Raw genomic sequence first — 72,089 nt, forward strand, 5'->3', positions numbered from 1 at the left:
TTGGTCAGTTTGTGGGCACATTCTTGTCTCCCATCTCGGAAGCACTTAAGAAAGAAGTGGGTGACCCATTGGCTTGCACTGAGGTTGTTGCTAACCTCAATGCTCGAATAGATGAAGTTGTAGATGTAGATACCTGCAAAGGCAGTGGCTTGATGAAGATGGAGAGGGCAGAGGAGGTACCTCACCAAGAGGCTCGGGTTAATGTGGACCCTCCTCAACAAGTGTATATGAGTGAGGGCCATGTGGCTGGATCGGTTACGAACCCAAGACTGAGGTTAATGTGGACCTTCTTCAGAAGTTCGAGGTTGATGTCGGGAAGGAGAAAGTGCAAGCAACATTCATGCATTTCCAATATTCAAGATTAATTATCAAAATATCACATTTATGATCACACCTACATCTCAACCATAAATTACATCAAAATTACTTGTACCTAATTTTGTTGTATGCCTAGGAAGGCTACATGTCATTCAAATTACTTCGATGAAGATCACTCGCACTAGTTTCCCCATGTGGTTCTACAACCTTTACAGTGATCATTTGATCATGTATAACATCAACATCGTTCACAATTTGAGATTGTTGGATGATCGAAAAAGGACTCAACTCAATAGATAGTGCCTAAGATAGATGCACATTCTTCACTTCTTTAGCTTTGCGAGTAACTAAATAAACGTCATCACAAAATAACATCGATTTCACATCATCATCATCCAACACAACCATCCATATATGCTGGATATCTAGGTTTGGAGAAAAAACTGTATTGGAGGATCATTGACTCTTCCACGTATGTAGTTTTACAAGACATCAAAACCATAAATTTCATATAACTACTATTTTTTTTTACGATTATAGACCTCCAAGTAGGATAATCAATGTTATCATAATATACTCTAAGTATTTTTTAGTCCATTATTAACAACCTACACCAACCACACACCATATCATTCATCTAATAAAAATGGCATGTGAAAAAATATCATCCATATACACTTCATACATTCAATTAACATAACTACCTACAACAACCACTCTAAAAACCAACTACCAACAAAAAAAGTCTTAACCCCATTTCAATGGTTGTGCACACTAAACCATAGCCCCATTACACCAATACACAAACATCGAATATTAAATAAAGGACAAGAAAACAAACATAAATCATATATAACAAAAACAATATATATATATATGAAAAAACCTTAAACATCATAAACCTTAAATGGTAAATTCGGTGCCTAGGAAAGTTGATAACAACACAGGAAAATATACAAAGAACATTCATAGCAACAACTAAACAAAAATACTCATGGTGCTATTAAATGATCATATCGACAAAAAAATGGAAAAAGTTTAGAGTGAAAAACAAACAATATGGGTATATATATATTGTTTATATGAAACTCACCTTTCAAACTTGTAGATGGAAAAGTCAATGACAATGATGACACCGCACCCTCCTTGGAATGCACCACCAAATTACATAGAAATCATTGCAAGGGGAGAGGAATAATGCAGAGGGTTCTACAAGAAAGTTCTTTGTAGAAACAAACGAAAAGAAGAAACCCTAGGTACAAAAATGAGTTTATATATGATTCACGAACTCCGCATATATGTAATAAATTCGCAAATATTTATTACGGATATTTGCAATGTTGTGACATTCAGTTTAAATAGAGGTTTGCACATATGTTCATTAGAATTTACGAAGTATTTGTGAATTAGTAGGATATTTGTGATTGTAGTGGATTCTGTCTAACCGGATGTGCATAAATATATTTATGTGAATTCATAAAGTATAGGGAAATACATAGGATATTTGTGATTTTAGTGGTTTCAGTTTCATCAAATGTTCACAAATAAATTTATGCGAGTTTGTGAGGTCTACATAAGAAAACGTGTGATTCAGGATTTATGTGGGAGTTTGCACTAGCCGATGAGCGGTATAATTTAATCACAATGACCCATCAATTCGTAATTGTGAAGGGTAAAAAGGTCCTAATGAATTTGGGTATTTACACTTTTAGACATAGAAAGAATAGCGAAAATTATAAGGTTTTTAGAGAAATATGACAAATTAGTCATATAATACGGTCATTTTTCATTAAAAATGTGTGACATCCTAGTTCTATAGAAGGATGGACAAAATTCTCAAAGAATACTCTTATTTCTGTGGGTGTAACTCTGTCCGCTCGTCTGGATTGTGAACTAGGTCTAAAGGTTAGATCCTAACCCAACCCAATCTGATTCCAGTCCAGGTCTAGGCTGTGTATGGTGGAAAATTATGGACCTATATAAGTTAACAAGACTTTATATATCGAGTCAAGTGGGGGCGGGGGGGTCGGTCTTTAATAGACCAGTTTTTAATTCAAATCTAAGAATTACACCAGATCCAACCTATTTTTTAATGAAAAATGACTATACTATATGGCAAAAATGATGTGTTTTAAAAAATGCACTGCAATTTACCAAATTTGTCGAATGGACAATATTGCAAGTTCCCAATTTTTTTTAATGCTTTTACTCCTCGCAAATATGAATTTTTGATTTTTCGAGTGTCATGAAGCTAAAATAATACACCCACAAAACTCATCAACAAAATCACATCAGAGGTTGCGATATTCCAAAAAAGATTATGAAATTTCAAAAAATTTATCACCTGTGAAAATTATAAAATTTGCAAAAATTTGATAATTGCGAATGAGTATCGCAAGGCATGTTGTAAAAATCTGTTTAAGTGTTGTGAAAGTTTGTACCTTGTGAAATTCCAAAAGAGTATCACATGATGTATTATGAAATTACAAAAAATATATAAAAGTCCGATATTGCAAAATTTCTTATTCGCATTGCACCGGTATTGCAAATTTTTTTTTCTTGCGAAATTATGTCACATATAAATGTGCATTTACATTTTTTTCTCATTTGTATTTGGAAAGAGAGGTAACCCCAATCATCTACTCTCTAGAACTCCAAGGTTTCCAGCGATTCCCGTGAAAGTTTTTCGCTCTACCTCATGCAAGGTTGCGATATCCATCTCCTTCACTTCTCCAGTTAGCTATTAAGGCAAGTTTCATACAATTTATCTATTGTTTTGTTGTTTTTTCCTTTTTTTTATGATGTATTTTCTTCTTTTTATTTTTTGATTGTTGTTGTAGACTTATTATGTATGTTTCGCTATTGTGGATGTTATCCTATATAAACATATAATATTTGTCACCAGATTTATCATTTAGGGTTTATTAACTTTATGAATTTTCATATATAGTTACTTATTTTTTGTTTGTTGCTTGTCAATATTTGACGGTTTTGTCAATATTTATCTCTGTTTGATTGTGACTAGAGTTGACTGCACAAAAGCAATCAATTAGTTAGGTGCAGTTGGGGTTGATTGTGCACAAGCATTGAATAGGGGTTGTGGGGGTATTGTAGTTTCTTGTAGGTTGTTGTTTTTCAGAGTTGTTAACTGAGTGTTTCGTTGTGTAGTTGGTGTAAGAAGTTATGTTGGTTGTTGAAAAGGTATTTGTAAATTATTGTAGCACTGAGCAACCTCTTTAGAGTTCTATAATAGTCTCCAAAACCAATAGCTATAAAGAATTTGTAGCATTAATGTCTCATAAAATCGTATATATAAAGAGTTAATGGTTCCCTGATATAAGTGCACTCCAAAATTAGATGGTGAGCATATATGGATATATCTCCTAGATGTCGATGTTGTACAATCAATGTTATATAGGGGCAACATTTACTTAGTTGCTAGTAAAACTACATGAATTGACAATATTTGTGAAGTTAAATAAGAAGTTGGAGGATGCATAGTTAAACATCAAGTGACAATCCAAAGTGATGTATAAGCCATGGTCAAAAGTGATGTATAAGAATGGAATAAAGAAAATCATGTGGATAATGTGTATCTATCTCAGCCACTAGCTATTGAGCTCACTCCTCTGGTGAACATCTCACCATTCTCAACAAATGAGAGGATCACTACAAACGATGTAGAACCACTTAGACAAACTAGTTTCAGCGATCTTCATCACAGGATGTTATATGACACCCAACCTTCCAATGCAAATGACAAAATCTAGGTAAAGGTTGATGGCCTTTCTAATTTATGCTTCAACTTGAGGTGTTATTTTTTTGTTAATCTTGAAAGTTGAGAATGCAGGAATGCTTCAACTTGAGTTTTTATTTATTTTGTGCAGTTGATCAGTCATTTTGCGCTAGAAACGATAACGGGCACCGTACAAAATCAAATGATAGTGGTGATTCTAAGTATACCATGTCGACTGAGTTGAACTAAAAAATGATAGTTGATGACCAAATTAGTGATGATTTGGAACAAATACTGGTGGGTGAGAACACTGCGTTAATGACATTCGAGAAGTCAAACCCTTAGTTCTCCATAAGAAAATTCTCATTCAATGAAAAGCATTTGAAAATAATTGATGCAGAGGCTTCTCAGTTGTATGATGAGTTGCATAATGAAAAACTTAACAAATACAAATAGTTCTAGTGGCTATCAACAGAGTCAAACGATCACGAAATTGCTTGCAACAAAAAGTTTATTGATCTTGAGCAATGTCATGAGTTTTTGAGAGATCATGTTTTTAGGAATAACTTTAAAACAAAATTTATAAAGAGATGCAGTAATTGAGTCATTATCGTACGTACGAGAAAGAACCTGTGGGCTATGGTAGATTTTTCCTGGAAGATCTACTATACAAAGATGCACGGAGCATCTTTCTTTAAAGTGAAGAGGTATTAAAGCGAGCATAAATATGCTGGATTAGTTGGCAACCTTGTTGCAAAAAAAGTGTCTTTAAAGTAAATTTTGTGTTATTCATGGACGCATGTACGATAAACCAAAGAATACTCCAAGAGAAATCATGAACGACCTTAGTCGCAATATAGGTGTGGAGGTTTATTATAAATACACATGGCGTGGATATGAATGAACTAGGTTGATGCTATATGGTTCATTCGAGGAGTCCTTCAAGATGCTTTCTGCTTATTGTCATCATTTGATGACGGCTAACCCTAGATCATTAGCATTCATTGAGAGTGATACAGACAATAGATTTAAGTACTTGTTTCTATCCTTGCAGTCATGCATCGATCGGTTTGTCAAAGATTCTCTCCACTTCTTATGGTTGATGACACCTTTCTAAAAGAAAAATACATGTATATTTTATTGTCTGCCTACACTATTGATGTTTCTGGTGATATGTTTCTTGTAGCATTTGGAGTGGTAGATAGAGAGTTGAAGAAGTCATAAAAATAGTTTTTGGGGCATATGAAAAACAAAATAGATATCTACGACAATGATAAGCCCAAGGTTAAACAACAGTTGACAGTTATCTTAGATAGGCACGAAGGGCTTCTGTATGTTATCCTTTATACATGGCATAACTTTCATTATGGATATTGCATGAAGCATATGACTGATAACTTTTTAAAGAAATTTGGTGCACCACTTAGTGCATACTAGTGGAGCACTGTCAAAGTGCCAATGAGACAACAATATCATTTTTATATTTCAAAGATCTGTGAGTAAAATAAAAAAGCATACAAATATATTAATGATAAGGTAAAACTGATACATTGGGCTAACAATAAATTTTTTGTTAGAAGGTAGGTGTGATTATCTTCTAATATAGTGGAATACTTTAATTCATGGATTCTCCCCATATGTGACAAGCCCTTAATCCTACCTCTTAAAAAGTTTTGTCTAATGTTGATGAAACTTTACGAGAAAAGGACTACTAGAGAGAAAGTTACTGACATTGTGGTGTTTGAGGTAATTACAAAGATTTAAGAGCATCAGATAGAAGCATAAAAGCTATGTGTGCAAGCAGTGCATTACCTCCACCATCATTACGAAGCCCATGACCAACAACACGACTATAATATTGTTCATGAGAGAATGAAATGCTTTTATAAAAAGTGGCAGGTTAGCAAGATTCCTTGAGAATCATGTCAACACATGCATTTTGTATGAGGAAAATCTTCCAAATGATTATTGTGACAAGTTCTATATAGTTGAATCATATCGAGGTGCATATGAAACTTATCAATTTCATCTGATGGTTGATAATGTTTCACATGCCGCTCCTTTGACCCTTATTCTTGTTTTGCCACTAGCACAAATTAAGAAAGCAGAGTGACCTAAAGTGAAGAGATGGAGAACGGAACTGTGATCGTTGCAAAAAAAAAAAATCTTTTTAGGAAAAGAGAAAACTCTCGTAAGGTCCACTTGACCTTTTGAAAAGATTTTGAAATATTACTCGCCTCCATTTTTAGAAAATGGGGAGACGAGGCTCGCTTGTCGATACGAGGTTCAACCGTTCCTTGCGCCTTTACCAGGGGTAATTGAACCAAAGATCGAATTTATGCCTTTAACTTGCCTAAATTTGTCTAAAAAATTATTCTAAGTCCTAAAATGCACATAGAATCATGCTTGTGCTATGATTTTGAACTTGCAAAAATGTATGCTTTTGGAAATGCTTCAGAAATTTGGATTTTTCAAGTGATTTTAGAATTGATTTGAAAATATTCTTTAAGAAATGACTTTGAATTTCAGAAAATCGATTTTGCATTGAGAAATTGGAATTTGAAATGAATTTGAATTGAAACTGAAGATTTTGAAATTGAATTCAAAGTTAAGTTTTGAAATTTGAAATCTAAATTGATTTGAAATAGAAAATTGAATTTGGAGTTTGATTTTTGAAATGAGAATCGAATTTAGAAATCAAACTTAGAATTTTGAAATTATATTTGAAGTTGAAAATGAGAATTGGGCTTGAAATTGAATTTAAACTTTGATTTGAAATTGAAGAATTTGAAATTGAAATTTGAACTAAAGAAATTGAAATTGAAATTGAAATTGAAATTGAAATTGAAATTTTGGGAATGAAATTGGAATTTAGAATTAGAAATTCAAAATGAAATTCGAAATTTGATTTGGAATTAAAATTGGGGATTGAAACGAAATTCAAAATTAAGAATCAAAGTTTTAGAATGAAAACTTTGAAATTGAATTTGAAATGAAAAGAGAATTCAAAATTTGGAATTTGAATTTGATATTTGAAATTGAAATGAAATTCAAAGTTGAAATTCGAACTTCAAAAATGGAAAATTTAGAATTGATATCCGGAATTTGGAATTTGGAATTTGGAATTTGGAATTTGGAATTTGAAAGAAATAGAAAATTGAATTTGATACTTGAAACTAAAATGAAATTTAAAGTTTAAATTTGAAACTCTAAAGTGGAAAATAAAATTAAATATCTAAAATTGGAACAAAATCAACATTTGAAATTTGGAAATTGAAATTGAAATTGAAATTGAAATTAAAAATAAAATATGGAATTGAAAATGAAATTCAAAGTTAAAATTCGAAAATGGAAAGCTACAATTGAAAGTAAGAATAAAAAATTGGAAATCGAGAGTAGATATTTGAAACAGGTTTTGAAATTGAAAATGAAATTTGAAAAATGACTTTGAATTTGTAAATGGAAATTGAAAAATGGTTTTGAATTTAGAAATGAAAATTGTTTTTTAAAATCATTTCAAAAATCACTTGGAAATTTGAAAATGACTTGAAATAATTTGAAAAAAATGATGCAATTTTATCTTAAATGATGAATATGCTATTTCTTTGAAAAATCATTTGAATTTTAATCTTTATTTAAAATTCTAATAAAGAAAAGGATTTTGTGTCTTTATAGAATTAAAAAAATAATAATTTTTAACATATTCATGACTGGGGCCACAAATACATTTTGAATTATTTTTTGTCTTAATTCAAATAAAGGAAGAAAAGAGAATTATTTATGAGAGAAATGATGATTTTTGAAAATGACTTAAAAGTGTAGGTTAAATTTTTATTTAATAAAGAATAATAATTTTAAGTATTATTCGTATTCCGACTAGAGCTGAAAATATAAATTTTACTTACTTTTATTTATCTTTTATTAAATGATGCATGTGTCATTCGTGTTTCTATAGTGTATTTTAAAAATAAATGATAAAAATATAATAATTAATTATGAGAAATTAATCTATATGCTCATTCATTCTAAACTAAGTATAAAATAAAAATTATCATTAATGTAATTATTACAACCCTTGAATGAAATATAATAATTGAAAATAAAAGGATGAAAAAAACCTACAAAATGATCAAACATGTTAGAAATAAATATAAGCATTTATGAATTTTTTTTCAATTATTGAAAAATTATAGAAAAATCCATAATTAGCCTTTTTATGCCCCAAAATAAAGAAAGAAAATTAAAAAGAAATGAAAATGATGCATGGCCTTTGCAAAAGCATTTTAAAATATATTTTTGGAGTTTTATACTTTCGAAATTAGGGATTTAAAACATGTAAATCCATTTTAAAACTTAAATTCAAAGTGAATTTAACCTTAAAATGGAGGTTTTAATGTAAACACATTAAAAATAATTAAAATAAAAAACAAATAAACTCTAAAATTTATTTAAAATAAAGTTAAGGCATTCTAAGTTGATAAAAGTATTTTCAATTCATGAAATTCATGAATTGTACTTGAGAATTGAATTTAAAATTGTTAAAATGCCTAATTTAACTTTATTTCAACAAAATAATACCTTTTGTGAAATTAGTTTTGAAAAATGCAATGAATGAAGTATCAAATGACCATAGAAATTTATAAAATTTTATATCAATGAACGAGACTTTAAATTTAAGAAAACCCTTTTTAAAGATTTTGAAAATGAGTTTTCATTAAATAGGACACATAAACAAGTTGGAATAAAATTTAAGAAATGCTTAATGAAGCAAAATGATAAGGTTATGATTTTTTATCAGAATAAGATATGAAAACTTCATAGAAATTGTTCAAAATTATGGAGATAAAATAGACATGAGAAGGAGAAATATTCAATTTACAGATCTAGAAAATGATCTCCCATTGGGGAGATCCAATCTGATCAAGTTGACAAAAAATCTGTAAAAACCTGTGAAAGAAAAACCAATAGGGTTCTAATTTTTTATTTGAATGACAGACAAAACGTTGATAAAAGTTTATGAAAATTGACATTCATAAACTAGACATTTTAAGGAGAAAACTCTTTTTACAGATTTAAAAAATGATCTTCCATTAGAGAGATATGAATGCAACAAGGTGATTTTGGGCCTGAGCAACGCTTGGGATTGCAAACAGGCAGGGTTCCGACTTGAAATATAAAAGAAATAAAAATACTCTATAGAAATGAATGAAAATTTACAAAGATGAACTAAACATTCAGATAAAGAAAATACTTTTTACAGATTTCAAAAATGATCTCCCATTAGGGAGATATGACTCTAACAAAACGGGTTAAAAACTAGACCCTAAAAGTGATACAGTATAACAGGGTTGTTTTTAATTAAAATTAAACATGAAAACACCGTAAAAATTGATGAAAATTGGCATGGACAAACTAGACTCAATTTTGGAGACTTTCCTTTTTACATATTTGAAAGATCATCTCTGGTTAGAGAGAAATCACTTCAACAAATTGGTCTAATTTAGGGTCAAATTCGGATGAGGCCAAATGATAGGGTCCAAATCCTAATTTTTTTGAGGGGTCAAACCAACTCAGAATGATCTGATTGTTGGTGAAGATCCTGAAAATATATAAATAAAGATGAAGAAAAAAATCAAATCAAAATAACATCTAATTATATGCTAATTGATGAGATAAAAAATAGACCAAAATTTAAAATATCATCTAAACATGATTTAGTAGAATAACATCTCATTAATGAATTGATCCAATGATCAAAATGTGAGATTCATCGTTTCAAACCATGGATGATGATAAAAATGATATAAAAACAAAAATAAATCATTTAAACATGAAATTGAAATCATTGGGGCAAAAAATTAAATTGATTTTGCCTCTTGAATGTGATATTTGATTTATTGAAGATTAAATCTCAATTCTAAATGGCTAAAATGAAAATGTACAAAGTAAATAGCAAATTGAATGGATCAAAACATAGAAATGGAAATTAACATGGAATTAAGATAGATCTACATTGCTATTACATGATATTAAAAAGAAATTGCAAGAAAGAAGAGAAGAAAGGGGGGGGGGGATTTTGAGAAATTAAAAAAATAAAGAGAAAAAGAGAAAAGTTAGAAAAGTGAAGAGAGAGAGCCTACCTTGGGCTGGATGACTTCCTTCTTCTTCTTACCTCCAGCCACCAAGAGAGAAGCCAAAGAGGAGTAAGAATTCTTGAGAGAGAGGAGAAGAGAAAAAGAGAATTCTTTTTTATTCTCACAATTTCTCAAATCTTCAACTTATGGAAAAGAGAGACCCCAAGGGGTCTATTTATAGCTTACTTTGGGAGCACTTTGGGCATCTCAATTTTGAGATATTTCCAAGCCCTAGGGCTGATGTGGCAAAGGAAGGCTCACATGGGGTTGGCGCCAACCCCATGTGGGTACTTTATTGTTTGTTAAATGGGCAAAAGTATCCTTTTATGAAATATTTTGACACATGGCACCCTCTTGCAAGAGGGTGCCCATGTGTCTTTTTTTGGTTTTGTAGATGGGCAAAGTAGCTATTTATTTGAAAATTTGACACATGGCATCACTTGGCAAGTGATGCCTATGTGTGATTTTTAAAAGTAACACTACAAGAAAAATGCTAATTAGCGACGAAAATTTGTGACAGATTTTTTTTGTTGCAAATTTGCGAAGGATTAGCGAGAGAAAACTATTTGTCGCTAACATTCAAAATATTTGCAAAATTAGCGACGAAAATATCTCCCTCGCTAAATTCATCGCTAATTAATGATGGATTAGCGACAACATTTTTCTGTCGCCAATACACTATAAAAAAATTGCTAATTAGCGACAGAATTAGCGATGGAATTTTTTCGTCGCTAATCTATTGCTAATTAACGATGGATTAGCAACGGAAAATTTTCCTTGCTAATTCCGTCGCTAATTTTCGATTTAAACCTTCCCACTTGAGGCGCGAAATTTTCCCTCCCCTCATTCGAAATTTTCCTTCCCTCTGTTTTCCCTCCCCCCATTCGATTTAAATTGTCCACACCTGAGGCGCTTCTCAGGACGCCAGAAGCCCCGCCCTTCCTCTAACGACGCACAGTGGCCTCTCGCACCCTCCGAGCGTGACAATGGCGTCGGCCCTTGGAGGCCAAAGGCTCGCGAGATCAACTCATGCTACCTCTCCCCTGTGTCGTCCTCCTCCTCCCAGCGGTGCCCCTCGCCAGTCTCCACCACCTGTCCTGCCTCTCCCTCGTCGGATCCCGTCTCCACTACGACCCCGAAAAGGTCGCAGTCGGCCGATCGACGCCGCTCCTCTACCCCCTCCCGTGCATCCACTCCTTCGCCGGCAGTTTATTTCGTGAAGCGAGCGTCAGAGGTCCTCTGGTCATCGACATGGAGCTTGTCGGTCTCCTTCCATGGGGAGTCGTTCTCCCTCCCGATCGGCCGCTGCAAGAGGCTGCCTGTGTCCCTTCTCCCGCCGTGACTGGCTCGCTGCGGAAGAGCATCCCGACGTCGGAACGCGCTGGTTCTGTGCAAAAAAAATTGCTCCCTGCCGGAGAATGCGCCGGCAGAGAGCAAATTTTTTTTTTAAATTTAACGACAGATTAGCGACGGATATTATCCATCGCTAATTTAAAATAGCGAAGGACTCGTGATGGATCATGTCCGTTGCTAATTCGTCGTAAATTAGTGACGAAAGTAGCGACGGATAAGTTCTGTCACTACTTAGCGTCAAAAAATTCGGGATGAAAGTTATCCATCTCTAATTCGATGTTAATTCGTCGCTAAACTGTTTAGCGAAGGATTAGCATCGGATTAGGGACGGATTTAGGTGGTCGCTAATCCACAGGTTTCTTGTAGTGTAAAGGGGTTTTTAAAGGTACATTAAAAAATGATTTTGATTTTGAATCTTGAAAATACCAAGTGGTGCCCTTCTTTGAAAACAATATTTTCCCTTTTTATTTTGAAATTAAGATAAAAAAGGAAATAAAATATGAGGAATTTGGAAATAATTGGATTTAAAATTCAATTTTGATTTATGAAATCCAATTTGGGCAAAAATCGGCTCTAGATTAAATTTTGAGAATTTTTGCAAAGATACTAATTTTGGATTTTGAAATTCGAAGATTATTTTTGAATTTGGGGATAAAAATTGGATTTTGATTTTAATTTTGAAATCCCCAAATTGATTTTGAATAAAAATTGGGTTTTGACTTAAAATTTGAAATCCCCAAACTGATTTCGAATAAAAATTGGATTTTGACTTTGAATATGAATTCCCCAATTTGATTTTGAATAAAAATTGGATTTTGATCTTGAATTTGAAATCTCCAAAATTAATTTTGAATAAAAATTGAATTTTGAAACTGGATCTGAATCTATCCAAATTGAATTATGAACTGGATCCAGGGTATTTTTCAAAGGATTTTTGCAAAATGATGGATTTGAATTCAAAAATCCATAGATTGATTTTAAAATTAGGATAAAAATTGAATTTTGAAAAGGATCTTTATCCAAGATTTTGAAAAAGATTGGATTTGGATCTTGATTTAAAGAAAAATTGGTTTGAATTGGGAATCGAACCTTGAAATATGGATTTCTAAAGAATTTAAAAATGAAAAAACCCAAATTCATAATGAAATTTGTGATTTGGGATTTGGGATTTTGATCTTGGATCCAGTTCAGAGAAATGAAATTGGATCTTCGATTTGAATCAGAATCCAAGAAGTGGAAAATTGGATCTCGACACTGCCTTACAGGGGATTGGCATCTGTGAAATGAAGATGTCGAGAATGGTCTTGAAAAATTTGGGGTGTTTACAGGAACACAAGGAGGTGGTACCATACAAGTGTAGTGTATGTCACCAGCTTGGTCGCAACAGACAGAAACACAATTAGAAAGTAATGTGTGAGTATTTGACGCATTTTAAAAGTAGTTTATGACATACTTCTTTGTAGTTTTCTTAATGTTCTTTCAATTAAATGTTTCATTTTATATTATCTACAAAGTATAATGTTTGTTATTTAAATCATAGGTAGCTCATGATATCTAAATGCAGTAAAGCAAAGGAGTCAACGACTAGTCTTCCGACACAATTGTGATGGCTGAGACTAAAGAGGTTGTTTTGACAAAGCCAAAGTATAATAAAGTACTACTATTTTTCGAAGAAACTTTGTTGGTCAGTGAAGTAAGTATATTACAAGATATTTTTTTTGTGTTTATTTTTTCTGATCATATATGGATTCTTTTAAAAATAGCATGAGTGTATTTACCTATTTGATGCAGCACCTAGAAAGATTCATAGTGAGACTTAGTAGTTTTACAGCAAAAAAATGGCAAAAATATGTGATATGTCGAAGACCATTTACATGATTTCATAATTCTTTGTGAGTCTATAAAGCAATGTTTCTCTTCTTTTCTTCCTTCTAATAGAAATTAATCAATAAGCATTGAAATTCACAGCGAATGCTCGAAACTCCCCTATATTGAGATGGGGCATGCACATGCTTGGAGCCCAACTGTGTGTCATACCTGTTCTATGAATATGACATGGTATATGCTTACATAACGTAAAATTTGAATTGCACAACTACCTTAAATCAATTTATGTTGCACATCTTGATTATTATAAATTGGGGCAATTATCATTGGGTTCTTTGAGAGATGAATATGAAAGCGAAGGAGCTAAGGTTGCATAATTTGATGGAGACTACAGAACATGCTGATAGGAACATCATAGATATGATACATAATGTTATAAAAATAAACCTATTCAATATTGTGCTTCTTTTGTTAAAGTACTCATTCAGTTTAATGACATATTGCAAGTTCATTTTTTTGCATGATGAATTGGTTACAATATTTACGCAGAATGGCTGGTCACTGTTGTGCAAGACATTCCTAAGGAATTAAACTAGTAATTACTTTTGTACATGTTTGTTTATTTGGTTTATGAATGTTATAAGTATGATTGTGAAATCTATATCCTTTTGTTTATACAATACTTGGAATTAGGCAAACCATTAAATTTTACACAAGTGCACCATGTTGTAGATCATGTTTTGTTTTGTTTTTGTGATATTTGTCATGTTTATTGAGTGACCTTTTTTCAGGGCATCAAATAATAAAGTTCTATAAACATGAATGAAAGATCGTTTGTGAGCAATAGAAGAAATGAGGGCTAAGATTGTGGTAATAAAAGATGATGAAGAGTCTAAGTCGGAGGATGCATTTTCACTTGTGGATGTAGAGACGGCATCATACAATGAGGTTTCAGATAGTTATGAGAGTTTACAGGAGCTCTAGGCACTCGTGGGTATTGTTTGCTGATGGTTGTATATATAATAAGGACTTTACGATTTTGACAGAATAAACAATGAACAAATTTTATGATATTCGTATTAACTATGAATGTGATGTATTGACTAAATTTTATGTGGATTTTGGACTATGAATGTGAACAAGGTATTATGTATTGACTATGGATGTAAAAAATTACACATAAAATGTTAAATTTATGTGGAAAACTATGCAAATTTTTTACTATAAATGTGAATGACTATGCAGATTTTTTAAATATCTCACCAAAATGATCAATATTATGAGACAACAACAATATATCCATGTGTTTTTCTTTTAAGAATGGGTCATCTACCATAAGAACTAAAAGGCATCATTTTAAAAAGATATTGATGCATGGACGAAATGATAAAAATATGTACTTAAATCGATCTTTCTTATCAGTCTTAATCAACTCTAGCATTTTTGGGTTTGCCTTCATCAAATGATTGAAATAGATAGGAAGCGTCTTGAAGGAGTCTTCATGTGAACCACATAGCTCTTACTTTGTACGTTCATGTCCATGTCACACTTGTTTGTAACTAATCTCCACACTTTTCTCATGATTGATGTCATTCATGATTTCTCTTGGAGTTATCTTAAGGTTATTGTGCAGGCATTTGCAAATAACACATATAATCCATGCAACAAGCACTTTTCATCCGAAGGTTGCTAAATGATCCACAACATATATACTTTATTTCATACTTCTTTACTTGAAAGAATGTTGCTTTGCACACCTTTATACAGTGGATCTTTCAGTGACAATCACCCACAGTCTATAGGTTTTTTCTTGTGCATACGATATTCACTCTATTACAATCACTCATGAATTTTGTTTTATAGTTATTCCTTATCACATGATCGTTCAAAAACTCATGACAATGCTTTAGATCATTAAATCTTTAGCCAACAACAATGTCTTCATTATTTAGCCACTAGAAAGATTCTCAATTATTAAGTTTTTAATTACGCAATTTGCCAATTAACTGAGATCCCTCTGCTTGAATGATTTTCAATTGCTCTTTATCGTATAAGAATCCATTAAACGAGAACTTATTCAACAATATCTTATTAGTATAAAAACAAAAAACAATTCTACTACCCAATAAATTCTCATATAGCTTATATAACATACTAAGGGTTCGACTTTTCAATTGCTATTTGTGTATCATTTGTATCTATCATTAATTATCATATGTTATCAATATCTTGGTTATCTCCTATCATTTATGAGTTATCCACATCCAATATGGTATAGTCATCAACATCATTTGATTTGTTCACTAACAATGTGATCGCTGCTATAACTAATTGACTGCTCAGATACATAAATTAAATAAAAAATTATTGTATTTATTCTTTCATTTGCTTTCATGCATGCAATATTCATGTATTTTCAAATTTTATGATTAACTATAAAAATCACACCTACATCTCAAGCATAAATTATAAAGTTCAAAAACTTATACCTAGTTTTGTCATCTACCCTAGAAGGTCGGATGTTATATAAATTACTGCGATGAAGATCAATATCACTGGTTTAATGGTGTAGGTTCACATCCTCTATAATAATCCTCCAATCAAGTACAACATCAATTGTTTATGAAAAATTTTCATTGTCTACACGTCGAATAGCTATATCCTTAATTGGTTCTGGCAACTGCATGCCCTATGCATGCATGTTAAGAACATCAATGTCACCCGCCCACAGTTTGAGACATTTGAATGTTCGCCAAAGGACTAAGCTCAATAGATGGTGTCTAAGATAGATACACATTCTCTACAATATTCTCATTATTTTCATCATCAACTATTTCATTTACATCACTTTCAACTACTTCTTGTTTAACTTTGCGAACATTCAAGTAAATATCACCACTAAATAACATCGATTTTACATTATCGTCATCCAAAACATCTATCTATATTTGTTAGCTATCTACGTTTGGAGAATAATTATACAAGCTACACAATAACTCTTACCCATATCTAATTTGATGAGATATTGAAGCCATAAATTTCTCAAAGCTATTATTTTTGGATACCACTACCTAGGATACTTTAGCCTTTTCGGACGCCATTATTAACTGCCTACACCAACCACACAATATATCATTCATCTAATGAAAATAGTATATAACAAAAAGGTCATCCATATATCCTTCATACATTCAATTAAAAAAATTACCAACAACTATCTTGAAAACCAATTACCTATAAAACCTCAACTCATATTGAATACTTGTGCATAATCAACACCAAATTCATCACACTAATTGAATGTTTGTCCACAAACAACCCTAACCACATTACCTCAAGAAAAAACCATCAAATATTAAATAAAGGACAAGAAAATAAATATAAATCTTCTACAACGCCAATAAATATATATACTTATAAAAAAATGTAAAAATAATAAATCCTAAACAAAAAATTTGGTGCCAAATATTAAATAGAACATTAATCTTCCATGGCAACAACCAAACACAAATACTACAAGTCATTATTATTATTATTATTATTATTATTATTATATATATATATATATAACTCACTTTATCACCTAACCAAAAGATGGAGAAGTTAATCAAAAGAATGTCTCAATCTCATCGAAATGTTGCAAGATAATTTCATAGGAATCACTGCAAAGGGGAGGGGGAGAGAGAAAAGGGTTAGGGTTATAATGAGAAACAAACAAAACAAGAGAAAAAAAAAGAACGAAATGATTTTATATATGAATCAACAAGCATGCGAAGGTATGGACATTCACAACAGGTATTTGTGAATGTCAGCAAACATTTGCGGACCTCCTTGAGGAGTATTTAGTTAAAAAAGGTTCATAGGTGGTGTAAATTTTATGAAATAGATTTTTAAAGGTATATTTTTGATAAAACGTTTTGTGAAAGCTAGACACCAAATAATAAAAATCGACTCACACTAGGGTGAGATCTGGGTCAAACTCAGAGAACGGAATAAACAACTTTGTATTCCACAGAATTGCAATCTTTATTGCCTTAAAAAAAATAATTAACTAATTAAAATGAGTTACCCTCTGCAGAGGGTTCAAAAATAATAAACAGGCCTTATTACAAACCCAATTAAAAGTAAATGGCCTTAAAACTAAAAGAAAATTAAAAGAATAAACAAAGGGTCTTATGTTGCTTGTGGTCTAGTCCCTTGATATGCATTGCTTCAGTTGAGTCCAAGAGCTATTGGTATTTGATGTTTAAATGTCTTGCATTCATTGCTTTTATGTTTCTGAGATCTCTTTTTGAAGGGCTAGCAGGGTCTTTTGAAATGCCTTTTTCACCTGCAAACGCTTCCCTGCAAAATACAAAAAAAAATGCAAAACCAACGAAACAAAGGGAACTATTTCTAAAACTAATGTAGTTCTAGCAAAAACAAGAAACAAAAACTAAAACTAAGTGTAACAAACTAGAATGTAACAAACAATCTAACAAGCTAACAACTTGACACAAACTTGAACAAACTAACTAACTCAATTCAAGAAAAACGTGAATAGCACTAACTAATTTAACAACTTAATTAAATCTAACTACTAGCATGACAAACTAAACATAAGAAAATGTTAACTTATAATGAATTAATTAAAACTATAAAACATGAAAGATCTAATCTAACGAAATAATCTAAAAACAAAATTAATAATTCTAATTAACCTATTATTGAATTATCATATTAGCTAATGAATGAAATAAAAAGAAAAGAACATGAACTAAAATGTAAACTAATTAAATAACTAAAAAACAATGAATTAAATGACCTAACTAATGATACTAGAACTTTAATATGGACTAACTAAATCACGCATAGAATAATCGAACGCTGCAGGGTTGAACACAGGTCAACGTCAATCATGCTGGTGCATGATTTGCTCTAGACAGCAAACACTACAACGTCAAACTAATTAATAAAATAAAATGTAGACTAAACTAACTAAAAATCTAGAACAAACAGATTAAGCAAAAGATATTAAATTAATCAACCTAAACACAAATTTAAAAAAATGCTAATTATTGAATGCAGCAACTTAACAGGAACACACAGGCTCGAGAACGACTAGTGTCAATCACGCTAGCATGCGTGATTGACAGTGGGTCAGGGCAAAACTTTAAACTAGATCTGCGTGACTTGATTCATGTTGGGATCACATTGGAATCTGCGTGAACTTAAAACTCCATGTAGATTTCTTTCTTTTTTTCTGTTTCACGCACCAACATCCAAAGACTAAAGATGGGACTGCATTTTCTATGCTTAAAAAAATATATAATATTGCTAAAACAATAATGAAATACAATAACTTTTCTATTGAACACATATTTCTAATCTAACATGCTGAAATAAATAATGAAATCAACTACTCTAAATAAATCTATAATGTTGAAAATAGCTATGATGCATTCAATACGTAAAACTAACTCCCGAGATGGGGGAGAAGAAACAAACATCGTGGTTCACTTCTGACGGAAGGGTTGAGAAAAAGAATCGGTCGCTCTTATGGTTGAACGTGTACTCCGACGATGAGGAAAGAAGTATCGGCGATAGCATAGATCAAAAGAACAACGAAATCAAGATTGAAGAAGGGAAGGAGTGAGGGAGAGTTGGTGATTGAACGAAATTCAAGGGGGAAGAACAAAGAGGAGAGGGAGAGAAAAGGGCCTGCATTTTTTCCAAGGGAGGACAACCGCCCCTCTTTAAAAAAATATTATTTATAATCTAAACCTAGGTCAAAACACATTTTTTTCTAAAAATTCCTTTTAATTTTTCAAAATTCTAAAAACTACTCTACTAAAAAAGTGTTTCCAAAAACAACCAATCCTAAACTAATTAGAATACTAATTAAAAACTTCTAAACTAATTGAAACACTCTAAAACACGCACGAGAAGTCTAGAATGCATGTTTTTTTTTCTTATTTTGAATTTCAAATAGTATCTTAAAAGGCATCAATAAGAATGGGTTTTTAATGCCTTTTTTCGATGGATCATGCATAAAAATATGTGTTTAAAATGTAAAAACTATGCATGATCAACATGTCATACTATATTTGCGAAAATTGTATTGTATTTGTGGAGGCCTAATTAGAGTGTGAAAGTCATGGACATTTGTAACATGTATTTGTGAATGTCACACATTTGTGGAGCTCCTTGAGGAATATTTACTTGAGGTTCATAGGTTATATTCGTGAAGGTTGTACTATATTTGCATAATCTCGTTTTTATTGAAATGTTGTGAACTTTCTACAACATACCTATATGTCATGCGAACTTCAATAGGTTTGCATGTAAAAAGAACAAAAATATCATAAAAATCAAGAATATGCGATTTTAGATATGCTGGAGATTTTGTCAAATTAATAGGTATTTTTAAAATCATGTCATTTTACAAGGACAGTATAGTCATTTTCTAAAATATATTTATGACTAGTTAATAATGGCAAACATATTTAAAGGCTTCAAACGAGCTATTTATGAGCCAAACATGAGTTGAGCTAGGACCCTGTCACGAGTCGCTTGATCGGAAAATAAAAGGGCTTTCCATGATTGTTCTTATCTTATGGGTGACAGACAAATGCATCCCTATCTTATTGTGTTTCTTAAAAAGGTCCGGTAATTAATAAAAAGACAAAGTTGCCCTCATCTTCACGTTTCTCAATCCGCCAGACCACCCCTTCACTAAGTATGCACTGCTGCACCTACTCGGCAACAACTCCACCTGATCCTTCTTCCATCATCTCCTATAGCCAAAACAGCCTCTGCATTCGTTTCATTTTCCCAAACCCTGATTGCTAAGGGTCTCTCTCTCTCTCTCTCTCTCTCTCTCTCTCTCTCTCTCTCTCTTATCCCCCAAAAGAAGCATAAAACACATGCATGCATACTTGGCCTGAATGCCATATCATAATTTCATAGCTGAATGCAAGTAAGTGTTTCCCAGACCCAATCTCATCATCTGACACATGACGGGTATTCTATAGCCATCCAATCAATGGCTAGGATTAATCCGCATCTTCAGCTGTCTAGAAGCATCAGTTAACATCAACATAGATCCTGTGACATCATAAGTCGAGGATAAAATCTGTTTTTGTGTTGGATTCTAATTCTCAGCCAAAATAGGTTGACAAAACCAATGAAACGGATCTTTTTACAATCATATCTATCTTCTGGTTGATACACAAATCTACCCCTACCTCTTCACTTCACTTCACTTTTTCCAAAATAGTCTTTGAGGATTCCCTTAGGTCAACTTAGAGGAGTTGGCCTGAAGGGTGTTTTTGGGTGGTTAATGAAAAGATAGGGTAAGGTACGGATGTTTTTCTCTATTACCCATAAGCTGTGGATGATTATGGAAAAAATCAGAAAAAAAAAAATCAAATTTTTTTTTTAACGATCTTTCTTTTGAATGTTTGATGGGGATCAACTTCTATGGCGGCTTAGAATGTGTTTTGTTTTATTGAAGCAAAATATAAACACTGTTCTGTTCAGCAAAGCTGGAATGAGGATAATGGAGGGACCATCCGACTCGCAAGACCAGATAATAGTTCTCAACAGCAGGAATTGCCTCTCCTATTGTCGATCATCCAAAGCCGTCATTTAGGCTCTGTTTGGGAGCAGTAGCGACGAAATCGACAGATTCTTGCTAGGATATTTTTTAAATACATCATTTTTTTAAACGGAAAATGACCGTTCTGTACAACATAAATGACGCATTTCTCAAATACCCTTACAATTTTCAAAAATTTGTCCAATGTCCAAAATCATAACTTTTCAGCTATAAAAGGACCTTTTCACCTTTTGCACGTGTGAATTTCCTCCGGACATGTGAACTTTCCTCTCAAATATGTGAATTTTCTCTTTTATTTGTGAATTTCCTCTCAAATACGTGAATTTTCTCCCACACATTTATGAATATCTTTTTAAAATATAAAAATATGCCAATATCCTCCCAAATATGCTATTTTTCTCTTAAAATATGTGAATATCGTACTGTATTTTATGATATTTCCTCAATTATGCGATTTTGAAATGCCGTTAAAAGCCCATCATGTTTTTGAATCATCGCTAAAGGTTTTAACGATGCTTTTGAAATGTCGCTAAAGGCCCATCACAATTTTGAAGTGTCAGTTTTTTTCCAACAAACTCTTTTTACTAAAAATCACATGGGCATAGGCAGGAAGACGTTCTCAAATGTGTGCAGACATTCGCAAATATTGAAGCATGCAAGAAGACATTAGCAAATGTGTAGAAGAAAAATTGCATATTTGAGAGAAAATTCGCATATTTGGATATTGGAGAAAGAAGTTGGCATATCAAAGCAAATTCACATGTGCAAGGTGAAAATATCCTTTTACAGCCAAAAAGTTAGGGATTTGAGCATCCAGCAGATTTTCAAAAATTATAGGGTTTTTCAAAAAATGCGTCATTTTTACCGTACATGATCATTTGCTATTTTTTTTTTTTTTTGAATTTGTGGCCCCTCCCAGCCCCCTCATGGTAGCCTTCTTCCCTTCCAATACCCAGCGGACCAAAAACAGCACACAAACAGAGCCTTATCTTCATTCCCAGGCTCTTTTGGGGTGTATACAATAAAGGTACCTTCACGGTTGCCTTCGTCGTGCAGGCTTTTAGCCCAGCTGACCCCTGCCCATTTCCCCTTCGTCGTGCAGGCTTTTAGCCCAGCTGACCCTTGCCCATTTCCCCTGCTTACCATCTGGGATTTGCGTGGCTCGTATCCAAGCTAACAACCAGTCTCATCTACAGTCGAAGGGTTTTCAATTAGCAGGCTACCGCTATATGCGTGGTAGCTGTACATGAATCTATCGCACACCTCTTTGCCCATTGCACAGCCTTCCGTTGTCTACTCGTGAGAGCCTGGTCAGAGCTCAAATCTGTATCCCGGAAGTGCAAGTGATCCCGGAAGTGCAAGTGATCATATTCCTATTGTTGGGTCCTCCATCATTGCCAAGGGGGAAGAAATGGAGGTTCAACAGACGCTGGTAGCCAGGGGTGGAGCCACATTGGATCCAGGGTGGGCACAAATGCACCTAGACTTCAGGGCAGTGCCCACCCTGACCCACCCAACAGTGTGGACAGTGCCCACCCTAACCCTATGTATGATCGGGTCTGGATGGGCACACCCTGAAGATAGGTACATTTGTGCCCACCCTAGTCTAGATTCCTGGCTCCACCCCTGCTGGTAGCTATTTTCAGCATTGCTGAGTCTTCAGTGGTCTGACCGACATCAACTCCACTTGCGGATTAAAGTGGACATCTGCAGAAGTGGCCTGGGGAGGATATTTCTTGGATCAGCCCTTCTAGATTGGGCTTTTAATTGTGTTGGTTTGTTGATTTCTAGTGTAAACTCTCTATTGCTCTCTCTATGATGATTTCTCATCACCAATTCTGAATAATATTTACTTTTTCCCACCAAAAAAAGAAGAAAAAACTAGCAAACATGGGAAAACTTCTCAAAAAAATTAGCCTGAAAAAACCATGCTCTTTCAGAGAAAATGTCCAACCACTTGTGGTCGCACTTTTCTCTCCAATAAACTGTCTCATGTCCTTTTTTCAAAAAACATTTTCTATTTTGCGTATCCCATATACATTTTACTTGGTAAAAGAATACTGAATAAAATTGTCTTGAACAAACGAACGGCCCATTTCTGTCAAGAGAGGGGAAGCAAGAGTCGGATCCTGTGGAAAAGTTGGGTGATAAGCCCTTCATATGTAAGGGCACACACTTTGAAAATTTGAATGGGCGGGTGGTGAAATGAAGAAAAAAAATGCTTAGGCACGACAGAGGTACGAAGGCATTTTCATAAGAAATGCATTGTTTCCTGTGGAAAATTTGGGGCCCACCATGTGAGAATTCGTTTTGCACATGGTCGCATATGCCCCTTTTGTACGAAAATATAACATCTCTTTCTGCAAGAAACATGCACCTTTGTTCATAAGACCACCCTCAAGACCCGAAAAACAGTACAACAGCTATGAAGGATTTTCTGCAAGAGTTGGATCATTCCCGTTCATGTACAGATACCAGTTATGTGTTTCACTCATCTACTTCTTTTAGATCTATAAGCCTCATTTGAAGATCAAAGTGCTTGCATGCATATGCACTTGGAAATATGGACGTGGGCGTACATTGTATATACAGGCAAAACGCTTTTCTTTTTTTCCAGCTCTCACTATAAATACATCCTCAACATGACCCTGGTAAAAATGATATGGAGGAAAGAAACCTAGTTCAAATTAATATTTGACTAAAAACGCTCTTTCCACATATCATACAGAAAAGGATATTACAATGCAATATTTCATTAATAATAAGAAGCTTGCAGCTAAGGAATTAGTCAGCATTAATAATGGACAAAAATAGTACCCAAAAAGGACGCAATAAAACGCAAAATTTTAGAATTTCAGCATCAAAGCATAAGGCCACAGATTTAAATACCTACATAATCCAACAACAGCACTAACAAAGAGAGGAATAAGCGTTTGGCTTATGCCGCTGGATTGCCAGTAGGAACTGACAATCCAATGCTGCCTTCTTGGTTTGGAGTGTCAGCACTTGCATGCTGCACAAACTCATCAGGAAACATATGAATGCCATGGCATGCGCAAACTATTCTAATCTGTTTCTTGTCATACCTGTAAGCAACCCCTGAAATGGTCTTCCCATTTGGACCCAAACCAGCTGTTGAAACCCACGGAAGATCTGGGTATGAACCATTACCCCCAAAATTAATGGCAGCAGCAATACCTGGCCTAATACCAGGCATTTCATGAAGAAGACCTTCCAAAACTGGAGGTTCAGCGTCTTCCTTAGGCTTATCACCCTTCATGATGCCCTCATTTAGAGAAGAGGAAGACATACCCACTATTTCTGGGAGTGGACGCTTGCCTGCATTCTTGGCAAGATCTGAAGCTTTCCCTTCATAACTAGAAACGTCAGATGAGCCATGAAGCAAGCCACCTGCAGGGCAAAACGTACAATGAAATGTCAGCTGATGCTTTGTTCTTCGTTAAGATTACAATAGTGAAGCAAAGATATAACCAGCAAAAGGAAACAAAACAAAGCACTTGTCATTTCAAGAAGGAAACTCCAACAAGAAACCACATAAGATTATCAACTGTGCACAAAAATGATGCTTCAGATATTTCCTTGCACTGCTTCATAGCGAAGCAGGACCTTAAAGATTGGTTATTCTAAAATGAGAATTTGGTTCAGTCAAACGTAATAGTCCATGTGCCAATAATATTCTCTCACATCAATTGAAGTATCCAATTTAAGCAGCTAAACCAAAATCCAATGGGAGCAGATTTAGTTACAACAACAACAACAACAACTAAATATCCTAAGCGCATAACCGTTCTAGCATCAGGCGAACTGATGAGCTTTCCGCTCATCCATGCCTAATCTCAGTCTAAAGATGAGTGCATTTACGAATTATGATTTTCTGCAACTAATATTCATCCATTGAATGCTCTCTACATGCTTACAGCAGTTGATGAGAGTGATCTCAATATCAATTACCAGAGTCTGCAAGTAATCGGATTTGCAGAAATAGCAAAGCTTCCGATGACTTAGGCAATCAGCTTAGATCATCGTTTATTGATCGATCAGTAAAGTGCATAAACAACTTAGTAGATTGATTTACTGGATAGATCAACACCTAATCTCTGATCGCAGGTTTACTGTAACCGATCGAGAGACACTGCACGTGAATGCTCAAATGGAACCTCAACTCTGCAGCTTGAGTCTGTCAGCATTGTCCTGAATGCTTATTGTGAGTAGCATCTGGTGCGTGCCTGTTCCGGTCTGTACCTGCTAGTGCAGCGCTTGAACCTGAATCTAATTCGCCTATTAGCGAAAGCTATAGCGCTTGTATGCGCTGAGGTGAATCTGAGCACCTGAGCGTGCTATTTGAATCAAGGCATTGTAACTACTTGTAAATCGTAAGGAAAGGAAACCAGCGGTAAATATCCATAAAGAGCGGTAAATATCCATAAAGAGCAGCCTATCACATGTGCCTTTGATCACACACGCGATCAAGGGCGTGTGCGTATCCGACGCTGCGTTCGACAGAAGGGCATCCACTGTTACGCCCTTCCCATATATATATATGAGAGAGAGAGAGCACTAGGTAGCTGTGCAATCCATAGGAGCGCAACTTCGAGTGGAACTTTGCTGACGCTCAGCATTTTTCCTGCAAAAAATGCTGAAACAGCATCAAAAACACGCAAAACCAGCCTTTAGAGGCAGTTCTCGACTGCCACTAAAGGTCCCAGCTCCGCTGGGACCATCCTTTAGCAGTGGCTGAAACAACCGCTAAAAATGTTTTTGTTGATGTTGGGCATGCCCCTTCGGGGCGTTAGCGACGGTTTCAACCGCCGCTAAAGGTCCCATCGGAACGGAGACTTTAGTGGCGGTCTAGAACCGTCGCTAAAGCCCCCAAAAAGCGCAAAAACATGTTTTTGTGCATTTTTTGAGCCATTTTTGTAATGAAATGGCAGAAGATGCAAAGGCAATGTCTCTAAGGGCTTACAAGATCACAATCACAAAAGTGCACAAGCACTAACCAATGCCACTAAGGACTTACAAGATCTCAATCACAATGTGCACAAGTCCAAGTAGGACAACACAATAGCCAACAAAGGTCAACAAAGAAGATAGAAAAATAACTCTATTGAGTGAATGCTTAAGCTAAAAGCATGAAAGAATAGGAGGGAAACACCCCTATTTATATATAACACAAGAAGGGGAGTGAGAGCCATTGGGGGCTCCTACATAGAAATGTTGGGAGCCCCCAACGGTCACATTAATGTCTCTATGGTTAAAAGACCATAGAGCCCCCAAGGCTAATTTAAATTACAAAAGTAAAAAAACAAAAAAGAACAAAAAAGAAAATAATTGTTTTCTAAAACAGTTAATTATTGCATATGTGAAGTGACAAAAATGCCCATAATGGGCAATAGCTATTACAAAGCTATATATATATATATATATATATATATATATATATATATATATATATATGTATATATATTAACACCCCCCCCTTCAAACTTACGGTGAAGTGATCGAAAGTTTGTTCAGGAGAAAATGAAATCAAGGTGCAGGGAGAGCTTTGGTGAAGAAATTTGCGAGTTGATACTCGGATGTGACATATGGCAATATAATAGTTCCTCTAAGGTATTCATCAAGTACATAATGACAATTCATCGTTATGTGTTTTGTTTGCTCATAGAATGTGTGGCTACTTGCAATGTAGATTGCACTCTTATTGTCACAGCTCATCTTCGAAGGTTTTGAGATGATGATACCTATATCTCTGATAACACTTTTTAGTCAGACAAGGTCCATTGTTATTGTAGTCATTGCACGATATTCTACTTTATTTGAAAATAACGATGATTTTTGCTGCTTCTTGCACCTCCACGATATTAGAGAATCTCTTAAAAAGACACAAAAGCCTGTGGTTGAGATTCTATCATTGAAATTTCCTTCCTAATGAGCATCAGTATAAGCAAGCAAATCTAAGGAGGAAGATGAAGATAAGAAAACTCCCTTTGTTATGGTGTTTTTGATATATCTGATAATTCTTAATACAACACTCATATACACAGTTGTTGGAGAATGTTGAAACTGACTGCCAGCGTGAATTGCATGAGCTATATCTAGTCTGGTGATTGACAAGTGAGTGACCCGATCAGTTGATGATAAGGTGTAGGATCTTTAATAAGAGCTTCATATTCAATTCTTAACTTAATATCTACTTTCTTATTATCTGAAATGTCAGACTTAACACAAATGTCAGCAACAAGCTTCATTTGAGACAAAATGTACCTTATGGGAGAGTAGGCAACTTCAATGCCTAAGAAGTATCTCAAAAAACCCAAGTCAGACGTCAAAATTTTCTTTTAAAACATTTTTAATATCACTAACTCAATGTTTGTCATCTTTAATAAGAGCCCCATCTTCAATTCTTAACTTAGCATTAATCACTTTAGGGGTTTCTACTTTCTTATCATCTGAAATGTCAGACTTAGCACAAATGTGAGCAGCAAGCTTCATTTGAGACAAAATGTACCCTCTGAGAGAGTAGGCACCTTCAATACCAAAGAAGTATCTCAAAAAACCCAAATTAGACATCAAAATTTTTTTTTAAAACATTTTTTATATTACTAACTCTATGTTTGTCACTCTCAGTGATTATCATATCATTTACATAAAGTAGAAGTATGACTACTTTGGTACCTGTACTTTTAGTAAAATGAATAGTGTCAGTATAACAGGAATGAAACCCAAAGAAGGCATAACACTACTAAATCTATCATATCAGGCCTTTGGAGCCTATTTAAGACCATACAAAGCCTTTTTAAGTTTGAGAATTTTACCATTTTCAATACTAAATCCTGGTGGAACTAGCTATTGTTGCAAAGGTTTCCTCATAGTCAATTTCATATTCTTGGGAGTATCCTTTGATGACTAACCTAGCCTTGTATCTTTCTAGGTCCGATTACTTTTGTTTTAACCTTAAAAACTCATCTACAACTTATAGTTTTCTTTCCCAAGGGCAATAAAGTTACTTCTCAAGTTTTAGCTCTTTTGAGAGCATCTAATTCAACATTCATTGCTTCAACTCAATGTAGAAGACTTTTAGCTTTATTATAGTGTGAAGGTTCATAATAAGAATGTAAGGCTATTAAACATGCTTTATAATTTGGTATCAAATTATCATGGGATAGAGACGCGATTGGATATCCAAAGTGAGGTTTATTCTATAGAGGAATCATGTGTATATTTTTCTAAAGCACATGGAGGATTTCTTTGCTCACGCTACGTATACACTTGTATTGGTTTATTAATCACAACGATTCGGCTAGTAGGGTGCCGCACCCGCGTCGGTGCGACTCGACGCGAGTGCGGGTGCGGCACCGGGTGCGTTCAACCCTACACTAGGTGCGTTGACCTTCCGGCAAGGAGCAGAGGAAGAGAGAAGAGCACGACAGGGGGGCATCGGGTCCTTGCCGACCTTTCGGCGCACCACGGGAGAGAGGGAGGGAACGACAGGGGACTGCCGACCCTCCGGCGACACAGAGAGAGAGAGGGCCAGGGGCGGCATGAGCCATCGACCTCCTGCCGACACCCTGATCGAAAACAGAGGAGAGAGGGAGGGCACGACAGAGGTTGTCGGCCCTCTGCCGGTTCTCCGACGACCCAACCGAAAAGGAAAATCGCAAGGAGAGGCTTTTTACCTGCGAGGTCACGGCGACGATGGCGGCAACGACGATCGGGAGGAAGGAGAGGGGATGGCGTTGAGCTCACAGACGCACACAGGGGCTGGTGGTGTTCGGGAGTATACCAGTTCTCCGACGAGTCCAGGGAGACGAGGCAGAGGGAGAGCGATTGAGAGAGAGATGCGGAGGGTGATCGGGAGGGGAGATGAGGCAGAGGAGGGAGGCGCAGGCGGTGAGCCCCCCCCCCCCCCCCCCTCTGCAATTATTTGAAGGCTCGAGGGACGCCCGATTCAGGAAACCCCGAAGGGGTTTCCTTTCTCAGAAGAAGGGGAGGCTTTGGGGGTTTGAAATATGTGAGGGTTTTAACCCTCGCATTCGCATGCTAATAACCCTAATGGGTTACGGGTCCGGACCGGATCCAGATCCAACCCGGGTCCGAAAGGATTTTTTTATGTGGGATTTTACAACAGAAGCTGAGGTTTCTGGATTTGTCCGATTGTTCGTGTTTCTCAACTCTCCCTGAAAATACAGGCATGCTAGGTTGCTTGCCAAAGATCGACATGAGGGGGTTATCAGCAACACTGCCTGTATCGGTAACGAATCTGGTGGACCTTACTGTCATTGGCAATGTAGATACTGCAAAGTTATGGAAGGATTATCAGGGTGACATGAGAAACTTTTACTTGGATAAGTGTGAAGACAAAGTGGTCAAAATACTATTCTTAAATAATAAAATGGAAATTCACAACATTTTTAATTCCTTTTTTTGTTTCTTTTTGTTGTTACGTGGCATTCTCAGATTTGGCTTTGACTCTTCTGGTTTATTCATATCTTAATGGTGTTCATCTTATTGGACTTTTAATTGCTTTCATGTAATGCTGCTTAAAAGCAAGATTGTTGGGTTGCTATCTTTTTATGTTTTTTTTCCTTGTTCTCCATTTCTTTTTTGTTTTAGCTTATGTTGGATGCCTTCGATTCTGAACCCTGCATTCTCTGCAGGGCGATGCAGCTTCTGTCACAATTTAAGAATATTGTCTAGCTTAAAAGGCCTGACTTGACTCACCTATAACTTGGCTTGATTCGTGCCTAGCTCAAAGCTGACAAGAGTCAGGCACGACTTTATATGGGCCTGAGTCTAGTTCGGGCCAGACTGGGTGGGCTCAATGTCTACTCCTAGATCTTGTTCAATCTTGAATATAAACACTACGTTTCATGGATACTTCAACTTACACTTGTGTCATGTCCTCATTTGTCTCATTTGCTTCCAAAAGATTCTTGCTGAATAAATTTCTCCAACTCTCCAACTGTTGATGTCGAGTTTTTTTTTATATAAATAATATCATATATATATATATATATATATATATTATTTGTTTTTGCCACACCCAAGGTTTTTGAAAGTGCCGCACCCCCGCACCCATGTGACTTAGATTAATAACATCAACATTAGAATGCCCATCATTATCACCATTATCACTCAAAGAATTATCATTCAAAAGAACATCACAAGAGGTTAATTCTTTGTGTAGTAAAAGATCAAATAAGAAGTTATAATCTACTTCCTCTTTTTCCTTAGTTTTCTCAAATCCATTTTTATTTTCTAAAAAGGTCACATCCTTAGAGACATAGTGTTTGTTATTCTTGAAGTCAAAACATCTAAAGCCTTTTTGGTTTTCGCCATAACCCATGAAGACACATTTAATGGTTTTTAGAGATAATTTATCTCTTTTATGCAGAGCATAACACTTGCAACAAAAAATTCTTAAACGTTTATAATCGAGGACTCTTTCAAATAGTTTTTCATATGGAGAACCATTTTGTAGGGATGATGAGAATATTTTATTTATTAAGTTGATGTTAGAATGGCCTTGGCCCAAAAACTCTTTGAAACATCTTTAGAGATAATTAGAGTTCTAGCAGTCTCCAAAATAGTATATGTTTTCTTTCGGCTAGCCCCTTTTATTAAGGAATTCATAGACAAGATTTTTTGTGACAAATCCCATTTTGTTTTAAATAATTTTGAAATTCATTGGATAGTGATCATGCATATTTTATTCACATTTTTATATATTTTTATGCATGATATTGCGCACATTCAGTGTTAAAAACTTGTGTTTAGTCGGTTTTGATGCATTGTCCTACAAGAGAGTTTTGCGTCGCGTTTCATCAAAATTAGAGTGAAAAATAAACAATTTGGAGCGAATGGATCGGGTAAATGTTAAAACTCCAAATTGACCCACTTGTTTTTAAAAATAGATTAGTTTTTAGCATGCTTTTTAGAAATAAATTTTTAAATGAGGATTTTTGAAATTCTTTGAAACTAGAATTTTTTTTTAGAAAATTTCTAAAACAGCCCCTCTCAACCCTGACCTTCATTATAAATAATTATTTTTGAGGAGGGGGGAGGGGGGGGGGGGTCTTCCCTCATTGGAATTCACGCCCCCCTTAGCTCTCTCTCGCTCTCCTCTTTCTTATGTTTTCTCTTTCTTCCTGTTCCCTTCTTCCTTCTTCTTTCACTTCTTCTTTCTCCTCTCTTCGATTAAAGGTGCATGACACGTGTTATGGATGAGGGAAGTTCGCTCCGCTCTCCCGAATCCGTCGGAGGCAAACCCAAGGTAAGCCTCTTCTCCCCCTTCTCTTTATATTCCTGCATGTAGATTAGATTTCTTGAATTTCTGAATGCATACAACTTAGTTTTTATTGTCATAGATATTGCATATAGATTGGTATTGTATTTACATTGGTTTTCTGCATATAGGTTAGTTGTTCTATTTAATTTATTTCAGCATATAGTTTAGGTTTCTAATTTTTTTAAAAGAAAATACAAAAACTTTTCTGATATCAAATCAGATCTGCCAATCTGAATCTGTTGATCAGATCAGATCCAGGCAGCCCAACGGTCAGCCCAGGTCTGACTAGTCGCAGATCTGCCAGCATATTCAGACCCAGCCAAGCCTGATCAATCGGCTGGTTAGATCAGCATGCGATCAGGTCGCCGATCAGACCCTGGTCTGCTAGCCTGGATTGCCAGCCGAGCATCCCATTTAATCGGGCCAGTTGATCAGATCTGCTGGCAGCAGATCTATCAGGTGTTAGTCAGCATCCCATTTAACCAGGCCAGATCAGTTTTACCTGATCGGCTGCCACCCGAAGTCCAGCCATCCTGATCAGTTGCCGAGCAGACCAGACCTGAGCAGTTGATCTGCCAAGTCGACCGATCAGGTCAACAGCCTAAATTTATTTTTTGTATATCCGATCCGCAGATCAATGTTTTAGCAGGGCAACCGAATGGCCAAATCTAATTGACATATTTCAAATTTTTTTTTTATTTCCATTAGTTTAGTGATAGGAATTAGTTTAGTAAATTTATTTTTTCGGTATTAGCTCAATAGAGTTAGCTCTCGGTTTTGCTACATATTTAATTATAAAAAAAAATATATGTTTTGAAAATCATGATTCGGCAAACCGTGAGCTAAACAAATTCTTTGGTTTAGATTTTTTTTCCTTAGATTTAGATACATATAGATTTTAGTTTTTAGATTTAATTTAATCATTATTCTATTGCAACTAACCTTAACTAGATTAGATAGTCTAGTAGTTTTCGTTTTTTTGTGGTTTTGAGTTTTGCATGTGGGTGCAAGCTTCTTGATTTCCATTGGAACGCGACAGCAACAAGCATATCAAGGTCGTAAACGCACGGACAACAGGAGCTAGATCGCGAGCAAACGAAGCCCTGCAATTTTTAATTTCTTTATTTTTTTATTTTTAGGGCCTTAGGCCATTTATTTAATTTGGGTAGTAATAATTTTATTTCTGCTCGGACCCTTTGTAATAAGTTTAATTATGCTTTGTTTACTTTTCAAGGCAATAAAGATTGTTGTGTTTGGAGTACAAGGTTTTAAACCCGTTCCCTGAGTTTGACCCGGACTTCACCACTAGTGTGAACCGGTTATTTGGAATTTGATGCACGGTTTACACTGACTATTTTTATTGAAAATCCCTTTTGAAAAATACTTTTAAGAAAAGTTGCATCAAATAGGTATTCACCACCTGAGTCGGATCTAAGGATGGAAATATTGCTTTGAAATTTAGTTTTAGATCGGATTTGAGATTAAGAAAGTAAATCCATACATATCTAGTGAAATCATCAATAAATATAACATAATATGAATATCCTCCTTCTGATATGATCGGGGAGGCCCCTATACATCGGAATGTACTAATTCAAAAGGTCTTTTTAAGACAAATATTCTATTAGAAAATGTGATAGCTTTCATTTTTTTCAAAAATACAATCTTAGCAAATTAAATATTTTTTATTACAAAAAATTTTCCCAAAAAAAAAAGATACATCTTTGAATAGCTTGGATGTCCAAGTCTCTTATGACAAGTTTCAATATCTTTATCTTAGACATGGTTACAAAATGCTTTTGCAGGGAGATTTAAAGAATCCATGGAGTAGAGATCTCCTCTCTTATAGCCTTACCTAATCTGTTTCTCGGATCGGAGATTCTACACAAAGTAACTCTTAGATGAGAAGGAGATTTCACATCCATGATCGGATATTTGAGAAACCAAAAAAATATTTAGATTTAGTTTTGGAACAACTCTAATTTGTGGAACACAAAATTTTTTAGAAGAATATAAGGTTCCCATACTTTTAATTTGCAAGGTTGTTCCATCGGCAGTGGAAACATAGAAAGTTTTTTAATTAATATATACATTGGATAGTCCATTTTCATATAGAGTTATATGAAAAGAAGCTCTCGAATCAAGGATTCAAAACACATACCTGGAGAAGAGGATGATGTTATCACGCCCCCCGAAGTTGATGGAGATTTAAGTAGTTGTTAGAGTGCCTCCAATAGTTGAGTAAGCGAAAAAGTGTCTCATTTTTTAATGGATTCCTCTCTCTTTGGTGTAGTCTCTTCAACGGAGGCTACTTTGTTTTTTGAGGTATCATTGAGTTTAAGACAATTAAGCTTTATGTATCCTGGTTCATAGGAATGGTGACAAATAGCTTTCCTATACCCATCATTATAGCTATTTTGAGTCCCAAAGTGTGGAGGCTTGTGAGTTTTTACATGGTTGTTGGGTTTAGAAACAACCAAAACTTCATCTCCCCCTTTAACCATACCGAGATGAGTTTCTTCTTGGCATACTTCGGCAACCGTATCTTTCAAAAGAAGAGGTTTAGATCTAACTTTCTCAAATTCATGCCTAAGACCATATAAAAATTGAAAAAAGTATTTATTTTTCATTTGTTCTCTTCTTAGCTCCACGTCTTCATTAGCAACCCACTTGGGTTCAAAAAAAGATAATTTATCTCATAGTAAACCAAGGGCGCTAAAATAATCACGAATACTCATCTCACCTTGTTTGACGGTTCATATCTTTTCTTATGAGAAAATTTGTCTTGCAAGGTCTTTTTTAGTATACAGACCATTCAAAAAGAACCAAGCTTCATTGGCTTTACGAAATTTAACAATGTTGGCACATATCTTGAGCTCAACATTGTTCATAAACCATGCAAGAATCTTAGCGTAGTTACTTTCCCAATCCTCTACCTTAGTTTGATGGTCTTGAATAACTTTCATATGTGCATCACCTTCTAAGGCTTTATCTTGGTCTCCTTCTCTTTTGATGAGCTTGAGTTGCGGCTCCGGAATGGTGCCCATCACATATCCCCAAAGTTTTTTTCCTTTGAGATTGTTTTTCATAGCGGATGCCTACAAAATATAATTTGTGTCATTTAGCTTGAAGGAGAGATCGATTTTTGTTCATACTCCATTTTTGAAGAGAGAGAGAAAGAGTGAATAATACGAGAAAATAGTGTGCAAGAGCACGTTTGAAGAAGCTTTTCCTCACTTTGAATCACCACTAACACACGATCACTTTGCAAGAAGTTTTTCTTCAATCACTTGATAGCTTTGATACCATGTAAAGAAATGGCAAAAGATGTAAAGGTAATGCCTCTAAAGGCTTACAAGATCACAATCACAAAAGTGCACAAGTACTGAGGGCTTACAAGATCTCAATCACAATCCGCACAAGCTAACCAATGCCACTAAGGGCTTACAAGATCTCAATCACAATCCTCACAAGCACAAGTCGAAGTAGGATAACACAATAGCCAACAAAGGGTAACAAAGAAGATAAAAGAATAAATCTTTATTGAGTGAATGCTTAAGCTGAAAAGCATAAAAGAATAGGAGGGAAACACCACTATTTATAGAAGGGGAGTGAGAGCCATTGGGGGCTCCCACATAGAGACATTGGGGATCCCCAGCGTCTCTATGGTCAAAGGACCATAGAGGCCCCAGGGCTAATTTAAATTTCAGAAACAAGAAAACAAAAAATAATAAAAAAGAAAATAACTGTTTTCTAAAACAGATAATTATTACACATGTGAAGTGACAAAAATACCCTTAATGGGCAATAGCTATTACAAAGCTATATATATTAACAGTTTCTGCATGATGGCCATTCATCATGCGCGATGATGGATGGCCAATGTCGTTGCTTCGTAGCTACGCACCTAAGGGTTGGACAGCTACCAATTTTTGTATATATGTATATATATGTGTGTGTGTGTGTTTTTGTGTGTGTGGTAGTGATAGGGTGCTCCCGGAGTACCTACTCCCACCTAATAGAAGCTTTAGATTGTCAAATTTCTTAAACTTTTTTAGTTGATCAGACCCTATAGATATGATCTATAAGCATTATTTAGTAGAAAAATAAGTTTTGGATCATGTGATTATATGTTTTTTAAGACCTTTAAAAATCAACGGCTCACATGTATCAAAATTTCATGACTTAAAAAATCCTACTTTTATGTCCAAAAAACATGATCTAAAGCATGATTCTTATCAAATAAACTATGTTGAATACATCCATAAGGTTTAATTGAGAAGATACAACCTACAAGTATGATTTCTAGTATGTGGGAGTAGGTACTACCGGAGCACCTTAGCATTATATATATAGCATTTGCTACCATTGTGGATAAGGAACCCCCTAGTGAAAAAATTATAATATTTTTATTTGTTCAGCTTTTTTGCACATCTAACCATTCAGATGCTATCCCATATATATATATATATAGTCCCCTATATCATTCATGGTATTTTCTCAACGAGGGTATTTCTCGGAGAGATTTTTAAAAGTTGGAAAATCTCAGAAAAATATTAAAAAATTATAAATAATAAAAAAAGATAAGAAAATAATAGTTTTGCATGATGTTTCTTGAAAAAATATAAAGAAATAAGTTTTAGAAGTTTTTCAAATATAAATGAAACAAAAAATTAGAAAATGAAGTTCAAAATATCAAAAAAGTGAGTTTTTGCCAAAAATATTATGATAATATTGCCGATATTATCACAATATTTTCAAAATATTGGCTTCAATGACACTGATATATATATATATATATATATATATATATATATATATATATATATATATATATATATATATATATATATATATATGGGTTAATATTTGATGTTATTGAAGGCATGGAACTATTGAGCTGGAAATCATAGATTTAAGCTTTATCAACTCAATTTGACTACATGGATGGGTTCAACAAGGTTTGCTTGCTAAGGATCAAGCCCTGGATCGTGTTAATTCAATATAAAAATATGATTTTTTTAGTCATGAAATTTTAGTGCATTGTAGCCCATTTTTTTTAAGCCCTTCAAAACCTTGCTTACATGTCACAATCACATGATTCAAAACTCATTTTCTACTAAGCAATCCTTTTAGATTACAACCATATGATTTGATTTACCAAAAAAATCAAAAAATTATGAAAAGATGGTGATTTCTGCTTAATAGTTGTGCCTTCAATAGCACCAAATATTAACCCTGTGTGTGTGTTTAATATATATAAAACTGGACTTGGTTAGGTTAACTAACCATTTTCAGACAGAAATGGACCTCAATGTGGTTGACTTCACCTGACACAAAGGAAGCAGCATCCAAGTGTTGCATCCACATCAGTGCAGGTGCAACACAGGTGCACTGCCCTGGTAGAAGTGTCCATGTTACATAGGGCACAAACTATGATGCTGGCTAAGGTGCCAGTCGGTTTCTTTTAAGTTGCTTCTAAAGGCTTGCAACAAGTTCATTCAAATTTCTCTTGTTGGCCTTCTGAATTGTTTCAGATGAAAAGGGATTAGGAAAAAGGGATGTGACCAGTATTGAAAATAAATATGTACCTGATTAGCCATTATGATGCTAAGGATGTCCCATGGCTACTCTGAAGATGACTTGAAAGTCTATGATGGCCTACTTTTTAAGCCATGAAAATGAGAACGCTATTCAAAAGATGTATATGATAAACATAGGGATGATTTCTCGTTAAAGGTTGGAAATATCACAAGTACAAAATAAGTCACGGATGGAAAGTTTCCATAATCTTTTATGTGTATTATTCTATCTCATTTTTTTGAAAATCTGCTACTAGGTCTGATTAGGGCACGCAGACATGGTTCTGCTTCCAATAGAACAAAAAACACATGCAAGCAAAGATTGCACGACAAGACTAGCAATATTGGTTTGATTTTCCATGTTATGACACCAAAATTAAGATTATGAAAATAAGATTCCAACACTAGATGAAAATGTTTGTACTAAATCACTGCTCTCCAGGACAAATATCAATAATTAAAATTAGATACAAGCAGACTAGAATAACCACAAGAACCTAAGAACAAATTTAACCCAACGAGAAATGGGAGGTTCAGACCCCTTGGAAAATATCGAGGGAACTCTAATGTTTGTCATCTTGCACGAAGGCAAGATTGATGACCTGAATCACATATACTGAGGAACTGATAATTAGCTTTAACAAGAAGATCAGGAACAAATCCATCCTATACAAACATAAGAAAAAAACATATAAAAATCAAAATAAAATTCATGAAGCAACAACAGAAGCAGAAAGCAAGAAGTCTGTAATGCTTTAGGCAAATGTATATGCATTCTGCAAAGATTAGAAGAAGCTACATAAATATTTAAGAAGCATTTGTGGAGCTGGCTACAATCTTTTGAGAACTATAAAAGCAACAAGAAATAAGATGTTTGATGATGCATCAAGCATTATTTTCAGGATGAAAAGTTATGCAGTGATCTTTCTCAGCCTTCAAACCAAGCTCCCAAGTGACTAGGAGGCTGTAAAAAAAAAAGGGCAGAAACTTTTAACACTTGGTAAGCTCTTTTCAGAGAGTAAAGGTTTTCACAGTACTCTAGGCACCGGCCAACTCACAAGCAGATGCCAAAAAGCTTCTTGAAACACTCAGTTCCTAATACAACAACTACGCCTTCATCCCAAAACAATTGGTGTCGGCGATATGAACCAAAAAAGAAAATCATTCTGGGTCTTCCACATGAATCCTTCTCCTCCAATCATTTCTATCCAATGCCATGTCCTCGGTGAGGTTCAAAGCATTCATATCCTTTCCTATCACCTTCATCCATGTCTTCCTAGGCCTACCCCGACCTCTTTTAACTAATATATTTTCCCATTTCTCCATCCTTCTAACTGGAGCATCATTAGGCCTTCGCCGAATATGTCAAACCACCGTAAACGATTCTCTCTCATCTTATTTTCAATGGGTGCAATGCCTACCTTCTTACGTATCTCCTCGTTCCGAATCTTATCTTTTATTGTATTTCCACACATCCATCTCAGCATACGCATCTCAGCTACACTCATTTTTTGAATATGATGTCTCTTGGCAGCCCAACAATCCGTACCATATAGTAAAGCGGGCCTAATAGTCGTCCTATAAACCTTTCCCTTCAACCGCAATGGCATTCTACGATCGCACAACACTCCAGTTGCACTTTTCCATTTCATCCACCCAACCTTTATCCTATGATTTACATCTCCATCAATTTCTCCATACTTTTGAATGATAGATCCCAAATATTTGAAACAATCATCCACCAGTATTTCTTGCTCACCAAGCTTCACTACACTCCCATCACTACTTCGTTGCTTACTAAACCGACATTCCATGTATTCTGTCTTACTCTTACTCAACTTAAAACCTCTTGCTTCCAATGTCTGTCTCCATAATTCTAACTTAGCATTAACCCCAACTCTAGACTCATCAATCAAAACAATATCATCTACAAACAACATACACCATGACACATTTTCTTGAATTGATCTCGTAAGCTCATCCATCACTATAGCAAATAGGAAAGGGCTTAAAGCAGATCCTTGATGTAACCCAACCGTTATAGGAAAATTGGTTGTCACCCCTCCACAAGTGCGGACATTGGTTACTAATCCTTCATACATATCTTTAATTATACTAATGTACTTGAGAGAAACACCTTTCTTCATCATTGTCCACCAGAGAACGTCCCTAGGTACTCTATCGTATGCCTTCTCCAAATCAATAAAAACCATATGCAAATCTTTGTTCCTCTCTCTATTTCTCTCAATAAGTTGTCTAAGAAAATATATAGCTTCCATAGTTGATCTTCCAGGCATAAAACCAAATTGATTCTCCGATATCATGACAACCTAGACTCAATCACCCTCTCCCAAAGTTTCATAGTATGACTCATGAGTTTTATACCACGATAGTTTGTGCAATCTTGTATATCACCCTTATTCTTATATAGAGGCACCAAAGTACTCTTCCTCCACTCATTAGGCATCTTATTTGTCCGCCAAATCTTGTTAAAAAGATTTGTCAATCATTCTAAACCTTTCTCTCCCAAGCACTTCCAAGCCTCGATAGGTATACCATCTGGGCCAACTGTCCTTCTTCTTCTTGATTTCATTTTCTTCAAAGCCTCTGCAATTTCTTTCTTTTGAATCTTGTGCATGAAGTCACGATTCATCTCATGAAAAGGAATGGAGAAGTCTCCAAGACCCTGAACATGACTTTCATTAAATAGCTTATCAAAATAATCTTTCCATCTCTCCTTAATCTCCTCATCTTCGACTAAAACCCTTTGCGTTTCATCTTTGATACATCAAACCATACCCAGATCCCTTGATTTCATATCTCTCATCTTTGCAAGCCTATAAATATCCTTCTCGCCCTCTTTGGTATCCAACTTGTCATAAACCTCCTTATATACCTTATCCCTCGCATTCCGAACTACTTTTTTAGCTTCCTTCTTTGCTATCATATACTTCTCCAAATTCTCATTATCACGACTCTTACTTAGATTTCTATAAACTCTCTTTTAACCTTAATAACTAATTTGACATCCTCGTTCCACCACGATGTATCCTTACCTAGCGGTGCACCGCCTTTAGACTCACACAATACCTCCTTAGTCACCTTTCTCATGTCACCCGCTATCTTATTCCACATTGATTCTGAATCCTCCTCGAGACACCAATCAGCTTCCTTAACTACCTGCTCTACAAACATTCCTTGTTTAGCTCCTTTTAGTGCCCACCACTTAATTCTAGGATATATCCTATGTCTATCCCTTTTGCGGCATTGTCTAATTCTAAGATCTAAAATTAAGACTTTATGTTGTGTAGCTATACTTTCTCCCAGTATAACCTTACAATCGAAGCAACAACCCCTATCTCTCTTTCTAAGTAGGAAAAAATCTATCTGACTCGTATTAACCCCACTTTTAAATGTTACTAGGTGAGACTCCCTCTTCCTAAACCAAGTGTTTGCTAAGATCATATCATAGGACAAACCAAAATCTAAAATCCTTTCTCCACTTTCGTTTTTTTCTCCTATACCATAGCCTCCATGGATACTCTCAAATTCATCCCTACTAATGCCTACATGCCCATTAAGGTCACCGCCGATGAAAAGTCTTTCTCCATAAGATATCCCTTGTACTACTTCATCTAAATTTTTTCAAAATTGACGCTTAATGGAATCATCTAAACCTACTTGAGGTGCATAAACACTAATAATATTAATAATATCCGTACCTAATACTAATTTAATAAGTAAAATCCTATCACCCTTCCTACGGACCTCAACTACATTATCTATAAACTCACGACTCATAACAATCCCTACTCCATTCCTATTCCTATTTATTCCTATATACCAAATCTTATATCCCCAAGGTTCTATCACTTTTGATTTCTCACCTATGTATTTGGTCTCTTGTAGACATAAAATATCAATCTTTCTCCTACACATAACATCTACTAACTCTACCAACTTACCAGTTAAAGACCCTATGTTCCAAGTGGCTAACCTAATTTTATGGTCTTGGGCTAACCTAATATGGCAAAAAAATCATAAATGAACCATTTGTGTCAATAGTTTTGGAATACTACTACTTCACAATCCAGGGAGGAATAGCATGCAAGTTATCTCAAACAATAAAAGAAACAGAGCAAGGAGGCAGACCTGATGATCCCCTTGGTTCATCTTCAACATGTTCTGCACTAGCAACCCCCTCTCCTGTGCACTTGTTGCCAAATGTAGAAAACTGCGGAGAATGAGAAAACCCTCCCAAAGAAGAACCTGGGTCCAGTGCTGGAAGCTGGACAGAGGAGTAACCAAAAGCAAGCTGAAAGTTACCAGAAGCAATTGGCCGCACATTGGCACCTTCACTGTTTGTAGTGGGTGGAGTCAATTGCATACATGGAAAACCAGGTGGAGAAGCATTTGCTGATGAACTAGGATCCTTGCCAGGTAATGAATAAGGAACAGTTACAACTGTGAGAGGTTGTAGAGAAAATGGCATTCCATACGCAAGATTTCCGATTTTAGACTCACTCCCTGTAGTAAAGGTCTGCTTTAGAACAGTGCCTTGGCTGCCTACTGTACTTGAATCAAGGAATTCTTGTTTATCCTTTTGGTTTGAAGCATCAGAGCCAATGCTGATAATTTTTTTGACACCACCCCTTCCTAGCGATGAGCCAGTCCTTGAGGTGGAACCCTCACCCTCAGAATCCTCATTTTCTGCTGCAGCGATGTCTTCTGTTGTCACTGAAACAGTATAATTTTTCACTAAGGAAGCACCAACAGCACTCTGACCATGTGCATCAACAAATTTGGTTTCTTTTTCATGTTTCTTTTGATTTTCCAGCTCATCAAATGGCACCTTACGTTTGCCAGCAGTCCCCAGCCATAACTTTCCATTGAAGCCACGTTGATCCAACTTCTCTTCACCTTTTCCTTCCAGCCTGTCCAAAACCTTCATGTTAGTGGTAGCAGTAAGCCATGATTCTCTAAATCCCATGAACTGTGAAGCACCTCCATGTGCATCTATAGAAGTATCTGAGATTGGGGCAGAGCATTTCCCAAGATCTGTCCAAAAGTTCTCCTGATGACGTGATCCTGGATCATTTCCCTGTGATCCATCATTGCCATGTTTATCATCATGGGTTTGAATAAAATGTTTCACTGAATGTCCTGAAAAGTCGAAATCTGCATCTATCAATTTGCTTTTACTACCTTCTGCATTGAGGTCCAAACAACTTTCTTTACTCTTGACTCTTCCAGCAGATCCACCAAAGGATAGACCCAAACTTAGCTCGATCCCACTATCATCTTCCATTTAGCAATTGGGAATTTCTCGAATGCTATTTCTCTTAAACTGCTGTTTTCAGTGCTATAACAAATGCAACTGCTGCCTTCAACTGTTAAAAATTCCAAATTTAACATAAATTTGGTTTCTAACATTAAAAAAAGAAAAAAACACTTCAAACAAAATGGAAATAGCAAACCAACATTTACCCAAAGTACACAAAGATATGCTTTAGACCAAGTAAGCATATGTGCACATGTCTGAGTTTTCTCGCATAAACAATTTCAGCTAATCTTGACAACTATTTTAGTTGATCAATGAGGAATCAATGACTAATAAGCCAATTTAGCCACAATATCAGCTGGTGATGTGTGTCTCTGTGATTTGGATTGCCAACACCCTGAGCACTAAGCTATGTGCACCTTCCAGCTTTCTTTGTATTTAACTTTTATTTGCATCAAACACTTTATATTCCTCAGTATGTTAACCATAATGCTACATAAAAACTATGTGGTACACGAGAATACAGTTTCACTGGTCAATTAATTGGTTGGTGACAATCACCTATAAACTCTTATAAATTTGGAATGAAATGGGGCATCCTACAATCTTCTGAGGCAGTAAAGATATATAGAGTCTATAATTTCTTTTAAGGGTTTCTTTCTTTATTTTGAAGTATTTATGTTGAAGCAATTAATGGTCCAATAATTTATTGTGAGATTGATTAGATTCAGCTAATGTGTGATTTCTCTTAGACTACAGCAGCAAAGAATGGTCCAGTTGTCAAATACCTATCTTGCATAAATCAGTGATTTGCTTGGCTTCATTGCAAGGTTGATCGTTCACAGTTTACAGAAAGCTTGACTTTCTTGAACTATCTCGCTTCCATCAGTGATTTGCTTGGTTTCATTGCAAGGTTCATCATTCACAGTTCAAAGAAAGCTTGACTTTCTCCAAGAGAGATAACCGCTTGATTGTGTGGTGGTGATTTGAGTATACAACGTGAAATTTTTTTACTGTAGGGTCTTCCTACTTTTCATCTTCCAATTTCAATTTTAGATCATTAGGGTCCTCCTTTAATTTTACAATAAGAAAATGTCTTTTCTCTATTTACCAGACCTTCTTCTTTGGTTTCTGTGTGGTTCATTTGGTGGAAACAACTGCATGTTTTCTTGTTCCTTTTTTCTTAAGACTTCTCTAAATAAGTACTTTGTTTTAATAAGAACAAGCAGTAGGTTTGCCTTTGTTTTTTGCTATTTTTTATTTCCTAGGAAGGAACTGATTTACACATGTTTTGCTTTGCAAAATGATTGCCCAACTGCTAAGCATATGAGACAAAAATGGCAGTGCTCTTCTTTGCTACCTATAATGTTGTTTCTATTTTTGGTCAAAAGACATTTCAACCTCTTTAGTCAAACGTCACATGGAAAAAACAGGCTGCTTGATTTGAATTTTACACATCTTTCAGTTTCAGTATATGCTCTTTTCTTTTCTTCCAATAGATCAAGTGGTAGAATATTTTAAATTTTAGATTTTAAATGAAAGTTCAGGCTATTTTTTTTATATTCTGACATTTTTATTGTTATTATTGTCTTTTCAGAATTTTGAGATCTATTATGCTTTTTTTTTGTTATTTAACCGCTTGGAAAAAAAATGGTCTGATGTTATCTTTATCAATTTTTATAAAGTCGATGAAACTTGTGCTTCTATTTGCAATTCCAATCTGATTCAACTTGCTCTCAACCTTCAATTAATCTGATGATTGAAGTGATAAACAGACAGCCTATACAAGCATCTATTCACATGTCCATGTCCTTGGCTCCAATATCACATCTAGTGTCATTCCCAAAGTCATTGAAATCATCAAATACCATTATTCTGAAAAGATAACGAGGATCACAAGTTGTTCACTTTTATCCCTAGATTATTCGCAAGTTTTTTGGCTGCTTCATAGATAAACAAGCCCCAGCATTCTGTAACTTCAGACAAATGAGATATTATGAATAGAAGACATATTCACAGTCTGCTTGCATAAGCTAACAAGCAATTGAGTGGAAATCCCTCTTGCCAATATATTCACTATCCAAGTGCAACCATCAATCCAAGCTATTGCCTGAGTAATAAGAGGATACTGACCTTTAATACCATGTCTTTTGTTGTTAAACTTTTGTTTTTTATTGAACAACATATGATCAGAGAAATCAACAGTTAAACCTACCTCGATACATCCATTTTAACTTTTCTGTCCTAAGAGACCAACATCCACCACATGACAACAATACATCAAGTTCTCATACCAAAATTGCAAATATCAATAAGAATATGATATTCAGATGCTTGAATTACTCCAAAATTTGAAGAGTCATCCACAATTTTGGCTCAATTTTTAATCATTACGACCAATCAGGAGACAGAACTGTTCAGTACTTATCGGACCTCATATTCCACAGTCATGATTTCTAAGAATATTCCTCAGTTCCTTTATTTGGGAAAGGATTGTACCATATCCTTACATTTCATTAACAGAGTGAAGGGCGCACTGAGAGTGAATGATCCTTAACATTTATTTTCCACAGGCTGCATTTCTTTCATGTTAGACGCATTGATTGCTATCAGGAGTGCCTAGGGACACCAAGTGAGTTCAGTGATATCTTCTCCATAATCATCTCAAGCTTGCTAAGATGTAAATTCACAATAAAGATCCTCGAAACTGATTTCTCCCTCTATCAAAATTTCTCTAAAAATTGGTTCATCCGTCAAGCACTCAACATCCACCGATAGCCCAGCCTTTCCGCGTCTGAGGGTTAGAATGTAGTTCATCGCTAGCTGGCACATAACAGTTACCGTCTCTCCATCCCCCGTGATAATTTTTAAGCAATTCTGCTATAAGTAAAATCACTACTACTAAAACCAGAAAAGAAATACATAACCATCATTCAAAAAAATTATCAGTTGACATACCAAACACGCAAGTATGTAAAAATCGTCTACCATCATCTAATTATACAAGCCAACCACACAAACACGTGAAATTTTTTTTTTTCATCAAACATGTTAAATACCCAAACATTAAGGAGATGAGGAATAACAAGAGCTTTTGTAAAAACGGGCAGAGATATTCAAACATAAAATTCCCCAGAAACCACCAACCTTTCTGGAACTTCCCCGCAAAATTTTGAAAAACATAAACAAAAATCAGCTAAAAAAGATCGTGCCAGAGTAAGATTCGAGTAGAAAATCCGATCCGAAAACCTAAACTTGCAACCCTCCCACTAAACTACCATCTCGTCCGTCCACCGAATTTCAACTGTTAGAGAGATTAACACGAATGCATAAGGGGATTTAAAAAAAACAACAAAAATCCACAAATAAATGCACAAAAACCACCACTAATTTATCCTCCGTCACACCTCACACAAAATCAAGGACAAAAGTTCACGAAAAAGAACGAACTTTTATAGCAAGAGAGTACATGAAGAGGTAAGAAACTGGATGAAAAAAGGGAGGGAAAAAAACCTGCTATCGTAACGAATCCCTTCCCAATCTCATTTCAGTCTCCATCTACTTCCACTCTATCACATATCGCGTCCCTCAGATCGCTCTCCCCGTTGCCCCAATTCTATAGAGAGAGAGAGAGAGAGAGAGAGAGAGAGAGAGAGAGAATCAAAGATCTCTGGTTTTGCCCTACGAGATCACGCAGAGAAGTAGTAGTAGTAGAAGTAGATGAGGTGATTCGATCCTGGGTCGATCGAAACGTGGATGGTGTGAAATTCGAGATCCCCAAAAAGCAAGTATTTTATTAAATTTTCTTTTGTTTCTTTTTTGCTTTTTTGTTTTTTAGCATGTGACGCTCGTGCACGATCTATAAATAGTGGGTCGAGCTTGTGGACTGGACGGGTCGCACCTGGGCCAGGTTTTGGGTCGGGCCTGATGTTTTGGATCCAAAGGACCTAGTTTGGACCAAAAGGGTCATAAGCTCTGGCTCCAGTGGGACCAAGTTTGGCCATGTTGGCTTGGACTTGGCTGGTTGATGACCCGCGCACAGCCTACTTGTGGTCGTAGCTCCGCAGTAGTATTTGAGTGCGGCTGCACCTTCACCATGATGCCTGATCTTTTTTTTTTACTCAATCAAGGTTTGGCACGTTGCGTGTGATATATTTAACTTTACCATGATGTGATATATTCCAAAACACCCAAGGGCAAGTAAGTAAGAAATTTTTTCATAGAAAAAGAACAAAGTTTTTATGAGAAGTTTTGATATGGTAAATTTTCTAAATGAAAAATTTTCACTTGTTAGTATAGCATGAGAAAAATAAAATAGAAAATATTAAAAAAAATAAGAGAAAGGAGGAGGTGTGATGAAGCAGCTTCTCTCATGGTCGTCTGGTGTGAAAAGTCAAAATTACCCTGGTCCAAAATTTGATTGCCTCCCAATACATGTCTTTTGCCTCAATCTCATGGTCCAAAATCTTGAAACATTTGTCAAAGACAAAAGGTTTCACAAGCTCTATTTCCTTCATACTCTCACTAAAATACCCGCCACCCGATTCTCCATTTACACCATTGTTCTTGTTGTCACCATTTTTGTGCCTGCCACTGTCACCATTTTCAATTCCAATGTTCTTCTCTTCATCTCTCTCCATATGCAGAGGGTTTCTTTCTAACGATGAGATTTTTGAGGGCTTTGAAATGATTGAGATCTTCTACTCATCATCATACCAAATAGTGGGGCCCACCATAATGCGTTGATATCAGCAGTATATATAAAAAAATTGGTAATAAAGGCCATGATGAATGTGGATCACGTGCAATCAATTTGCATACCATAAGTGTGTGGTTGCACCTAACTGCCCTTCATCTCTACTGGTACAACTAAGGATGGCAGTGGACCGGGGGAAAGCAGGGTCCCACCCCACCTCGCCCCGTTTGGACCGAGGATGAAGGAGGGGACGAAGGTTAAAATTCATCCTCGTTTGGGGATGGACTTACACTTTTCCCCGCCTAGCCTCGCCCCTGCCCCATCTCTAGCCCTTCTAAAGGATGGCAATAGGCTACGAGAAACAGGGCCCCACCCCACCTCATCTCTGTTTGAATCGGGGATGGAGGACATGAAACGGGAATGAAGGTGGGGGTGGAGGTTAAAATCCATCCTCGTGCAAGGATGGAGGCGGGGATGGAGGTTATAATCTTGAAACGGGGTGGGGGTGGAGACCCCCGCCCACCTCCACCCTGATCCATTGCCATCCCTAGGTACAACCTATCAGTTGTGGGACCCAATAGTGAGATGGAAGACTGTCAGGCAATACTGCGAGATGGAGGGCAGTCAAGTCCAGCAATACACTTCAACTCTGGGCCCAACATTGAGATGGATGGTGGTCTGATGTAGCGACACACTTTTGGTATGCAATGTGATTGCACTTTTTTTGCCGTCATTCTTAATTATGGGAGCTGAACACCCTCAACAATGTAGTGTCACATTGTAGCGGTCTCTTCCAATAAGAGGGTGGCTCTACACCCTTCCCCTATTAAAAGTGTTCAGCCTATGACACAACCATGTATATGATAATGATAATACAAATTTTTTGTATTTAAGAATATCACTTGATCTTATTGTTCAGATTTTTTTGGAATGCTTGATCAGATCAACTCTTGTCATAGATGTAACACATTAAATTTTTTGACCTTTTATTACTGCTATTATTTGAATAATTTAAGAGTTGTTGCATTGGGATTAGTTTTTTATATTAATGAATAAGGGTTCCTTATTGAAATTGGATCTTAAAATGGTTAAATTTGGGTTCAGATCATATCCATTTGGATTGAAGGATATAATAATCATTTTTAAAGAAGTTAATGGGATGTTTTTGACTTTAGGATATGAATGGTATTTATTGAAAAGATGTTGGTTTTAATGGAATGGCAACATTGATAATATGTATGTGGTTAGGGGCATTTTGGGTATGGTAAAAGCATGTTTGGTATTAGAATTGCCTCTAAGGGTATTCTCTATATTTTGCATGGATGGTTGACCTTTGATAGTGCCAAGTGCCCCCCCCCCCCCCACAACACACACACACTTTTTCTTGTTTAGCCATGTTAACTCCTCTAATCATGATCTTAATGAGATTTTATTATCCCTTAATCTTTCTCTCCTCTTTTCCCTTGCGCTCCTCTCTCTCTCCCCATTTGCATCTTCTTTCCCTCTCCCCTCCATGACCTCCCTTCTCTCTCTTAAACTCTCTAACTTCACCCCTCCCCTTTCCTTTTTGTTATTAGAGGTGTCCTGGAGGAGCCTTGGTCGGAGGAGCATTGAATTGTGGCCATTCTTTGACATTTAGGCTTGACTTTGACTAATTTTTGGGCATTTTCAAAGTATGATCCTAACCCTCCACTGTTCTTAGATTTGTAGGAAACATGTGAGTAGAATTATGCATGAAATTTTGGAGAAATAGTGTGAGGGTGTTTTGATTTTGGGAGAATTGCATGTATAAGGAGAATTTCACGAATTTATGTTTAGTTGGAGTCTTGACTTCATGATTTATGTATTTTATGCAATATGTATGCAGATTTATGCATTAAGATTTGGGAATTCATGTTTAGGATGAGTTACTGGGGAAGAATAGCATGATTAATTATGATTGTAATGTTTTATTTCATGAGTTTTAGCATGATGTGTGATAATATGATTATCCTACTTAGTTTAGAGTTTTTAAAATCATAATTTTTTAGGAATATTTATGCCAACATATTGATTTTGTGATCACAGTAGGATGAGTTATGATTCAAGGCTTTTATGTGATGATTTTAGCCTTATTATGCTTGTTATTTGTGTGGTTTTTGTTGTATCCTTGTGTGGGACATGATTCCAAGTGATGTTTGATTTTATGCATTATGGATTTTAAAATCTTGTAAAAATATGGTGAAACGGTGTTGAGTCATTTTGAGACACCCCTAGAAATGTTGGGGAAGGAATTTAGATGATTTATGTGCGTAGAACTCTGGTTTTTTCAGTTCTGGTATGAGGAAACCAAATGTAGTGTTGTCAGAGGTTGACTCCTGCAGTTCAGAAGTCGACACCTTGTTGTTTGTTTTGTTATGGTTGGCCCAAGGGTTGACCCCTAGGATTCAGAAGTTGACCCTTGTGGTTGCCAAGGTCGACCCTTGTAGGATGCAAGTTGACTCTCATTAGGGAGAGTCAACCTCTGCAAGTGGTGGGTCAACTCCCGTAGTGGTTGAGTCGACCCTTGTTGAGTGTGGGTTGATGCTTGAGTGTTTTGGTCGACTCTAGTGCTTGTGAGAGGATTTCCTTTGGTAGTTTGGATGCGGGTTAATATTTTTAAGCTTGGGATATGAGGGATCCAACTCGATGTTCATGTGGAGTGGATCTATGAGACCCTACCTTGCTGGTGTTTGGTATGTAGGACCAAACCTAGCTACTTATCGTGATCTTGATATGTACAAGCTTGGATTTGAAGTTGGAGTTGTCCAAGACGGTCTCAGTTGGTGCACGAGGCGTATATCATACCATATGAGATATCATATGACTCAACCAAATTAGATCACATAAATCAGGCCTGAACCTGAGACAGTCTATAATGTGTGGTTTAACGTATGTAAGCCCACATGATTTTTCTAACAATCTCCCACTTGGGTGATATACGTAACCTTATAATCATACATTATATCCTTATGAGCTCAAAAATATTATCTTATCAATTAATATCTCTAGCAATCTGGTCCATTGATCATGTCAACATAGAATCAAAGTGGTCTTCATTACAAATAACGTAATTGGACCCATCAATGATCACGTATATTGACATAACCAAATGACATGGATCAAGTATGAATGTGATGCATGAAAATTACATGTAATGTGATCAAACATGCATATTTTCAACTAGACCTTAAAATCTTTAGTGAGATCGCAACATAATGAGTACATAAAGAAACTGAAACTTTAACTTCATACCAAAGTGGTAAAAGAAACTTTATTATATCATATAACATTCAAATACAAACTCCTACTAAACCAATATATCATAAAATGATAAAACACTCATTCGAGCAGTATGCTCATGAAAGACCTTAGGTGGCAAACCTTTAGTAAACTGATTTATAATCATGGAATTTGTGCCAATATGTTCTATCGATATCTGACCATGCTACACTCTTTCTTTAACAACAAGGAACTTAATGTCATTATGCTTTGACTTCGATAAACTCCTATTGTTATTGAAATATAACACTACTGAATTATTATTACAAAATATCTTTAGCGGACTATATTATTCAAAATCCGTAGCCCTGTGACAAAATTACGTAGACATCTCTCATGGTTGGATGCCTCATAACACGCTACAAATTTTGCTGTCATGGTGGAAGAAACAATAAGTGTCTACTTGGCATTCCTCAAGGAAATAACTCCCCCAACCAACAAAAAAATATAGTCTGATGTGGATCTGCGACTGTCTTGGAATCCTACAAAGTTAGAATCAGAATGCCCAATGATCTCCAACTGATCTGACTTTCTATATGTGAGCATACACCCTTTTATTCTTTGTAAATACCGCATAACCCATTTGGCTGCTTTCCAATGATCCATACCTGGATTACTAAGATATCTGCCTAACATCCCGACAATGTATGCTAAATTCGGACACATACATACATGAGTATACATAAGACTCCCCATAGCAGATGCATAGGGAATCTATTCTATATCCTTAATTTCAGACTGATGTTTGAGGCACTGAGAGAGACTAAACTTGTGATGTAGAGCATCCTAGCGATCCACGCATTGAAGACAAGTTAGATCCAAATCCAACTCATCCGATCTGATCGAGGATACGAGTTGTGGTAGATCAAATCATGTAGGACTATTTGAGTCCAATTAGATCTGCCCGAACCCAAATCCATTTTGCATATCTTGTTATAATTTTTGAGATATTTTATATCTTTCTCAAAGATTGTATTTTTATGTTTCAATTTCATTTTGTCATGTTAAGGAATCACATTAAATATGCTTATTTTTTATTTTTTTAGGTGTCAAATTCTACGGATCCGGATAGTTCTGGTGCCTTGTAGAATCTCTTTTATGACAGTAGAAGGTGTATGGGGTATAAGGATAATTTTTCTTTTTCTTTTTTATGCATTTAGATTTATAATACAATTTTGCTATTGGGTCCGGATATTAAACGATGTTTGGATCTTGACCAAGATCCAAACTTCTTTTGGACCCATGGGTGGCACCACTTTGTGTGGACACTTATAACCCTTATTTTGAATCTAGCTTTGACTCCAAAGTCAAGCTAGCTGTTGGAAGCTCTTAAAGTCTATTATGCTATTTTTGGGTTTAGTCAACCCTTGGGAAGAGCCTAGCTTGGAGAAGGGCTCTCTCTCTTTAATGAGGTCTCTTCCCTATGCCTGTTAAAGGGGAGAAGGTCGACCAGCGTGGTGGTGGATTTTCAACTTTTGAGAAAATTTCTGAGTAAGGATTTGAGGAAAATGGTGGATGAGTGAGGCTGGCTTTTGATTCAAGAGAAAACGTCAAGTTGGGAAGACTATGATCGTTCTAGTGGTTGGTGACGCATCTGAAGAAGCTTGTGACTTATGGCTGTGTTGAGAATTCATGGTGGTAGTCGTCGTTCGTCAGTTACACCTCTTGCATTTGGCTACAAACAGATAAATTTATTCCAAACTTGAGTTTCGTTGTTTTTTTGCTTTCTTTGTGGTTACTTCTGGTTATTGTGGCATGCAAGAACTTTTGTTTACGATTCATGAATGAAATTTTTGATGTTTTAATGTTAATGGTTGGTCTCGATCTTGTTTTAAATTCCTACAAGTCATGGTTTGTTCAGACTCGGTTTCTGTTGAGAAACACGCTGCCCTGCACTCAGGTTGTCTGTGACAATCCCAATGATTCGATGGTATCGGCCTGGATACTGGTCTGATTTAGAAATTCTTTAGTTTGTTGGAAATCTAAAACTTAGTCCATCATTATTTATGTTTAAGCTTTTGCATGAATCATCCTTCTTTGTCCTCAAAAATTGCTATTAAGTATGGGACAAACATAACCCATCTAAGTTCTATCATGTATAGAACACTTCTTGATAGTGTTTCATATTTTTTGAATATTTATCTGCCTATTATATGATAATTCAAGTGGTTTGATTTATTGGAAAGTTAAGACATAGATCTATAACTTTTATGTTCATGAGTTTTGTTGAATCGATGCTCAAGTTGGCCTAATTTACCTGTTATTCTTGGTCTGCAGAAAATCTTTTTTTCACGTTTTGTTATTTTCTTTTCCTGAATAGTCCTTAGTCTTTGCTGGTTATCCTGAGAAGTTGTGCTTTGTTCATGAAACTAAAACAAGTTTTGGAGATTTTATTCAAGTTTTGAATCTTGCATGATTCAGTGTTTTGAATAACCAAAATTCATTATACGTCTGCCGCATGATTCAAACTTTGTTCCTCATTTTGCATCAGTTAGAATAGAGAATATATAAGTTTCAAAAATATGTAAAGACCAGTAGGATAATCCAAAAAATTTGATCTTTGGTAGTATGGAAAGATCTCAATTTGATCTTTGAATCATCAATATGGAGTTTTCTGAAACTCTTCTATGAGAGGGCCCGAAAGCCCTTGCGAACTGACTATCGACCTTGGTCTGTCAGTCTGACAACATCCAGTCTTACTGGTCCAGTCTTACTGGTCCAGTCTTTCATTCATGGATCGGATATCCCAGATCCAATTCTAGTGAATTTGGATTTGTCAGAAAGGTGTACGCATCGTGCAAATTTTTCATGTTGTCCACCTCTGTTGAAACAAAGTATTCAGGCCCCAAAAATCTGTTTGCTAGAGTCCTGTTCGGACTCGCCTACATATAGTAGCTTCCGCGCATGTCGTGATCCAGTGGATCTTGGATCATAGATCGGCTTCTGTGTCGACTCCACCATAATTTTTGGTATCAAAGTGAGGTTTGTTGGATTTCCTAATCCAACACAGTTCCAAAAATTCTTGACTATCGTCAAATTTTTTTTCCAGAGTGTTGTTTCGCCATGGCTGGGCGAATGGGCAGTAGAGGTCGAAATAAATTTAACCCTGAAAATGAAAATCATGATCTTTGGTATAAAAATAGAGACCTACGACATCAACTCGAAGATATAAATCAAAGAATGGAAGATGAGATACATTCTTATGACAATGATGATGAATTTGAGTTGAATCATAGAGATTAGGATCATAGAGATGTTCACCAGCCGATGAGGTCACATTGGGACTCCGACTTGCGTTTTGAGATTTTTGAGTTTAAGGAAACAGGAACTCCAGAAGAATTCCTAGACTAGATTAGCGAGGTTCGCAAAATCATAGAATTCAAAGAAGTCTCCGAAGGCCGACGAGTGGGATTAATATCCCTAAAGCTTAAAGCCCGAGCTGTAGCCTGGTGGTGTTAGCTCAAACAGACTTGTAGGCATCAAAGTCGTGCTCCAATTGAGTGTTGGGAGCACATGGAGCAGAAGTTGTGTGCTCAGTTCCTTCCTCTAAACTATCACATAGAATTATACCCAAAATATGAGAGTTTGAGGCAAGGAACCCAGACGGTGGATCAATACACCAAAGATTTTTATAATCTCGTTACACAAAACGACACCCATGAAAGTGAGAAACAATTAATATCGAAATATATTGGAGGTTTGAATTTCCAATTACAGGGCATGTTAAATTTTGTTGAGTGTTGGACTATGTCTGAGGCTCATTAAAAGGCACGTCAATGGGAAAGGTTTTCTCAATAGAAGACCTTGGCAAAATCGAGTCAGACTACTAGACCCTCAGAACGGGCCCCTATAGTCCCAACTGCTAAAGTTGACCCACCCTATCGACACTCCAATGTGACTAACCTCTCTAGGGTTGCTGTAAATACCCCAAATTTTTCACCTTCACTCACAAACCCTTTTCTCTTGCCACTGGGCCAATTCTCTAAATCCTTTAAGGAATCAGTTGGTCGACATCTGAGCCACGACTGTTCATAGCCCAAATTTTACAACGAAATTCAATACTCTATCTCACAATCAAAATTCAATCCACATTTTGGCTCAATCTCAATTATTAGTTTTCATCCTCAGGTGAGAATTTCCAATTCTTTATGTCTGCCAGAGGTTCAAGATTCCAAGTCCCTCATCTAGGGTTTGCATTTCATGAGTCATTGCATGTGTTTGACATATCATCTCATATCATTTCATGTTATTGCATGTCATTGCATCTCATTTTCGAGATCCAACACTCCTGATTTTTCAAAATATTCAATCAAGATTCGAGTTTTAAAACTTTTCTTTCAAAATCAATTTCAAAACCTATGTTTTAGATTGATATTTGCCATTTGTTAACCCCCAAGATCTTATATTTCAAAATATTTTCCTTAGAAAATGATCTGGATTCATTTTAAACTCAATTTTAACTGATCTCAATTCTCGGATGAGACCCATCTAGGTGGTGTCGCTTGCAGATCATTTCTTTCATCTGAATTTCTCAAAATTTCAGTCCTAGTCGGATTAAGACTCTATCTTTTTACTTTTTAAACCCTTTTCAAAATTCTATTTTGGTTTTAAATTAGATGTAGTCTTATCCCTTGCTTATTTCCTCTATTTTGGTCAAAATCTCAGAGTCTCAGTTGAACTAGGACTCTTTTTCAGAGTTTCAATCAGATTAAGACTCTACCTTTCACTTCTATTTTTATCTATTTTTGAGAAAACTTTTCAAAACCTTTCATTTTGGATAAAATTTTAGAGTTTTAGTTGGACTAGGACTCTGTCTCAGAGTTTTAGTCGGACTAGGACTCTATCCTGATTTCATCATTTATTCTTATTTTTCCACTTATTTTCAAAACCCTTCTCATCTAACTTTCAAAAAGACAAAAATCTTAGAGTTTTAGTTGAACTAGGACTCTATCATAGAGTTTTAGTTAGACTAGGACTTTGTCTTTCATCTCTATTTTTACTTGTTTTCAACAAAATTTATCAAAATCCTTCACTTTGGTCAAAATCTTAGAGTTTCAGTCGAACTAAGACTTTACCACAGAGTTTCAGTCGGATTAGGACTCTATCTTTCATCTCTATTTTTACCTGTTTTCAAGAAAATCTTTTAAAAAAAGTCAAAATTTTAGAGTTTCAGTCGGATCAGGACTTGTTCTAGAGTTTCAGTTGGATTAGGACTCTAACCCTGACTTCAATTTTGAGAGAATCTTTAAAAAATCTCTTTATTTATCCTTTCAGAAATAAAAAATAAAGAGTTTCAAAATTTCAGGACTCTGTCCTGAAGTTCTAATTGGTTTAAGACTCTATTCTAAATCTTATTTCCACTTTCAAATCCACTTGTTTTAAAAACCTTTTCATTTGTTCTTCAAAAATTAGTCCATTTGTAGAGTCCTAGTTGATTCAGGATTCTATTTCAGAGTTTCGGTTGACTAAGGACTCTAACCCTGACTTCATTTTTTTAGAAAATCTTTCAAAAACTTTTTTATTTATCTTTCAAACCATCAAATTTCAAATTTTAGGATTTTATTGTAGAGTTTTAAAATTTTAGGACTCTACCCCAGAGTTTCAATCGGTCCAGAACTCTACTATGATTTTCTCTTTCTACTTTTTTTTCACTATTTTTTTGAAAACAGATTCAGTTCTAAGAGTTTCAAAATTTTGAGATTCTATCCTAGAGTCCCAGTTGATTAGAACTCTGCCTCTGGTCTCATATTTTGTTCATTTTCACCAATTTCTGAAAAGATCTTTCAAAACCTCTTCATTTTCTTCTAAAAAAATCCAAAATTTAAGAGTTTCAAAATTTGAGACTCTAGTCCAGAGTTTCAGTTAGTCTAGGACTCTGTTTTCAAAACTTCTGATTTTCATCTGGTAATTTTAACTCTATTTTAAAACCCTTTTCAGTCTTTATTTCAACTTTTTCAAAACCCTGATGTGGGACCCACTCAGTTGGTGCTACATCCAGAGGAGTTTTGATCCAGTCAGAACTCTGATTGATTAAAAACTTTTAATTTCAAAACCAATTTCATTCTAAACCTCTTTTTTTGAAAACCTGTATTTTCAAGTTTTAAAATCGTTTCTGAAAAATCAAGTGGGGCCCACTCTGAGTGGCGCCACATTTGAAAGAGTTAGGGTTAGTCGGTATTTTAATTAGGTTAGGAGTTTAAAAGAGATGCAATAAACTTAAGCTAAACTAAACTAAACTAAATATGTAGATGTTATAAACAACTAAAACTATATGCTATGCAATGCTCAATGCAATGTAAAATCTAAATCTATCGTGGAAAAGGGGGAGAAAGAAACGATATGTCACGGATCGCATCTGATGGAAGGGTTGAGAGGAGAAAGTGGTTGATCTCAGCTGCATACACACCTCCCCGATGACGAAGGTAAGAAAAACCGAAGAAGACGGGGTTTAGAGGATCACTTTAGATTTTAACTTAGGTTTTTAAAGTTTTAAAAATTAGGGTTTTAAAAACCAAATATGTCGCCATATTTGAAAGTTTCCCCAAACCTCTAGAGTTTCAATTAGGACAATTAGGGTTAGTAGTTAGAGTCCCACCTAGGCTAGAAGTTCACCAAAAATAGCCCCCCCTTTAGTTGGTTTTAGATAGGATTTTAAAAAGTCAAATTTTTTCATTAATTATCCCTAATTAAGTGGGTTTTCAAGAGGCTATAAAAAGGGACACATAGGGGTCGACCCTCATGAGCTATTCCCCGCTTTCTTGCTGCTTCTCTCTCCTCCAAACACCCTCCTCCTCCTCCAGCCAAAATCCTCCATTGGAGCAGCCCAATGTGAGTTTTAATTCATTATTTCTAATATTTTTCATGATTATTTCATGTATTTCATCATTATCGCCCCTTGTGTATTGGATTTAAGCATGTTTTCCATTCAAGATCCATGGAATAAATTCAAGAATCTGATCTAATGTTGTATCATGCTCCTTTCATGTTTTTGAGCCATTGAAATAACTTAGAATCATATTTTTTATGTTTATGCCAAAGAAAAGATAAGATTCGATCCTTCTATGGATCAAATCCCTCTTTCAAAGGCTAAATCGAATTCTAACCATGCTTTCCCTAAATTTTTTATTTTATTTCATCATATTAATGTTTATTTTATTCAGTCAAGCATCAAATCCAAATTTATTATATTATTTATTACTATTTTTTATTATTTTTTATATTTAGATTAGTTTAGGAATGCTTTATCGATAATCCATGGATTTCGATTCTGGGCACAAGGGAACCACATTACTTTTATATTTAAGTTTCTGTTAAAAAAATACAAATTTTTTAGGGTTAATTCATGCATTTGTCAGTGACTTTTTATAAAAAAAGTTGAATTATTTTGGGTTCTGGAACCCTGTCAAAAAAATAGAAAACCAAACTATTCTTTTTAAACCATGAAATCACTATGTGAATTCAGAAACTACTTGCCGAGATGATATCTCCCTCGTCGGATATCTGATCGATGAGATCCATAAGTTGCAGTATCTTTATTATCATGTCTAGTATTTTCTATAAAGTTTTTATATTTGTTTATATCTTTTTGCTATTTTTTCTCTGTCAAAAACCAGAATTGGTTTTACAGAGCTTGTTATGCATTGTCTAAAACCTAGATCAACTTTTTTGGATCGTATCTCCCTCACCGAAGATCTGATCAATGATCCGTAAAAGGAGTGTTTTTATCTATGTATCTAATGTCATATGAAATTTTTTTATAATTTTTGAACATGATTTATTATATTTCCCTATACCCAAAACCGGATGTATTTATTTCAACTCATTATTTATTTGCTGGAATCAAGCGTATATTGTCGGAGTAATATCTTCCTAACCAAAGATGAATTCTTTGATATGTAAAAAGCAATTTTTTTTGTTTTTCTGTCTAGTATCTTTCTATAAATTTTTATGAATTTATATGGTAGTTTGATACCCAATTTGGGTCTGACATTGTGATAGATACATGCCCACAGGAAAAATCACATATTTTAAGGTTTTATTCAAATTTCATATTAATATAATGTCAAAAATATATTTTCTTCATTGCAGTTTAATTTTAGAGTTATCTAAACTATCCATGTCAATTTTTACAGATTTTTGAATCCATTTGATATATTATTTGATCAAATTACAAAACAGGGTGCCTGTAGAGTCCCGGATTGAGTAAAACACTGGCGAAAATCACTATTTTTATGATATTTCAATCTTTTTATAAAACATTTTATATTTTTAATGTTTGATCATGTTTATAATCATGCTAGAGTGCTTCACACCCAATTTGGTGTTTATTTGAATCCATTTGAGCCCTAAATCCAAAGTTTTGCCAAAATCTTTTCTGAAAATCCTGATTTTAAGGCCATAGTCTTGTTTTCAGGGGCATTTTTGTTATTTCCCCTAAATTCCAAATTTCAAAAATATTTATCTTTATTATTTATTCAATTTTATATCAGCTTTTATTATGTTTATCTCAGGGAAACATGGAAAAAGGCTTATATTTGGATAAATCCAGCAATTTCTAGATATTATTGGATAAATCCAGAAAAATTGACATATTTTCACTAACAAGTTTTCTAATTTTGCAGGGATATTCAAGATTGTATTTTATTTATTTTAATTTAATTAATGATGTAATTGTAAACATTGAAATAAGAATTTAATTTCCTGGTTAGAATATGATTGCATTGTATATTGTTTATTATTTCTTTAATCATGTCAATGTGTGGTGGATGATGATTCATATACATATTCAAATTCACCATGGTCTATATGAATGGCATGTGCACTAGCTTATAAAGAGTTGATAAACTCGATGGGTTTCGTATTTGTGGCCATAATCAGAATATGAACAAAACCCAGATTTATTATCTTTTTCTTAGCCACAAATGGCCTACACTCTTAGGCATCTTCAAAAATCATAGCACACTTTCCAAACCTTTCTAAGTATTTCCCCCTCTTAGAACTAAATGAGATATTATTCAATATATATTTGTGGCCATAGTTAGTGATATGTAAAGAAGTTATTTCATCTAAATTCTATAAGGCACAAAAAAATTTTTTCTCAAAGTTTTTTTTTAATTTTTTCAGAAAATATTTTCTCAAATTGCATTCATTCATTCATCTAAGTTATATTACATCATAAAAAGATTTCATAGGTCTACACGCTCATTCTTTTGATCAATTCATAAAATCATCTCAGAAAAATCAATTTTCTCCAAGTTATCCTGAATTTTCTCAAAATCGATTTTCTCAAAACATAAAGATTTCTTCAGAAATTGATTTTCTTTTTCTTCAAAAAGCATTTTTCATTGTGATTCACAATTTTTCAATCATCCTCTTTTCTAAGTATTTCAAAATTTTGAAGCAAACATCATGTTTTTAATCTGCATTTTCTGAAATCCATGGCACATGCCCGATTCTTTGCGCATTTAGGAGATAGAACATCGATTTAGATAAGTTGAGCAAAGCAAAGTACATGATTGATCCTTGGTTCGATTACCCCTGGTTATGGCACCAGGAACGGTTGAACCTTGTACCAACAGACGAGTCCCATTCTTCAAAATTATCCTGCATTTTTAAATGGAGGCGAGTTATTTTCAAAATCTTTTTCAAAGGTCAGTTTAACTTGCAAAAGTAAAATTTTTCAATGATAACAGTTGCGAACCATAATGCCTCGGTAGGAACCCAAGTGAGACCCACTAGTTCTAATGTCCCTATCAAGTGTTATACATGTGGGAAACCCAGTCATAAATCCACTGAGTGTTGTGGCAAGGCCCTATTCGTTGAGGGATTTAAATGAAGAAGAAGATTTCAAATTGGATCCAGAATCCAATCCTGTTTATGACCAAGATAATGAAGATTTTGAAGAACGAAGTGAAGAGGAGGAGACTGTGGAAGATTTGTTGACTGATAGAGGAGATGCTTTAATCTCAAGAAGGGTGTGTTTAGCCCCGTGACAAGAGGTGAGTGACAAATGGCTTAGAACCCACATCTTTGAGTCTGCTTATACTATTGGTGGAAAGGTGTGTAGGTTTATCATCGATTTTGGTTGTTGTGAAAATGTTATATCCGTTGAAGCTATGACCAAACTGAAACTGAGTTGTAGGACACACCTCCGTCCTTACCAGATGTCATGGTTCTAAAAGAGCATTGACGTCCACGTTGACCGTCAGTGCTTGGTCAAATTTTCCATTGGAAACATAATTTTTGACCAAACGTGGTGCGATGTGCTCCTTATGGATGCGAGCCATTTGATTTTGGGTAAACCCTGACAGTATGATAGAAATGTCATGCATAATGGTAAAACCAATGTTTATTCTTTCACTTTTGAGGGCAGAAAGATAAAGCTGCTTCCTTCAAAAGATCTACCTCCATTATCTTCCATTTCATCATCCGTTGTTCAATCCACTATTCCCACTGTTACATCTCCATCTCATCCTATTGTCCCCATTTGTCCTTATGAATCCCTTAAGATTGTTGCATCTCAAATAAAGGGACCCTCCTCTGTGTGTTCATCACGAAGCATGAACTTCAAGAATTGCTAAAATCTCATACTATCATGAGCGATTCCCTAGCAGACCCTTCTTCTGAAGTCGGCAATGATCCTATAATCAACCTAAGCACTTATGCCATAATAAAGCAGAGTTCTCATTTGTTAATTTTTGCTTTGTATAATAAGAACTTAAATGCAAGGTTTCATTAAATGAGGCAATAGTATCAAGCAAATAAAGGTTATCAATCGTAGATAAAGAATCAGTCATAATAAGATTTGAATCAAGAAATAATTTAAATTTATTATTTTTAAATAAACAAGAATAACCATATTTGTCTAAAATAGAAATAGAAACCAAATTTTGCCTAAAAGATGACACAATAAATGTTTCTTTCAAATCTAAATAATTTCCAGTCTTTAAAAGTAACATAAATGTCCTTATTGTCTCAACTTCAGCTATTTTGCCATCGCCCATATAGATGAATCTTTCAGCATCAATTGACAGTTGACAACTTAGGCAACTCTGCATAGACACACTTATATAAGTGGTAGCATCAGAATCCATCTACCAAGTGTGTTTATGCATAAAAGTTAAATTAACTTCAAAACAAACCAAAGTAAAGAGCATACCTTTCTTTTCACGTTAGGCATGATACTTTGTATAGTCTTTCTTTATATGACCCTCCAATTTGCAAAAGAAATAACTAGACTTTGGGTCCTGATGTCTTTTCTATTTCTTTTGTGATTGAGGGTCAACTGCAACTTCCTTTATTCTTTTTTTTTTCTTAAACCTATCCTTAATAGATATTGTCAAATGTGCACTTTCAGTCTTTTCTTGCTTCATCCTATCCTCTTCTTGCAAACAGTGTGAAATGAGCTCATTAAGAGTCTATTTTTTTTTTCTGGCAATTGTAACTAACCTTGAACCAAGTGCACGAGTAATTCCTCAGAAAATTCTAACTTTAGTGCCTTGAGTTTTGAAGCAAGATGGGACATCTCCATAATGTACTCCCTAATATTTTCTTTACCTTTATACCTCATTGAGACAAGACTCGAAAGAAAAGTACTTATCTCAGCCTTTTTATTTTTCATAAAATGCTTTTCAATTTCTTTAAGAAAATGTTTGGCATTTACCTCTTCAGACATAGTGCCCCTGAAGGATTCAAGAATTTCATATTTCATGGTCATGAGACTCATGCGATTAGATCGATCCCACCGTTCGAAGTGCTTTTTATCCTCAATGAAACTCTTGTCTATACGAACATGTGGTTGATCTTCTCATAGTGCAAGATCCAAATCCATACATCCAAGAATAATCATGACATTTTCTTTCCAGTTTTTAAAATTGAAACTACTCGAAATAGGAAGGAATTAATATTTGCAGATATCATAGAAGTAGAGGTATTAATTGAATTAAGAACAAACAAGCTCACGATTAACATATATTTTCACATGCATTAACACAAAATAACATATTTAAACAGTGGTGAACCCCATCACAACATACCCAAAACAACATTGACATTTAGTCTTTGAAGATAAATCTCAACTTGTAAGTGGTACTCTCAATACAATAATCAAACATGGATAATTAGTCCTGTCAAACAATAAGTCTTTCTTTAGACCGACTCATTATTCACATGAAAAACTATATAATTGTCCCATATTTATTAGTGAATATATATGTTTGGGTTCGGCCAAATAGTAATCTTCCTTTGAGTTGATCACTATTCGCATGAACCACAAACATATAAACATCACAATATTCTAAAATGAACTAATCTACAAAATAAATATTACTTTGGCAACATATTGATTAAATCAATTCGATTTAAAATATTGGACCCAAAATTCCAAATAATACAAATATTCAAATATGTCAATATATGCATATGAATATAAAGAATGCACAAACGTAACATGCATGGGCAGAAAAATAGTTGAAAATCAGCCACTAAAGTGATCCATAATGTGTGCCAAATAGCCTTACAATAAAATCATTCATATTATATATATATATATATATAGTATAAGGCATAGTGCACAGGTCTGGCCAATTGAATCTGGCCGGACCCACTGACGGATCCCAAAGTAGGTCTGACCTGAATTGGGTCAGACCCAACCCACTGCAACCGGGTGTGGGTCCAAACTGGTCTAACCCGAATTGGATCAGACCCAACAATTTGTACCCAGTTGCGTGCATGTGCTGTGGATTGGGTCTGGACCAAGCCAAATCCACATAACACCCAAAGCTGACTCAGTTCAGCCTCTTTAACCGAATGGGGTTGAACTAGGTCATCGGGTCTCACCCTTAAAAATTACGCATGCTGATTTGGTCCCAGATCGGGCACCGAATCGACTGGTATCCTGGTAGAGTCAGTACTCGGTAAGACATATGGCCAAATCGGTATTGAACCCAATAGTCGAACCAGTCCTGTGCATAGAAGCCTGAATCGACCTGAACCATATGGTCGACCCATCCCAAAGAATCGGCTTGAACCAGTCAGTGGGTCAAAACAGATCTGACCTGACGGGTCAGACCCAAATCAAGAATACCCAAAATGGGTCTGACCAACAAATCGAGACCAACCAGGTCTAACCCACGAGTCAAATCGAAACTAACTCGACATGGGTCAGACTTGACCCAAGTCGGTTCATCCCCACCAACTGAAGGGAACTGGACTGGTTCGGTCCGCTTGCAAACTCGGCATGTCCTCAGCTTGTGAGGCTGATCTCATCTCGACAACACCGTCAAAGCCACAAATGGTCTGACACCACCCTGAAGGCCAAAAATGACCCGACATCACCCTAACGGAGACTGATGTTGGTGCAACCTCGGCTAGAGGCTAGACCCAACATGTCTCATCACTGGAGACCAAAACCCTGTATTGGTTGCTGGCCCAAAACCTTTCTTGGGTGCCTCCTCTCTGATCACTGGATGGTGGCTGGGCTAACCAGATGCCCAGACCACCATCATTGATCATCGGTCGGCGTCTGACAAGAGCGATCATAAGGAAACCTAAGGGCGTCCGGCGAAAAGAAACCAATGGGAAGGACCAAAATGGTCCATCCCTTTAGGTTCAGCAGCCATCGGGTGGAGGACAGACTTCGCTGGCGATGGTCGCTGGGGCAAGCCAAATGCTAACGTATCATCGTCGGATGCGGCCGGTCCCCGAAAAAAGACCGTCGGTGCCTGAGGCAAACCTGATGCCTCAGTCATCGACTGATATCATTCAGAGAGCAACCTCTGCAGAAACAAATTGAGGAAAGGCTAAGTGGCCCTTCCATCCAATTCAACAGAAATGGGAAAAGAGCATGCCGACCCTTTTCGTCTGATCAAAACTGAATAGGGGCAAAACCCCTATTCAATGACTTCGTTCTGGTATCCTGAACAGAGAGGATCGATTGGTTCTTGCTGCATCCGGGAACAACTGAATGGCGCAAGAAAGGGTCAACCGACTCTCTCCCATCCATGCCCTGTTGCCGATCAAAGTAGATCAATGCTGAAAATGGAAAAATATGAAATACATAATGAAATCGAGTGTTTCAAAAATTCGACGGGAACATGAAGCTCTTATACCAATTGTTGGATTTGTAAATCCATCGAAGACTAAAGAGGATCATAATACATATTCTCGCAAAATTGTTGAAATGTAAAACAGAAACAAAAGTTTGATGCGAAAGCATACCTGAATCTATAAGCGCTCTGATAGATCGCTGACGGGTATGATCTTCCAGAACCTGTATATGTGACCTTATTTCTTTCTCTAAACCTTATGAGAGAAACTGAATCTCTTGATAGTTATAGGGAGCCTCAAAGAGAGGGCCATTATATAAGTTTTGCGAACCATAACCTAATGTGTATCCAAATAGGAGTCTGTCTTCAATTCAGCCAATTACATAATTATAGACTGAACACGTCTCTTCACATGGTGTACAATACCATATGAGATGTCATATGACCCAACCAAATTAGATCACATAAACCGGGCCTGAACCTGAGACAATCTATAATGTGTAGTTTAACGTATCTAAGCCCACACAAATTTTTTAAAACAAAACCCAATGGTATATGTATATATCTGGTATGGGTCTGCCTAACCCTAGCTTGCCTTAAAAAAAATATGTAAATTTTGTAATTATAGATCTGACCGATCTCTCAGTTCTAGATCTATCCAAATCTTATTCAAACCCTACACCCTAATGTGTATCCAAATAGGAGTTTGTCTTCAATTCAGCCCATTACATAATTGTAGACCGAACACGTCTCTTTACATGATGTACAATACCATATGAGATATCATATGGCCCAACCGAATTAGATCACATAAACTGGGCCTGAACCTGAGACAATCTATAATGTGTAGTTTAACGTATCTAAGCCCACACAATTTTTTCAAAACAAAACCCAATGGTATATGTATATATTTGGTATGAGTCTGCCTAACCCTAGCTTGCCTTTCAAAAAAAAAACATGTAAAATTTGTAATTATAGATCTGACCCATCTCTCAATTCTAGATCTATCCAAATCTTATTCAAACCCTACACTCAATTGGAACCAAATATTCGTAGCAGTCATGTTTGGGTTAAAACCTTGGACCCAACCAATTTTTTACATGAAAATCGATGGGTGTAACTTGTTTTCAATGAATCTTGTATCATAGGTTCTCATTTTTTCAACCAGATCTGGAACTTATTGTAAGATATGAGTTGGATCTAGATATAAAAGGAGAACCAGTTTTAAAATTGGATCTGATCCATATTTTGTGCTGGGTAGCATGTGTATGAATTTGGATGTGATTAAGAACAAATATATTTGGGTTTTATTCCGTTCTAGATTAAAATCAATCAAGTGTTGTAGTCGGTTTGCATCATAATTGGGTTTAAACCAATCAATCATTTTCCAGAAAAAGAATGGAATTAACTCGTTTCAACAGACCCAACATCATAAAGGTGACATTTTTTAACCAATTTAATTTATTGGTTTATTGTGAGATGATGAGATCTAAGTAGAATTAATAAATATTAAATTTTTTTCAAATATAGAACATTTGATGAAGCGTGGGGGCTTCCTCAACTCCTTGCTTCGTGAGATGTGGATGTGGACCACTTTTCAGCCACCAGTAGGAGCCTCATAACAAAGTTGAACCATCAATGACTGCTATAGGAAAGTGCGTTGTGCATGGCCCTGTGGAGAAGGAAAGGGGGAGGCAGCGGAGACCCCAGGAAAAAGATGGGAAAGTGAAGTCTCAAAAAAAAAAAAAAAATGAAGAGTACTGGGACCAAAGGGGAGCTGTTGGGGGGAACCTAGGAATTAATAGTGAAGAAAATGTAACATGGAGATCATGAGGAGAGAAAGTAGTCTGACACAAGAGGGGAAGATGAGTGACAAGGATAATGGATAAACAGAAGCAACAATAGGTACTTTTGACATTTTAAGATACTTAACGCAGGTTAAGTGTGAGTTTAGTAGTAGGGCTGCTAAATGAACCCAGCAGTAAACAGTTCGGCCTGCCAATAACTTGTTCATGTTTGTCAAGTGAGCTTAGGGATGTCAGTGGACCAGGGCGGGGGACAAGGTCTTCACCCGGTCCCGTCTCAAAATTCTACCTTCCATCCCTGCCTTCCTTCTTGCATGGGTTTTCATTTTAACCCGGCCTCTATCTTTGGTTCAAATGTGACAGTTGGCTGCCATCCTTAAAGGAGGTCGAACCGTAGGATGGTCGACTACACCGACTAGAAGAAAGAGAGGAAGGAGAGCTTACTGGAGAAGCGACGACCGAAAGGAGATGACTGTTTTAGCTTCAGGGTTAAAAATTATGAATATATATAAGGGAGTTATATAAAATTTTATTAAATCATTAAGGATATTTTACTAAGGAGGATCAGAAACCTGGCGGAGCGAAGCCGGAGAAAGAGTAAGTTCATTCCTGCCTCCATCCTTGCATAGGTTTTGATTTTAACATCCATCCTAGCCTCCATCCCGGATCTAAAGGGTGTGAGGCTGGGTGGAACCCATGGTCCACTGCTATCTTTAAATGAGCTGGTGAAACAAACAACCAACAACTCTTATTACATAAATAAACTAAGGGTACGAACAATTGGTGTTGTAAAAAGAAAATATATATAATATGCATGTAGAAGTTATCATAAAAAGTGTGGTAGGATAGGCGGTTTGGGTTGCATGCTTGTGTAATTTTGTTAAGAAATAAGATTGGGTTCCAATTGACCCTTTCCTTAAAAAGTGATTATTTTTTTAAAACGAGCTGGCTTAGGCTTGGCTTGCTTAGACCTGACCACGAACCAGAGCTCCAGCTGAGTCCACCGGTAAATGAGCCGAGCCCGAACCCCGAGCTCCAGCTGAGTCCACTGGTAAATGAGCCGAGCCCGAACAAGCTGTGTTCGTTTAGCAGCCTTATTTTAGTAGTAGGTTATGGCAGGTTCTTTTTTTTTTTTTTGACCATATGTCAGGTAAAGTTGGGTCTGTGTTACAAATTTCAGAAAAGATAGTCCTCGATATGAAATATCAGGAAAATAGGAGGTTTGTATCAAGAAATTACCCTTTTCGCACGTGTCGTCTCTGTAGTCAGATACGTGTACGACAAGTCCACGTTTTTTCTCTTGCCCTGCCAAACATTCATAAAGAAGGCAATGGTCAAGGCCAACTATTCTTTGGGTACCGAAAAGACCAAATGCTCCTCAAATCACAGAATATTCTAAGAAATCCACATGCGCATCATGCACAATACAAGCCAAAATCCAAATTGTGAACGAAAGGTCTTTTTCGTCATTATAAACCTTGAGAGCCAAAATCGTCTTTTTATTTTTCTGAACTTTTTCGATTCTTTTTTTAGAAATAATTTACGTGGTCCGGTCGTCCTCCTCCTGGCTGTCCATTGCCCATCCTCTCTGATTCCTTCGGTCTAGATTTCCTCAGATCGGACCAGAGAGAAAAACCCTAATTTCCTCTCCCTCTCCGATCGCGATCCGGCGTGTTTTAGGGTTTGCGATCGCGAATTCCTTCCCTTCTCGCTTCTTTCTGGGGGTGATTTTGGCTGAGGGATCGGGAGGAATTAGGGGTTCCTCCTTCCTCTGGTTCGTCGACGGCGTTCGTCTTCTTCTTCGGGGATGGATTCGAGCAGGAGGGCGGTGGAGGCGTACTGGAGATCGCGGATGATCGACGCGGTGACGAGCGACGAGGACAAGGTCGCCCCCGTCTACAAGCTCGAGGAGGTCTGCGAGCTCCTGCGGACGTCTCACGTGATCATCGTGAAGGAGGTCTCCGATTACATCCTGAAGCGTCTCGATCACAAGAGCCCTATTGTCAAGCAGAAGGTGCGCCGATCCCGAAGTTTCCGCGTTTTTTTTGCCGTTCCCCTCTTTGTTAGTCTTCCGATTTTGGCTTGCTTTCTTGTGCGATCGTTAAATATATTGGATTTGATGATGAGATTCCGAAATTTCCTTTCTCGTTATCTATTTTTGTGTGTGAATCTGTGTAGAAGATCATTCTGATTTAGTAATCGTGCAGCGTCGAAGTATCGATGATTTCTTGTTACTGCAAAATGTATTGAAGCTTTGGTCTCGACTTCTAGAAAATATATGGTGTTCAAACAATCGGAAAGAAAAACATGGCCAAAATTTTGGTCTCGGTAGCTAATTTTCCAGCACCGCTTTCGTGCAATCCAACTTTAGAAGAAAGTCGGTGCCTTAGCAGTCAGAATTAGTTTGATTTTACTCTGTGTTAATCTTGTTAATTGATTTGTGGAATCGAAGGCTGCATATGTTCCCTGATGTGGTAAAGAGAAGTTTTTCTTATTTCCTTATAAAAGTAAAGTAAGTCAGGGCTAGATTTCTTGCATTTTTGTCATAGTTTTTTCTTTTAGCATGCGTCCAGTTGATTTATGTACAAAAGCAGTGGCGGTTGATCGAGTTTTTCTTTCTGTTGACCTCGATGCAACGAAGGAGAAGCCATTTTCGTTTATCTTTAGAACTTAATGTGCAATCATGCTCTTACTGTTGCTCTAATTATGTTCAGTAAACTATACTTATCAATGTGGATCCTTCTTCACATTCTTGTATTTCTATTTTCTTTAGATATATTTTAGGTAAATAGATGTATTTTTTATGACAAATTTATGAGTCTCTCTCTTCTATGTTCTAGCCTTTCGCTCTCATCGTGTTGTTACTCATTTTGGTGACAACGGGCCTTGAATCGATTTACCATGGTGAATATGATGCAATTCTATCTATTTGAAGACGAAGTTCAACCCTTGATAGGTTGTAACTTGTTAGATATACTGCTCATTAGCATCTTCTTCTAAAATCAGTAGAAGCCACTGACATTTATGCGTGATATGAGCTTGTAAAAAGTGTTTATCTAGTTGATCTTCTGCAGGTAGATGAACAGTTTTATCTGTTGTTTGTCAGCATTTGATTTCACAAAGTTGTTCTGGGTCACCTTAATGTTGAGTTATGATGTCATTTTCCAGGCACTCAGGCTGATCAAATATGCAGTAGGGAAATCTGGTGTGGAGTTCAGAAGAGAGATGCAAAGGCATTCAGTGGCATTGCGCCAGCTATTTCATTATAAGGGACAGATCGATGCCCTGAAAGGAGATGCACTCAACAAGGCTGTTCGTGATACCGCTCATGAGGCAGTCTCTGCAATCTTTGCTTCAGAAGACAAGCCAGCCCCAGCTGATGATATTAACAGGCGAATACAGGGATTTGGAAATACAAATTTTGAAACGCAAACAGAAGACAAGAAGTCATTTCTAAGTGAGGTTGTTGGTGTTGGGAGTGCTTCTATATTGCAAGGGTTAAGTACTTTTACTTCTGGCAATTCATTGATAAAAGATGACAGCGGAAGTTACAGGAGCCCAAATCTACGAAGATCATTAACGGAAAAGGATAGATTTGATAAATATGAAACAGAGGAACACCATAGAGAAAAATGGGGATCCTCAAGTGGTCCTAGTAGTTCGCCAGGTCCTTGGAGCTCAGAGTCCAGGGAAGCCTTCACAGATACAAGCAGCAGCGATGTGAACCAAAGTCAAACAATGGGTAAGGGTCCTGAAGAGAGACTCTTAGACACCATCGTGACATCTGGTGGCGTGCGTCTACAACCAACCCGTGATGCCATTCAGATCTTCCTCAAAGAGGCTGTGAAGCTAGATGCTGTTTCCTTAAGCCTTGCACTTGAGTCAAAGTTGCAATCACACCTTTGGCAGGTTTGCTCTCTTGGTCCTCTTATTCATTGCTAGTCTGCTTGTTATATGCTTGGGATTCCTGCAGTATATTAAGCGTGTGTTTGGATTCATGTGAGAATTCACATTTCTTAAACATACAGTTCTCTTGTTTAGATTCCATGTTTATTTTAAGAAAAGGAACTCTAGTAATCTAAAATTCCCTGTTTAGAGTTCCCACCTCCTTAGGTGTAACTCTAATTCTCGATACCACTGAGATATCAAGATGAACATCTTTCCCGATATCACTCCCTCCTCTCCCTGTTGCTCCCTTGGGCAGACATCTGCGATTTGTGAGGAAACATCTTCTCAGGTAAGTGAAAACCCTAAAAAATGATATAGGAACAGAAACATCTCTTTCATACTTTTGTATCTCTTTTTCATACTTGTGTATCTCTGTTTTATAGTTGTATATCTCTGGTTCATCTTCCATTTTTCTTTCTCTCTTTGATTTTGTTTGAATCCTAAGATTTAGAATGTGAAATGCATCATGTTCCCCTTCATCTGCCTTCTCTTTGAAGCCTTTTTTTTTTTTTTAATTTATAACCTGAAGAAACCACACCCGGCACGAAGACCTGGTCGCTCTGGCTCAACCTGCCATACCTACGGTCATCGTGCTGGCAGCGTAAAACTCAGGCTAGGATCCATGCCCCCCCGGGGCCTATGCTACACATTGGTTTGCAGTTTTACGCAGAGGGACGATGCCCGTGAGGATTGAACCTTGACTGCCTGTCTAGCAGTCGAGGCCCCACCCACTGCCAACCCCCCTTGGGGCCTTCTCTTTGAACCCTAAAATCAATATATGAATGGAATCATTTGGTTCCATTAGAAACCCTAAAATCAAATACTCTACATCTCTATTTTGTTGCTGAATTTTTAATTAGTTATATTCATTGCCATGATCATGCATATAACATCAATATGGTTGCTCTCTTCTGACACAGATTCAGTCAATTCTCACATTGATTCATGTGAGAATTCACATTTCTTAAACATACAGTTCTCTTGTTTGGATTCCATATTTATTTTAATAAAAGGAACTCTAGTAATCTAAAATTCCCTGTTTAGAGTTCCCACCTCCTTAGGTGGTAACTCTAATTCTCGATACCACTGAGATATCAAGATGAACATCTTTTCCGATATAACTCCCTCCTCTCTCTCTTGCTCCCTTGGACAGACATCTGCGATTTGTGAGAAAACATCTTCTCAGGTAAGTGAAAGCCCTAAAACATGATATAGGAACAGAGACATCTCTTTCATACTTTTGTATCTCTTTTTCATACTTGTGTATCTCTGTTTCATAGTCGTATATCTCTGGTTCATCTTCCATTTTTCTTTATCTCTTTGATTTTGTTTGAATCTTAAGATTTAGAATGTGAAATGCATCATGTTCCCCTTCATCTGCCTTTTCTTTGAACCCCTTTTTTTAATTTATAACCTGAAGAAACCACACTCGGCACAAAGACCTGGTCGCTCTGGCTCAGCCTGCCATACCTACGGTTGTCGTGCTGGCAGCGTAAAACTCAGGCCAGGATCCATGCCCCCGGGGCCTATGCTACACGTTGGTTTGCACAGAGGGGCGATGCCCATGAGGATCAAACCTTGACTGCCCGTCTAGCAGTCGAGGCCCCACCCACTGCCAACCCCCCTTGGGGCCTTCTCTTTGAACCCTAAAATCAATATACGAATGGAATCATTTCGTTCCATTAGAAACCCTAAAATCAAATACTCTACATCTCTATTTTGTTGCTGAATTTTTAATTAGTTATATTCATTGCCATGATCATGCATATAACATCAATATGGTTACTCTCTTCTCACACAGATCCAGTGAGAATTCTCACATGGATTCTATGATAGAATCAAACACTAACATGAGAATTCTCAAAGGAATTTCTTAGGCATTCTTGGGACATCCAAACAAGAGAATTCTTAAGCTTGAAAATTCTCTTTCTTAACATTTCTATGGAATGAAAATCCTCTTTCCATGACAATTCTCCCCAAGGGTATATATAAATTTTAACAGTTTTAAGTTAACACTACGTGTATGTGTGCATTTATGTATTTATATATTAGGTTAGAACTATCTCGCTTAATAATTTCAAACCACTCTCTCTTTCTCTCTCATTTTTTTGTCTTTTGTCTTTTTTCTTTTATTATGTGTCTTTGTTTAGGATTT

The 72,089-nt window shown here is 35.9% G+C and overlaps 2 protein-coding genes across 5 annotated transcripts in view; one reads left to right on the plus strand and one right to left on the minus strand.

The window, feature by feature from the left end:
* Positions 1–23,478: 23,478 nt before the first annotated feature.
* Positions 23,479–45,845, minus strand: LOC149830163 (ninja-family protein 4-like). 2 transcript variants are annotated; one of them, XM_090016351.1, is made up of 4 exons: positions 45,654–45,845; positions 41,012–42,249; positions 24,055–24,379; positions 23,479–23,616 (listed from the first exon to the last, which is right to left on the minus strand). In XM_090016351.1, exons 2-4 carry the CDS (start codon positions 42,165–42,167, stop codon positions 23,592–23,594), a joined length of 1,506 nt encoding a protein of 501 aa, XP_089872477.1. In that variant the 5' UTR covers positions 42,168–42,249; positions 45,654–45,845; the 3' UTR covers positions 23,479–23,591. The 2 variants fall into 2 exon arrangements, with proteins under 2 accessions (XP_089872477.1, XP_089872476.1); XM_090016350.1 differs by lacking the exon at positions 23,479–23,616 and having other exon boundaries at positions 23,706–24,379; positions 45,654–45,840.
* A 21,696-nt stretch (positions 45,846–67,541) lies between these two features.
* LOC149830164 (protein MODIFIED TRANSPORT TO THE VACUOLE 1-like) overlaps positions 67,542–72,089 on the plus strand; it is a 6,924-nt gene continuing 2,376 nt past the window's right edge. For 2 of the 3 annotated variants that reach the window (XM_090016353.1, XM_090016354.1), the window contains exons 1-2: positions 67,548–68,000; positions 69,155–69,895. In XM_090016353.1, coding sequence (XP_089872479.1) covers positions 67,794–68,000; positions 69,155–69,895 — 948 coding nt within the window. In that variant the 5' untranslated portion in view covers positions 67,548–67,793. Of the gene's footprint in view, positions 68,001–69,154; positions 69,896–72,089 lie in introns of all 3 variants that reach the window. The other variant, XM_090016352.1, reaches the window with a different exon arrangement.

Source organism: Nuphar pumila, chromosome 8, assembly GCF_984573655.1.
Source record: "Nuphar pumila chromosome 8, dmNupPumi1.hap1.1, whole genome shotgun sequence".
Classification (NCBI taxonomy): domain Eukaryota; kingdom Viridiplantae; phylum Streptophyta; class Magnoliopsida; order Nymphaeales; family Nymphaeaceae; genus Nuphar; species Nuphar pumila.

Excerpts from the sequence above, each read along its gene's own strand:
- LOC149830163 (XM_090016350.1), bottom strand. The coding sequence starts at position 42,167 with ATGGAAGATGATAGTGGGATCGAGCTAAGTTTGGGTCTATCCTTTGGT. Across the intron at positions 24,380-41,011 it reads TGAACCAAGGGGATCATCAG|GTGGCTTGCTTCATGGCTCA; the intron begins GTCTGCCTCCTT and ends TTTGCCCTGCAG.